This window comes from Echiichthys vipera (assembly GCF_963691815.1).
Source record: "Echiichthys vipera genome assembly, chromosome: 21".
Lineage (NCBI taxonomy): Eukaryota > Metazoa > Chordata > Actinopteri > Perciformes > Trachinidae > Echiichthys > Echiichthys vipera.
This window is the reverse complement of record NC_139846.1, coordinates 23880166-23952254: the sequence shown is the minus strand read 5'-3', so window position 1 is coordinate 23952254 and position 72089 is coordinate 23880166. Positions and strand designations below refer to the sequence as shown.

Here is a 72089-nt window from a genome sequence, read left to right as displayed (position 1 = left end):
CGGCCAATGCTTCTTGCTGTCCATACGCCATCACGCCGTAACACGTCACACGCATTGATCGCGTGTGTGTGACTTTGTTTACAAATCTTTCCGTAGACCTCGGAGTTTTTGTGCGTCTTGTCGACTGTTTTTGAATATTTTCATCCGACCAAATCTGCAGTAAACACAACGTGAACCTTTCACCACCATTGTTGTTGTTGTTAAATGTCCGCGCATGGTCCGTCCTTCTATTTACATGTCCGAACAGGCGGACATAACGCTACTGCCGTAGGGCTCGTGCTCGTGCTCGTACACGTGCGCACGCTCGTGCTCGTACATGTGCAAACGGCTCCGCTAAAGCCCACCTCTTTCAAGCGGGCCGTGGCGGCCCAGCTGGCCCCAGTTGAGCGCGGAGCGGGTGCGCTCACACTACTTAAAAGTACTAGACTTTAGCTGAAAAACCGGTTTTGGCCGCGGCCAAAAGGATAGTGTGATCACGCTCTTAGAGACTTTTCACACCTTCTTAGAACTGGATTTAGAAACAGAGCCTAGAGCAGTTCAGCTCCTTATTCAGAGCATCAGGGAAAAGGGAGAAATCTGTGCTGGGCCTCATTCAGTCCCATGCATGTGGCTCAGAGTCCAGTTCAGTAAACAGTCTCTGGGTCCGTCTCTGTCCTCTCACGCAGCAGCACTGTTGTTGTTATGTGACTTTGGGGGGTTAGAGGTTGGAGCTGGGGCGATGATGGCATCCTTTAACAAAGTATGAGGTTTCATCGTCCAGACGAGGACGCTGTGGGGGGCGTTTTCAAATCTTCCCACTCTGGGACCCGGTTTCTAAAGATCCAGTTTTTGGGCTCTGATAACGCCGGCTGTGTTTGGATGGTCGGCAAAAACTATTCTAAAGTTGTGCGGTTACAGGAAAACACGTCTTCTTAGTCTTCAATATGTTCTCTTTAAACTGTAGTTGGAGTTGATTTGGGCTGATTTATGTTTGAACAGTTAGTGTGAATTTCTGTCCTGTGTATCCTGTCATTACAGGGCTCACATTAGCTCCATTTGCGCTGTGTGATTAACGGTGCAGATCGGCTCACACGCCACGGCGAAGGAATGGGGGAACAGATCCTTTGCACCTCTGAGTCGGCAGCAGAGGAAGTTACAGAACCACAACAGTGCTGAGCTGAACACTGTGGGAATGGGACTGGGCAGAACTACACACAGCAGGTCAGAGTGACAAAGCAGTCACTGCTTATTGGTCTGATTCTTCAGCAATTCCTGTTCAGTTCTCAAGAGTGGGGAAAAAAGTTGACAGCTCTCACGCAGACAGCGCAGTCGCAGGTACCCTTACTTGTTATAACTTACGGAACAATTGCGGGCAAAAGTCCACTGTCTCTTCCCGTCTCTGACACACGAGGGGTGGCTGTTGCTGCCGCCTGTCTGTCCTTCTCTCTTCTGACAGTTTTGCTGCTATAATGTATAAAGCTGGCAGTTTGTGGATCAGGTTGAGTTCGAACAGTTGATTAACGGTGCAGATCGGCTCACTCACATTAGACGCAGACGCCTCTTTGCATCCGGAATGTGGGATTTCTGTGTGAAATCACACCTGGGGCGTCATTACACCAACCTGACTCCTCACAGGACTTGTTTCACAGAACCATCTGAGAAGGCCTCATTAGACACTGATTGGGGTAGAACGGGAACTTTCAAAATATAAGTTAGTCAACCTCTCACTAAAGTCAATCAGGAGAAGAAAGTAAAGATCTTCTCCATCAAGAAAAGCCTTCAGTGGCGTTCTCTTCTCTCAACCAAGATCTCAGTTATGATAAAACTGACGCTACTGCAGCATCGATGCTAAGCTCTCTCAGAGTCGCCATTGTTGTTTTGGACCAGCGATGAACTCTCATTGAGGTGATTTTTGAGTCACATGCATGAAATCCTTAGCCTCGTGTGCCCATCCTGATCTCTGAGCTCCGTTGTATTTTACTCTCAGATCAGTCTGGTAACGTTTGAGCAGCGACCGAACCAATCAGCGTTGGTTTAGAGGTGGATTTAAGTGTGACAGAACGAGAAGTGACTGAACAAGATGGCGGCTTCCACGGATGAGATGAGCAGCTATGAAGCAAGCCGCTCACTAACTCTTTGTTCTCTGGATCCTTCTGTTGAATATGGACCGGGCTCCTGAAATTGGGCCTTTGATCCGTAAATTCACGTTAAACACAAAGGGAAAATATCCTTTACCCACATGTTGTTTCCTTTCTGAGCTTTGCCTCCACGCTGTTAGCACGTCACACGCTTCAGTCATCTGATTGGTTGATTTGGCCCGTGTGTTGGTGATAGACAGATGGTTTATCCAATCAGAAACCAGGATTTTCACCCCTTCCCCAAAAAATCGAGAGTTCAGATGGATCTGCTGAGACAATGAAGATCAATCCATCTGGAGGAGTCAGGTTATGAAATCCTCATCAAATACAAAAGACATGATATGTGTTGATATAGTACTGAATGTTGAGAATGTGATGGATGAGAAATCATCAACTTATCATAATGTATTCAACATAAGAGTTTAATACAGAACCAATACATGGCGAAACAGGGTATACAGTCAAATAAAAATAGTAAACTAATCCCACTTTAGTTGGATAAATTACAGGCAAAATAGATAAATTCAAAATGTTTTGGACTGTTCACAAAGTACATCAAAGGGAACCAGAACCAGGAAACACGGAGATCCAGGTTTTTAACATTTAATGGGGATATGTCTTTAAAACAATACATTCTCTGACATGGACTGGCTGCATCAGTATGAGCTGCCTTCACTTGAGAATTACGATTATCGTCATATCTGAGTCAATTTTCTATCAGGTTGTTGTGATGGCTCATTATAAGACCGAGTTACTTTCATCCTATTTATCAGCTGATTGGACCATTTTCATGTCATAGGGCGCACTCCCACTGTGCCTCCGTCCGTGCCCCGTGCTTTAGGGTCCTTGTCCCCCCCTCCAGGACCGTTTGTACTCACACTACCTGGGCCCCGGAGAATGCTTCTTGCTGCCTATACGTCATCACGCCGTAACACGTCACACGCATTGATGACGTCATGGCGATGCGTGGCTTTGTTTCCAGATCTTTCCGTAGACCTCGAAATTTTTGTGCGTCTTGTCGACTGTTTTTGAATCTTTTCATCGACCAAATCTGCAGTAAACACTCCACCTCCGCATCACACCAACGTGAACCTTTCACCGCCATTGTTTTAAATGTCCGCGCATGGTCCCTCCTTTTTCTATGTCCCAACAGGTGCACATAAAATGACGTCAGAGCCCCCGTAGGCCTCGTGCTAATGCTTGTACATGTGCAAACACGTTCTACAAAAGCCCACCTCTCCCAAACGGGCCGTGGACAGCCAGCTGGCTGCAGCTAGGTGCGGTGCGGTTGCACTCACACTGGTCAAACGAACAAGGCTTTACCCGTAAAACCTGTTTTTAGGCACGGTGCGGAAGGACAGTGTGAGTGCTCCCTTAATCCTTAATTGGTATAGGTTTAACGTTTCCTTTATCTCACATTAATAGTGAGAATACATTAAAACTCTGCTCAGACAAAACTAAACAATGTTTAGATGTATTCATTGTGTATTTATTGCCTTGGAATAAAAAACTGTGATTACTCTTGATATACTGTGATGGTTTGTGGTCATCCTAAATATTCAGTCAGTAGACGGTGCAGTTAGCAGTGGAGCGCTGGGTACACAGGAAGTCACTGGTGACCTCTTTGTAACCCCTGGCTTCAGTGAGGCCACTTCCTGTTTAAAAGATGACAGGAGAAACAGGAGTGAGCATCTGACACATTAAGACAACTTAACATTTATCAGAAATATATGAGAATTGAATATCGATGAGTTTAAACACTTGGTGGATTTCTTTTACAGTAAGATTACAAAAGTGTCAAAAATGCCAGAAAGGTAAAACTCGCTTTAAAGCCCATCATGTTAGTGGTGTGTCGGAGCAGGGAGAAACCTAAAACATGCAGGACAGTAGCGCTCAGGGAGCAGGATCGGACACCCCTGATCCAGTGAGTGGACTGGTTACACTGGGACAGAGAGGCCGCCCCCTCCAGTCCATCAGGCCCAAACTCAGAGTAAACTGTGAATGGTTTGTAATGTGGTCGTCAATTGTTTCTCTTACCTTCCAGGAGGTTGTAGAGGTTGCAGTAGTTGGTGCCATGGTCTTTAACGGCATACCAGGTCTCAGAGACGGACATGGCCTACAGACAGAGGTGCAACTGGATGTGTTCAATAACAGATAAGGCTGCACACAATTGGACAGTGGTTGGATGATGGTGGTCAATTAGCTAGTTTGCTTGTCCAGACCGTGTCAGATAATGGATAAGAGGGGGCTGAAAACCTACTGAGACGTGGCAGCAGGTGAAGAAGTGAAAGGGGACCAGCCGGAAGTTGATGACGTCCACATTCCTCTTGAAGGGAGTGGTGTGTTTGGCTGATATGAAGTGGACAGAGGCAGACTGCAGCTGCAGAGACAATTGATCAAAGTCAAAGTTACAAAGAAAAGAGAGATGATAACAACTTTCCATTACATTTAGTTAAACCCCTCAACCTCTTTTACCAATCATCAGAAGCTGTCAGCTATTGACAATACACAAATTGTATTGTACAACAAACCAATAGTATTGCCAAGGACCAAGTGATTCCTATTTTTTTTAACAATGTGTTATTTAACAATGAGCTGCTGCCAGTTTTAGTGGACTAGCTGGTTTGTTGAGGGATTGTGTGGGAAAACGAGGCTTCATGAAGCTATATGAAGCATTTTCCACTAGATGGAGCTCTCTGTTCAACAAATATTCAATAATTGTATTAGGTTAGTCATGGTCCAGTACACATTTTTTATAACGATTGTTTTCCGAGTATCTATTTTTTGAGAGGAAAAGTCAGAGGATCGCCACAGTCAGAAGAATACATCATCAACTGTGTAGGTCTGTAAAAAAATATCTGCTAATCCATTAAGTAGATTGACACTGAGATATTTCACAGCACACGTGAAAACTTTGACCTGTTGGTCTCATTAGAGGTAAAGTCTCCACAGCCATTACAATTAATCCTCTAGTGACTTTGAATAAATGTAGGAAATTTCAATCCATCCGAAAGTTGCAGAGATATTTGAGTCTGAGCCACAAATGTCAACCTGTTGGTGGAACCGCGGGAAAAGTCAGTGGACCACCAAAGTCAGCAGGATTGACAGAGGTGGGCTTCATGTCTGTTTGCACATGTACGAGCAAGAGCGTGCGCACATGTACGAGCACGAGGCCTACGGCGGTTCTGAGGTCATTTCCTGTGCGCCTGTTGGGACGTAGAAAAAAGAAGGAGGGACCATGCGCGGACATTTAAAACAATGGCGGCGAAAGGTTCACGTTGGTGTGATGCGGAGGTGGAGTGTTTACTGCAGATTTGGTCGATGAAAAGATTCAAAAACAGTCGACGAGACGCACAAAAACTCCGAGGTCTACGGAAAGATCTGGAAACAAAGCCACGCATCGCCATGACGTCATCAATGCGTGTGACGTGTTACGGCGTGATGACGTATAGGCAGCAAGAAGCATTCTCCGAGGCCCAGGTAGTGTGAGTACAGACGGGCCTGGAGGGGGGGACAAGGACCCTAAAGCACGGGGCACGGGACGGACGCACAGTGGGAGTGCGTCCTTCAGCAGCTGTCCTCCAGTCAACCAGACTGAAGTCTGTGACACAAACAAACACACACCTTGTACAGGCACCTCTGTCCTCCCATGGTGCAGCCAGCCATGGTTCTCCACTTCTTAATCTGCGACACCAGGGATTCATAAACCACTTGGCATGGGACCCCCAAGTACCTGCATGAGGAAAATAAGCAGTCATTGAATGTGTGTTTGGGTCCAAGCCTGTACTGTGTTCTCTCATTGTAAATGAAATGGTGCCATCTAGTGGACATGAGCTGTGAGTGCTGCTCTTTCACTGACAGCTCTGTCTTTCTTTATATTACAGCAGTACTTTGGTGGCAACAGTAATTACCTTTTTATGTGCTAAACACCCCTTTTCCATTGTTTATTCCCAATGTTTCATATTTTTATTGTATGAACTCAGAATAAAATAAAGATCAAATTCAAGAAAAGCTGCACAATTAATCATTTTCATCTCAGACAGGAGCTCGGACGTAATTTCCTCTAACTTCTCTTAAGGAAAGTTATCTGAAAAAGAACGGTCTGAGTCAAAATGTGTGTAAAAGTGACACCAGTGCTCTTCTTTCTTCTTATTTTGTCTCAGTCCAGTTTGTGTTCAGGGCTGAGGCTCAGCTGAAGGAGATCTCATCAGAAATGACGTCTCGGCTGCTCTGGGATTTAACTGCCTACTTCAATTCATTACAGCTAATGAGATCATATGATTATGTTACTTCCCAAAATGTTACCAAATACACAGTTGGTTTGACTGAAAACATCCGTCAATCCATCTTCAACTGCTTGTCCCTAATGGGGTCGCAGGGGGCCTGACCTTGGGCGCGAAGCGACAGGACAGGGCGGCAGTTGCAGGGCACGTAGAGACAGACAACCATTCACGCCTACCGGCAATTTAGAGTCATCAATGAACCGAACACCTGCACGTCTTTGGACTGTGGGAGGAAACCGGAGAACCCGGAGAAAACCCACCCAGACACGGGGAGAACATGCAAAATCCACACAGAAGGGCCCCAGCTGGGATTTGAACCAGGAACCTGTGAATGTTCTCATGTGTCCAGGTCGTCGTTCTCCTCAAAGCAGTTTCAGTCAAAAGCAACTGGACTTGTTTATTTGTCTAAGAAGACGTTTCACCTCTCATCCAAGAGGCTTCATCAGTTCATGTACGCATCTGACCAGGACCAGGACCAGGACCAGGCTGGGACTGGACCAAGACCAGGACCAGGACCAGGCTGGGACTGGACCAAGACCAATAACCAAGTCCAGTTGCTTTTGACTGAAATTGCTTTGAGCTAAACAGAAGCCATCTCAAATAAGGTAATCATAAACCATGAGGTACAGTGGTCACAACATGCATCCATCTTATCTTTATGAGTATATATTAAAGGCTATCTTAGCTTGGTTGCTAACACAATATAAACAAAACTCACCATTCCACTTTGCACTGGGCGTGCAGAGGTCCGGCACAACACAGCTCAGAGGCGTCAGCTGCCAGCAGCACTGCGAGGAACCAACGGACCGGGTGCATTTTGCCCCGAAGTGCCTCAACAAAGTTCAGCCAGGGATCTAAAACTCACACACACTGACAACAGCTCAGCTGACCGGGAGACACAAAATCACAGGACGGTCATGTGCTCCTCTGAAAAGGAAACAGCCTAAATTCAATTTACTTCAGAGGAAGAAACAAAGAAGAGAGGCTGCAAAAATAATTGGTCTAGAGACATAAAGAGAGAGAGAGACACACACACACACACCTCGTCTCTCGCTCTCTCCCTCTCACGCACATGTGCACACTCAAACACACACACACCTCATCTCTCTCTCCCCCTCATGCACATGTGCACACAAACATACACACATCGTTCCTGTTCCTGATACTACTGAGCTTTTATCCTGTCTGTGTGTATCATTCATGTCTCATCAATGCATGTTACTAATTCAACTTCATATTAAACAATTGTTATTGTCATTGTCATGTTGACACCTTGGCTGTGCTTGTTTCTACTGTTCTGCTGTATTAACTGCCATAACGTGTAAGTCATATTCACATTACTTTAACTATTATTGTAGTTACTGTTACTCTTTGGTTGCTTGCATCTCTGGAACTCTCTCTCTCTCTCTTTTCTTCTCTTCCTCTCTCCGGTGCAGACAGATGTGCGTCCTCCACAGAGCTGGGTCTGTCTGACGTTCCTGTCTGTTATAGTGAAGGTTTTCGTTGCCACCGTATTTTACGGGGGAATTGTTGGGTCTCTGTAAATCATAAATAAGTCATAGAGTGTGGTCTTTACCTACTCTGTAAAGTGTCCTGAGATAACTTTGGTTATGATTTGGCACTGTAAATTAAATAAAATAAATAAATAAAATACACAGCTTCATTTCTGCTCGGTTGCTCAACACTCTTGACATTCATCTCATCTTCAGCCTCTTATCTGGGGTCGGGTCTCGGGGGCAGCAGCTCCAGCAGGAGACCCCAAACTTCCCTTTCCCGGGCCACATTAACCAGCTCTAACTGGGGGATCCTGAGGCGTTCCCAGGCCAGTGTGGAGATCTAATCTCTCCACCTGGTCCTGGGTCTTCCCCGAGGCCTCCTCCCAGCTGGACGTGCCTGGAACACCTCCCTAGGGAGGCGATTATAGTTTATTACAACTTAAATATTATTTTTACAATTTGGCTCTTAGGGCGCACTCACACTGTCCTTCCGCACCTTTTGTAGAGCACGTTTGCACATGTACGAGCCCGAGTGTGCACACGTGTACGAGCACGAGCACGAAGCCTACGGTGGCTCTCACGTCATTTCCTGTGCGCCTGTTGGGACAGAAAAAAGAAGGAGGGACCATGCGCGGACATTTCAAACAATGGCGGTGAAAGGCTCACGTTGGTGTGATGCAGAGGTGGAGTGTTTACTGCAGATTTGGTCGATGAAAAGATTCAAAAACAGTCGACAAGACGCACAAAAACTCAGAGGTCTACGGAAAGATCTGGAAACAAAGCCACGCATCGCCATGACGTCATCAATGCGTGTGACGTGTTACGGCGTGATGACCCACGGACAGGAGAGGCCCAGGTAGTGTGAGTACAAACGGGCCTGGAGGGGGGGGACAAGTACCCTAAAGCCTGGGGCACGGTGCGGAAGGACAGTGTGAGTGCGCCCTTAGTTATAACATGTACTCAAGTATGTGATGAACCCAGGAAATTCACATCTCCCTGACAGATGCCGCCAGCTCAAATAAAGTCACCAAATGTGGCTGATGTTTTTTTTCTAAGAGTGAGATGAGTGAGCGATGGTAAATTGATTTTTGATCAGACTTCCAAAGGTCAAGGATGATTTCATTTCATGTCTTTTCTTTTTTTCAGTCTGGGTCAACATACGCACACAATATCAGCAAAGTATCAAAGTGACGTTTTTATTGAGATGAATAAACAGTTGTATGGTTTGGTGGTGGGGCGATCGCACAGCCTGAGTATTTAGCAACCCGTTCTCAGACAAACCACAGCCGTACCTTTCAACCTTCTGTACAAGAAGAAAGGAAACAAAATAAACTGCATGCTTTAGTGTCACTTCCTGGCAAAGCAGGCCACCATCCATCCATCCACCCATCATCCATCATCCATCCATCCATCCATCCATCCACCCACCATCCATCCATCCATCCACCATCCAGTCATCCCTTAAGTTAAATTCCCTTTAAACATAAATAAATAAATAAATAAATAAACAAACAGCTTAAAAAAACACTGACACCAAACGGCTGCTACACCTTATCTGTAGACACCTCATGATTCCTTAAATATTTCTACAATAGCTGCTATCAATGAACGTACATATCAGTGTAACGGGGGTGTTATTAACCATTCCTCTTGCAGAACGTTGTCTGTGAATGAATCTATGCAACATATCAACCCATTAAAAACAAGATTTCCATACATTGTCTTTACATTTTCAATAAATTACAATTTAAAATGATTCTCTGTCCTTCGTTTGTTGTCATAAAGTATCTATATTTGCCGGATACATGCAGCACTGAGACATCTGTGATATAGAAGACAAACATTGGCGGAGACTCATCAATGAGTGACGACGTAACCGGAGAAAGCGTTGAAGCGCAGAAGAGAGCTATGGATGGAAACAGAAACTCCACTGTGGCACATTTCGTGCACCGAGCGACAGATAAAGCGGCTAGCTTAACAGATAATAGAAAAAAGGCTTCGAAAGTGAAGGCAAACTCTTCGACTGATGCTTCGTATCGTACGATCAAAAAAAACGAAACAAAACACTCGAGGGAAAGCTTCGGGGCATCCATGTTCTTATAAATACAATACAGTATAAATAACAGTAGAAAATAGTGTAGAAAAAAAAGACGGGGAAGATGCAACGTAATCACGGCTGGGTCCTCTCTCGTCCGAGGTCCAAAAGTCCAGTTCTGGCTAAATTCGGTCAAACGCGGACGCGCGTAAAAGACTTTGGAGATCGCATCTCTCTCTCTCGTCCTTACACCCACTTCCTAGTCCTATTAAGGGTCAGGGGCTGGAGATTATCCCAGCATGCCTTGGGTGAACAATAGGGAAGGTTGTTGCATAAACTGCCAATCTCTCTCAAGGCTAACAGACACGTTTGTAACCATCGTATTGTGTGTGTGTGTGTGTGTGTGTGTGTTTGTCTGGCAGGGTGTTGCTATGTGGATGTGTGCGGATGCAACTAGGTGCCATTGGTGGGACTACCTTCTGCACTCAGCCTACACATGTCATTGTGAGGTTGTATATTGCTGGTGGTAGTAGAGGAGGGCCGTCTACTTTGCTGTAGGTTAGTAATTGTATTTTGGTTTCTTTCGTCCTCTATATGGGAGATTGTTTTGATTTCTTAATTAGTTTGGGATATTTCTGTTGGTTTTCTTGGTCCTGGCCCATCCTGCGTTTCAATGAAGTGATTAGTTCACCGTAGTGATGTCCACTAGCTGGAGCTCCATGTTCAACAAAGGGTTGAAAACACACTGAATCACCGTTCACTAGGCCGTTCTCTTTAAACCAGGAGCTCCACCTAGTGCAGGGGGTGTCCAATCCTGCTCCTGGAGAGCCACTGTCCTGCTTGTTTTAGGTTTCTCCCTGCTCTTACACACTTGAGTCTGACGATTTTCAAACCTGTGACACACTTCAGCTGCTTGATAACGAGCACATCATTAGATTCAGGAGCCGGGTTGGGCAGCACTGACCTAGTGGGTTCAACAAATACAACTAATGTATGAAGCTCATGAAGCTCCATGAAGCCTTATGTATCCATCTCTATCAGAATCAGAGATATTTTAATAATCCCCGGGGGAAATTATTCAAATTATCACTACTTCACTATCCTGCAATGTAAATAAATCAGACTGCACGTTCAGGAGTGTGTTGGCTGCTTGGGACTTGGGATGGATAGGGACTCAAATCATAACCCCGTTGCCGAACAAGTCAGACCATATTAGATGATTCTGTGACACCCCAGATAGCATTAGTGACATTTTCTTACGTTTAATGGCAATTTAAATTTAAGTAGTTGTCATTTTTACAATATATGACAACTACTGTATGGTTAGGGTAAGGGTAGATTGTCGTCATGGCAAATAAAGTTGGTTAACGTGTGGTAAGGGTTAAGCAACCAAAGCTCTTGGTCAACAAATCAGCAGGAGAGTCGGGCGCGTAACGCTAGCTGTGGCTAATGTAGCCTGGAGCCACCGGCAGAGATGAGGAGTGTTACTACTCAGTACATATCCAATGTAACCTAATCCTAAGTGACGTTCTGACACTCTGAAAAGACTTTATACAACGTTTTCCACATATGGCGAACACACTGTGATGTGTAAAACGAGAGGAGCTTCACTTTGATATGGATCGTCCAACGGATGCAATCTAACTCGGTAGTTACGCCTGGGAGGAGGAAAGAGAGTGTGCTGAGTGATTAAAAGCTTTTACACCTTTTCAGCATGTGGCTAAAATGTGTTGGACTTCAATCCAGCTTAAATGCGTCTTTGTCGCATGTATACTTGGCTTGTTTGTTATCAGATGGCTATCCTTTGTATCAATGCGTAAATGGGCTATCGGAGTCTCCAATGAACCGGACTTGTGTTTAAAGCAAAACCCACGAATACACTAGGAGAACATGCAAAGTTGTGTTATAAAAGAACCAAGGCAAATATCTGAACTCAGGACTTTCTTATGTTAGGTTCAAGTACCACCGAGTGCCCCAACCTCACAGGCCACATGAGACAGTAAGTAACCGAGGCACAGTTCAATTACTGGGCTAGAGATGTAGAAAGGAGCTGGGAATGCTAAGGGTACACTGCAGTTGGTCATTGTCCGAAAGAATATGGTAGACTGGGGAACACATTGGAGTAAAGGTCGTAACTATTGCATATATTACACTGGTTTGTCCAAGGGCTCCTGTACACATGACAAGTATATAAGAGAAGGACCGGATCAGTTCAGGAAGCTGATACAACGATCCCGGGTCCTCGGAGACCTACATGCTGCTTTACACCACTCACATTGTTTGAGAAAGTAAAGGTATGACGTATTGGAGTACCCGCTCTGTGCGAAGAGCGACACCATGGTTAAGGTACACAGTCAGAGAGAGAAGTTCATCAGTGGAGTACATGAATAACAGTACAAGCGTCTCCCATTCAAACAGCAGGACCAGAGATCCTGAAAGGTGGAGCACCACTCTGGCCAAAAGGATTCATAGAAAGTCCCCAGGTGGAGAGCGTCCATTCTTTGTCAACGAGGAATCACGAACTACCTGTTTGCTTGGTTGACATGATCACCCTCAGGCTACACAGACAGAATCCCAGAAGCCCTTGAGTTGGTATCGATGGCTTCTTTGATCGAGTGACGAGACATCATTGTCTCTGCTTCTGAAAGAATCGCAGAGAGAGAGAGTTTGAAAGTCCTTTGTCAGTAACAGTGGTCCATTCGGAGAGTCGCCGTCCTGACTTTGGACCATAGACTGTAAAAAATATGGACGTAGAACGTGGCGTCACCCATAGGGTTCTGAAGAGCCAAAATGAAGGTCATAGTGGGCGGCCCCCTGGTGGCCCATCTTGGCAGTGGCCGACGCCGCCTGATTCATCCAAAAATGATCAAAGACGCGGATGAAGCCTACAGTGTCCCATTGTGACAGCACCCACCTGCCCTTAATCATGCAGAATCTTAACCTCTTCCATAATTTTAACGTTCAGTTGTCAATAAAGGGGAAACTCGCTGTAGAGACCAACTTTTTGTACCAGGCTTATTTCTGCTGTAAAGTTGGAATTTTAACACGCCGGATTGACTCATTTTATTTGGAGCCAGCCTCTAGTGGCCACTCAAGGAACTGCAGCTTTTGCCATTTCCGTGTTGGCTTCATTTTTCAGCACCGGAAGTTGCCGCTTGCTTTGGACCGAACCAGAGGGAGACACAGAATGTGACAGTGAAGGTCCAGATCTAGATCTTCCTGGAAGATACCAATGCTTATCGAGTTTTGAGAAGTATTGCGGTCGTTGTTGTAGAGTTAGACCAACCTATTTAAGGGGATATACCCGACCCTTTACCTGGATTTGCTGTCGGTGTACTGTATCTGAATTAGACCAAAGGTCAAAGGACTCTTTCCATAGCTCCTTTGGGCCAAACCACTCCTATGTCTAAGCAATATAAATACGTTTAGCGCTTGTCTTGTGTCTCCGCTCATCACTGAGGAGCTCGGTGAAGAGATTGCTTGAAAATAAACTTCATGGCTATTATCTGAGAGTATAACAAGACGACATGTATGACTGGCTTAACTGTTATTGACATATTAGTATAGATATATTCCGTTATTCAGTGGTTCAGCTCCTACTTTGTCCGTAGATCGTTTTAATAATCCTCAGCAGTTCCTCAGGGGTCACGTTTTATTATTTACTAATTATATTTGTGAGGGACAGTGAATATTGATTAACTTTGCTGTAAATATGCCAGAATTAGCCACGAGGCTAGTTTTCATCTGTTGGCCCAGGCCAGGTTTAAAGCGGCACCCTAAAATCAAGATGCAAGTTTAAACAGTTTGAACAATTGGGGTTAAAATCACATAAATGTGGTCCAAAGGGTCCTCATATCTTCCTTCAAACATATATTTTGTCTTCACGCCTAGCTGTTTGTGCTAATAAAACAGTTATCCGGATAGCTTTGGCCTCTCTTCTTAATCGCCTTGCAGAGTGCAAGGTTACTAATTTGCCATCATGAGCTTTTCTGGGACTTAAACCCACGTGCTTCTCCCACACCCGCGTCTCCTGATGCTAAGACTTCCTGCCCCCTCGCTAATGTGCAGCAAACAGACAACATCGATATAATTCAAGCATCTTTACATTGATTAGAGTTTAAGATTTGATTGTAGGTTTCTACGGATGACCTCTGAGGCCTTGACACGGTTGGTTTCTAGCACAAAGCTACATTGCATGTATTTGATTCTTTAGGTACCAGATCCCAGTCTTGGGTCCTCAGGCAGGCTCCTACTGGTCCACCATGGTCCAGATAAACCACATAAGGATCCTTATTGTTCCTTTGGCATCAAGGCTACCAGAGTTTGCATCTGATGAGCTTATTTTTTCTTTTTTATAAATCTGCTTTATACTTTTAACCACATATTTAAAGATAAATCTGAATCCAATTCTCATTCAGTGCCTGACAAACATCAAACCCGATTGCATATGTTCACCGTTTGCATTAATTGCGTCGTAGTAAATCAATTTCACTTAAATGTATCTCTGTCTATTTATATTTGCTGTCTTTCCGACTTGATTCTATTTGTTTCTCCTTGTTTTTATAGTACACGATCATACTATATGTTTAGTTATTACTTTATGTATGTTAGCGTTTTCTACAGCTAGGTATTTTTGTCATCATTGGATGGATGATGCGTTTTGGTACACGCACCTTTAAATAACCTTGGTTCCATCTTAAAAACCTTGGAGTAGCGTCAGATATTCTCAGGTCTCAATGATTCAACGAGTCCCGCTGTAATGTCCTAAGTGCTGGGTGCTGTCATTGAAGGCCCCATAGCTAAGTGAGAGACTCTAACACACAGTACCGTAACAGTGACAGACATCCACGCGACCAAAACATTTGTACAATCCAGGTATCTCGAAGATGTTTTAAGCCCAAATGAGCTGCTTCTCTTTTTTTTTTTTGCATCTTAGCCCAGCCAGTGTCGCACAGGGGAGGGTGCATGTGTAGAGTTGTACGTCATGTCTGGCTCACTCCAGGCCAAACGTGCTGGTTTCCTCCACCGCGATCAGTAGTTTCTCATACAGCATGGTGTACGAAGGGTACGGAGGCAGGTCCAGTCGGTTAAAACAGGTGTGAGCCCTGAGAGAAACAGGCAAACCGATAGAGAGGATGTCAGTATCTGAAGCTCACATCACATTTTAAACCTGTGCATGTTCTCATGTGTCCAGGTCGTCGTTATCCTCAAAGCAATTTCAGTCAAAAGCAACTAAACCAGGCTCATTCGGATCAGTCCCAGCCTGCTCCTGGTCCTGGTCCTGGTCCTAGTCCTGGTCCTGGTCCAGTCCCAGCCTGGTCAGATGCGTACATGAACTGATGAAGCCTCTTGGATGAGAGGTGAAACGTCTTCCTAGACAAATAACCAAGTCCAGTTGCTTTTGACTGAAATTGCCTTGGGGCCAACGACCAGGACCAGTCCCAGCCTGGTCCAGTCCCAGCCTGGTCCTGGTCCAGTCCCAGCCTGGTCCTGGTCAGATGCGAACATGAAGAAAAACAGTGTCTTGTTTTACACTCCCTGTTAAATGCATCACATTTACAAAAACAGCTGACCACCGTAACTTTTTGTCTTTTAAGCAAACATTACTTAAACATTAGAAAATAGTTGGGGACTATTTTCATCTGTTAATATAATGCACATCTTAAGTATTCCTGGTAGCAGAACAGTGTAAGTGGGACTGAGTGAAAATAACCCAGTGTGTGTTCATGGTAATAAAAAAAATTGGATTAATTCGGTCATGCACACAAAACAGTCCAGTTTGTACTCGTATTGAACAAAGCCCTCTGTTGTGTCCGAGGGGTGGAGCGTGACTTTCATCGAGTGTGCAGCAGGTCCTTGACTTTGAGGAACAGACTAAAGAGAGCAGGACAGTGTGAACAGGGTTCTGTAGGGAAATGGGTTCAGATACCTCGGTAGTGATGTGACCTTGCCCCACTTCTCGATACAGAAGCGCCGGAGGCCGTTGGATCCCCGCAGCGTGGCGAAGCCTTCGTACGGCACGCTGGACGTCCCGGTGACAAACTGCAGCAGGCGGAGACGCTGCTCGTTGTTGAACCGCTCCACGGCGGCCCAGAACCACCGCATCACTATGTGACCGTCGTGGTAACCTGGTATTTGGGAGTCAGGGAGTTAGCACGTGACAGAACGGGCTCGCACAGTAGAACAATTCCAGGAAACATACATTATCAACCTTGATTGCGATAAGCTCCTGTCACTACGGTAACATGGTACAGACAGGTATATTAAAACACAGTGTGTGTCAGACTGAATCCAGATGTGCTCAGGCTAATCCGATAACTTCTCCTGATCCAGATTACATCCATATACGGATGTGCATGTTCATACTAGGTGTAGAAGGATCTTGATCTCTCACACACTGCACACACACATGTACCTCCTCTGTACTCTGTGTTGCTCCTCCAGTCATTGAGGTCGATCTCGACTGTCCCGGCGATGACCAGCTCCAGCTCCCGCGCATCAAACACAGACACCAACCTGGAGTCTACCACCTGGAACAGATAACAGTTGCCTTTAGGTGTGGGTGCCATGTGGGTGTACACGGGTCTATTACTGTGTATTCACATCTACGGGCACTGTAGTCTACTGTATGAACATGATGACGACTTGAGACTTTTTATATTATTGTCTGATAGTTGGGTTTTGTTTAAAATAACTCTCCCTACAGCTGGCTACAATATGCCCATGACCTTACTGATGTCTTGTAAAAATCATCTTACGAACCAACTGAGAGCATAAACAGTTAGTTTACCTCGTAGAAGCCTCTGACCAGGGCCTCCGTCTGCTGCACCACCCCTCTCTCCACCCTCCACTTGGCCATTCTCTCGATGTAATCCTTCTTGTTCTTTTCAGTCACCTGCAGGTTGGAGCCGCCTGACTTTAGCTCCCGCTCCGTCACCTGGCAACACAACAAGCGGTGGGTATAGTTAACAGTGCAACACACACACACAAGCAGTGCATTACAAGCTTGTAATTGTGGGAATACATCAATTATTGTAATAACAATACTATGCCTACGCACTTAACAGATCCTATCCATGTGGTTTAGATTGTAAATGTCACCCACAGACAGACAGACACACACACAGACACACACACACACACACACACACACACACACACACACACACACACACACGCTGACCTGTCCGAAGACCTCCTCGTTGACGGTGAAGGTGAGGTCCAGGATGTCCGTGATGTCGTTGTCTTTCATCCACTGCAGAGACTGGTGGAACTCCTCGTCCAGATACTCCAGATCAGACAGGTCTGTCGGTCTGAAGCACACACACAGAGCTCACACTACGACACACAAAACTACACAATACCAGCCTGCTGATCAGTTAGCTACGATCATTTCCTGTCAGCTCTCCTGAAGAACACTGAGGGGGAGGGGCATGTATTTGCAGAGCTCGGAAAACAAGAGTTAGAATAGAAGCTAAGATGCATGACTATGAAAACACTGAACAATCTGCCCAATAGCAGTAAACCCAGGCAAGGTCAAGGCACACAAACGTGGACTGGCTCTGGAAGGGTTAGTGTTTGTTAACCTCGAGTGAACAAATCATGAAACCACGATTGATTCATTCTACAAAGTAACATTGACTCAGAATCCAAAAGTGGTTGGATAGTCACAATAGGAAAAGTATCTGAGTTCTCACCTTACATTAAACGTCTACAGTCTCGTCCCTTTGACTTTAAGGTATTTTCTAACACAGTTGTTCAAATTTTGTGCGTACCATTCAACCAGGTCAGTTTCATGCCCATCCGAGCCTTAAACTGACATAACCTAACATTGTCTCCCATTGTGTATGAGAGTCAACAGAGAAACAAAGATAGTGTGTGTGTGTGTGTGTGTACTGACAGTCGAAGCAGGGCCTTGTAGAAGGGTCTGGTGAAGAAAGCATCCAGCAGGTACTGGTGGATCAGAGCCAGGCCCAGGATGCGACCACTGAAACGGAACCTGGACACACACACACACACAGACACACACACACACGAAACATGAGATTCAACCATTTAATCAGTTGAACCCCATTTTGACACATGAACAAAAAACAATAAGCCAAGTGGCTGGATACCAAATACAGTATTCCGCAAATTCACTTAGGGCGCACTCACACTGTCCATCCGTACCGTGCCCAAACAGGTTTTACAGGTAAAGCCTAGTTCGTTTGACCAGTGTGAGTGCAACCGTACCGTGCCTAGCTGTGACACGCTTGCCGTCCACGGCCCGTTTTGGAGAGGTGGGCTTTTGTAAAGCGTGTTTGCACGTGTACGAGCATGAGCGTGCGCACATGTACGAGCACGAGGCCTACGGCGGCTCTGAGGTCATTTCCTGTGCGCCTGTTGGGACGTAGAAAAAAGAAGGAGGGACCATGCGCGGACATTTAAAACAATGGCGGCAAAAGGTTCACGTTGGTGTGATGCGGAGGTGGAGTGTTTACTGCAGATTTGGTCGATGAAAAGATTCAAAAACAGTCGACAAGACGCACAAAAACTCTGAGGTCTACGGAAAGATCTGGAAACAAAGCCACGCATCGCCATGACGTCATCAATGCGTGTGACGTGTTACGGCGTGATGACGTATAGGCAGCAAGAAGCATTCTCCGAGGCCCAGGTAGTGTGAGTACAAACGGGCCTGGAGGGGGGGACAAGGACCCTAAAGCACGGGGCACGGGACGCACGCACAGTGGGAGTGCGCCTTAAGCTGTTTGTTGGAATAATTTACAGAATCGTACAATCACAACAATAACGAGCACTCGGCGCCAAAGTTGCAGATGAGTTGCAATATTATTGACTTTTCAAACACTGATTCACTGTGTTTGTGTCCCTCTTTGAGTGTGTTTGTGTCCCTCTTTGAGTGTGTTTGTGTCCCTCTTTGAGTGTGTTTGTGTCCCTCTTTGAGTGTGTTTGTGTCACTCTTTGAGTGTGTTTGTGTCCCTCTTTGAGTGTGTTTGTGTCCCTCTTTGAGTGCGTTTGTGTCCCTCTTTGAGTGTGTTTCTGTCCCTCTTTGATATGTTTGTATTGCACAGCTTACCATTCCAGATGGTTCTCCACAAATGCTGACATGGGGCTGATTTGAACCGTGTAAGTATCGTTGGCCGAGTACTCAAACAGACCGTAGTACGGATTAAAGAGCTCCTGAGACAAGAGGAAGAAGAACTCTCTGGAAGGACCGCTGTAGTCCAACCTGCAGAAACAACAAGACACAGGGAGGAAACATCTTTACACGTTTGGTTCATGGTTTATTTGGACAGTTCTGATTATATAGTCCTCTTTTTTTATCTGATAAAAATCAAACTGCTGCGCTTCGATCCCCGCCCTACCCTACTCGTGTCTTGGTCGGGCAGGTGCGTTCCCACTATGGTCGAATCTCCAGAATGAGGTGGGTCGTACGCCCCTAATTTGCAATCTAGGAACTTTTTTGTCATTCATCAATAGTTGGGTATTTCCCACGTGTTCTTATGTAAGATTAAAAATGTATTATTGTGACGTTTTCATATGCTATTTCCAAATCGCCTGACAAGAGCAGGAGGGTACGAGCAGATCCGCTGTCAGTGCAGGTTTCGTAAAAATCCCCTGTAGGATTTTCCTCTCATTGCTTTGTGCAAGAACACAGATAAGAGAAAACATTCATGCGTTCATGAGGCCCATTGAGCTTAAAGAGGTAAGAAGAACTAGAGTTTGGTAACAATTCTGTGTAAAACATATTGTTTACTCAACTATAATAACTCAGTGCAAGTTTAAATATATTATAAACAGCACTAAAAACATGTTGGTTATTTCAATCACAACGTTTTGGGCGTTATACAGCTTTAAAAATAACAGGATAACACACTGCACTGTAACACATTTATCCTTACCAGCCACGTGTGTGTGTGTGCGTGTGTGTGTGTGTGTGTGTGTGTGTGTGTGTGTGTGTGTGTGTGCGTGTGTGTGTGTGTGTGTGTGTGTGTGCGTCTCACCCCTCCTCTCCCAGGAAAGTGACGTAGAGCTTGTTCCTCTGCAGCTCTTTGCGGGAGTATGCCATCACCTGGTTAAAGGTTCCCTCCAGCAGGTGTTCCCTCCTGACCAGCAACCTACAACGACCACGAGAGCCGACACATTACTGCTATCGTATTTGCTCAACCGCTCAGTTTCTGTAAAGGTCATTTTCTAACATCAAAGCGTCTCATTCAAGGGAAGGAATACAATTATGGTGGAGGCGTTTCTTATTGTTTGAACCTTCGTGTTTCAAAATATGTGTGAGTGAGTCAGAACAGCTGCAATCTAATGAGAAAATATGATAATACTTTACAAGGGTTGTCGACCTTTCACTTTTATGATGATGGCTCATTAAGTTGTCTGATATGCATGTGTGAGTCTTACTTGATCTTGCCTGGTCCTTGCCCGTAGCCCTTGGCTTCTAATTTCCTGTAGAAGTTTCTTAGTTTGGCTTCGAAGTCTCTGCGGTAAGGAGCTGGAGCCCTGGCCCTCTGCAGGCCTACACACACACACGCACACACACACACACACGCACACACACACACGCACACACACGCACACACGCACACACACACACACACACATGCGCGCACACAGTCAGTCAGTCTAATTGAGGCCTACTGGAGCTTATTAAGATATCATTAGTGCACCCGAACAGAGCACAGCAGGCTCTGTCAAACAGCAATAATTACTGTTATGAGGTTTTAGTGAGTGTGTGTATGTGTTAGTGAGTGTATGTGTTAGGGAGTGTTAGTGTGTGTATGTGTTAGTGTGTGTATGTCTAACAGAATCCACTGAGTGCTTCGGATAGTGGGCTAGATTAGTGTGCATCTGCACTGTCGGCAGGGCTCCACAGTGAGTAACTAGGAGTACTGTGGCTTCGGGTGACAGCCACATAACACGTATGTGAAGAATGTTTCTATGACCTGGGGCGGAAAGCTTCCCAAATCTCTACAACTGGGGTGCCCTAGTAGCTCATCTGGTAGAGCTTCTGCTTCCTGGAGTCCTTAACAGTGGTCCAGGTCCAACTCAGACCCGTGGCCCTCTGGTGTATTAGCCTCGTGAGCCCATCCTGATCTCTGAGCTCCATGGTATTTAACTCGCAGATCAGTCTGGTAACGTGCAGCGGTGACAATTTGGAGTAGCGACCCAAACAGAGTTGGTTTTGAGGCGGATTTAAGTGACGAAACGAGAAGCGACTGTTGAGTGTAAACAACATGGAGGCTTCCACGGATGAGATGAGCGAAGCTATGGAGCAAGCCGCTCACTAACTCTTTGTTCTCTGGATCCTTCTGTTGAATATGGACCGGGCTCCTGAAATTGGGCCTTTGATCCGTAAATTCACGTTACACATACAGCAAATATCCTTTACCCACATGTTTACTTTGCCTTGACACTGTTGGTACGTCACACGTTGATCTGATTGGTTGATGTGGTCTGTATGTTGGTGATAGGCAGATAGTATTTTCACCCCTTCCTAAAAGATCTCCAAACCAGAGTTCCCAGATGGATCTGCTGAGCCCCCCCCCCCAGTTACATCTCCAGCTGCACAATATCTACCACCTTGCTACCATTCAGTGTTGTGCTCCAGCTTCCTTACAGCTTTATGAATGATGCAGTCATCTCAAATGTTACGTGCCATGTGTCTATAAACAGGAAACCGCTTTAATGTGAACGGAAATCTGCCATGACAGCCGTCTGCCTGTGTCAGCACTGGTAATCTGAGGCCGTGGTCCGCCGCCAAGCTTTAATTGGACAGTTTGTGTTTGTTTGTTTCTTCATTCTGGCACATTTCACAACACAACACCCTGTGTACTTTGCATTCAGTGTTAGCAGGTCTATGCTGCTCTCTGCTGGTGAACATTGGAATATTTAGCAACTGTGTGCTTGACTCCCATCACATTTCTGCAACTGTGAACCCCAAACATTTGTGATTGGCGTGCTCGAAGACCTACCAGGAGAGTTCTGTGGTGAGGAGGCGGGGGAGCAGCGAGGAGAGATGCTGAAGCCGGGATGGATGGGGTGAGGCGGGACGTAGGACATGATCTCCTCTTCGAATAAACTACGAACCGGACACAGAAATAGAAGACGTTATTTCTCTGCACTACGTTAAGTCAAAGCGTAGGCTGTGAGGGAACTCCGTCACTTGTGAGTACATCACTGTAAAGGGCGACAGATGTTGCTACCCAACATGGACAAACTGGGTTAAGTGTGTGCTTTACCTTAACAGGATGACAAGGTCTGCATCACATGACAGCTTCTCAACCCCCTGAGTACCTTCTGTTCGGAGGTAGTGGATTTTCTCCCTGAACAAAGTCGAAAGATGAATGAGGAGGATGTGAGAGAGTGAGGGAAGATGACGATGGAGGACTAGTGGCAGTGAACGGCACTACCAGCTCAATCTACAACTCACTGCACAACACAACCTCAGCAAAGACAAACACAGAATTAAGAAAGGATCTGAAAAATACACACTTAAATTGTTTAAATTGCCTGTTATCTTCTGTTGAATATGGTTTTACATGGGATAAGCAAAAGATATGGACAGTGACGTTAAAATGAGGTGGCAGATCAAGTTGACTCGAATGTCGAATGTTTACAACTCTCACGCCCCTCCCCCTCTACCACAAGCTCCTCCCCTCCCTCCCATCTAGTGCTCGTCAGTGCACGTGCACCAGATTCCTGTGAACGCCCCAGTGTCTTCTCTCATCAATAAACGGCATGGAGTACACGCTACACAGAGGTAGGCTGGCTAACTTACTCATAGATAGCAAATGCTAACGTCATGTAGCGTATGCCTAGCTTGAGGCGTGTGTCTGTGATGTTGTAACATGCGCAAGAAGGGGAGGGGGGGATCTGTGGCGTGTGAGTCAGCTCTGTGCTGAGTGGACAGGATGATACGGGCGCTGTCGGATGATTTAAGGATGATAAACCGGGTGATTTATGACGTTTTATCGGAGCAGAGTCTCGGCTTTAGTGAATGTGATCAAACGAATGTTGCCGACCAGTACTTTAAGAAAGAATTATACCTCAGTGCATGGTTCCTACTAAGGCTGGGCTGTCGCTCCTGCAACATGTCAAATATGTTTGGCTGTCGAAGGAACGCCACTATCTTGTCATTATAAGCTGGTGAGAGAGAGAGAGAGAGGCAAACAGGGAGAAGGGGTCAGACATTAAAGCACAACATGGCATCAGAAAAGCATCGCATCAGGGTTCATCATCATGGCTTTGAATGAATGATGAGATGTAATGATGGTGCCTACACGGAGCGGTCAGCTGTGAGTTGTGCTGGCCTCGTATGGCGGCGACAAGGCTGTTTCCAGGCCTGGCCATCAGAGAAGCCCCACGACTCCTGGACACATCAGATGCCTGGGAACACACACCAACAGGACACACTTTATCTTCTGATGAGGCTCTAATAGCTGTTTTCCACTGATCCTTACACCTCCTATAAATCTGATCTACTACGTTTCTAGATAATGTCAGCATATTAGCAGGACGCAGTCAACCGTCAACCGGTCCAGTGTCTGTGGTTAGTTCACGTGGTGTGCAACTCTGCGTATATTGATAGTACAGGTGTGTGTGAGTACCTCCCCGGCGCTATAGCTGCGTAGTCTCTGTAGATGCTGTCTGTGAGCGAGGTGGCCGGGCAGACGGCCATTCTGCAGAGGGATGCGAGGGTCGATGAAGGTTGTGGCTCGACTGTTGTGGTCCACAAAGAAAGACTGAGACGCAGAAAAGATAGAGTGAAATATTACAGCGTTTATAAAAGACATATTATACGCAATACAGTAACAGACTATTCAGTCAACTGCAGTGGAGGTATTTCATGCTGCCGAAGAAAGTTCACAAACATTTGCATTCACCCTGCCATGTATCTGTACAAGAGGCCCAACTCCTGCTGCAGAAAACAACCCACAAACCATATATGGCTTTGATTTATATAGCGCCTTTCTCAGTGCTCAAGGTGCTTTACAGAGTCCAGGTTCCAGGTGGTGGTGGTAAACTACGTAGTAGTCACAGCTGCCCTGAGGCAGACTGACGTAAGCATGGCAGCCAATCAGCGCCTACGGCCCCTCCGACCACCTCCTCAAACACACAGCAGTCATACACATTCACACGAGGCAAGGTGGGTGAAGTGTCTCGCCCAAGGACGCAGCAAAGACCAAACCGTGACACACTTTGGGTCCAGTCTTTCCCCAGTCCTACGCCCAGCGTAATGTTTCCAATCAGACACAAATACCTAAGTAAGTCCCTCTGGACGAGGTCTCCTCTGTCCACACAACCTGCTCCCCAGCGAAGGCAAGTCTCGCCTTTTTATTCTTTCTGCTGATGAGAGGTGTGGTCATTTCATTTTCTACAGGATGGACTTTGACCTTCTCTGGGGTCCATACTGCATAAAACAACATAATCAAACGGCTCAATCAAAGTGGAGTGTTTCGCCCTTGGTTCATTTCGCTTTGCTAGCATTTCCAAGTATGACGCAGTGCTGACAACAGGGTAACATGCAGATCCATTAAAGGGTCATTCTACTTACGTAACTTACCTTGCCCTGGGGATCGGTCTTGATCTCCCAGCCTCTTGGCAGCTCAAGCTGAGTATCTGCAAACTTGTTGAGGAACACCACCAGGTCCCGGTTGTGTTGGTAGCGCTCAAAGTTCCTGGCGTCGCGACGCACCTTCAGAATCATGTGTTTGACACAACTGCTGCTGGTGAACATCCGGTACGCTGCCTGGAGAGAGCACAACAAGTTACTTAACAACGTTAATAAAGTAAGATGTTTGCTGTTTGGATGCTATTTTGGCTATGTAATTGAGTTTGTGTGTGTTTGGGTGCACTTGTATGTGTCTACAACAGATGCTTTCAATGTGCTTTATCCAAGTCTTAACAAGAATGAGCACATTAATGTTACATCTGTGGTCCTTTTACAGGTATAACAGCAAAAAAAGTATTCTGATCTAATTTGTTTTCAAGTCATTTTCCTCATCTACAATATAGATTTGTAAAACAAGTACCAGAGGAGGCCCTCACATTAGGGCGTGTACACACTGTCAGGCGTTGGAGTGGAAAATTAGATCAATTTCAGACTCTGACATAAAGTCTTAGACTCCGGTTCGCTCACTATGACCCATGCTCCGTCCTTATAGCTGCATTCATCAAACATGTCCCAGCTCTATACTCAGAGTTGGCTCTGCACAACTATTCATTAGTCAAAAACAATGTTTTGCAGGGTGGATTGGGCGCGTGTCATCTCACGGCTCCTGGCTTCACACTGTGGGAAGGCTGTTTGTTTGTTTATTACCTTATTTCTGACCTTCTGTCCATCCCACATCTTCTTACCATTGTCACAACTTCTCATCTGTGTTGTGAGCTTGTGAGAAGGTCACCTTGTGCTGCATTTACTTGCATTTGGACATCAGAGGTTTGCTTTTGTAAATTTCCAACGAGTCACAACGAATGCATAGCCTTTATTTACAGTGTATTTGATTAGATTGTATTAAACTGTGGTGTCAGCTTCCCACCTATACCACAACAGCTACGATCTGCCTCTGCAGTTAATCCTCCAGAGGGGCAGCACAGCTAAACAGGGCAATTGCACATCTGATAGTCTTTCTACGTGACTCATGACACATTACGGTACAAACTGCTCCAAGAGTGTGGCCGTAGACCACCTCCGATTGTGGCATAGGCTAGGGATGTCAGATGTTTGATTAAAGTGAAGGGGGTGAGCACTTAGGCAAGCAACAGCTTCAGAACAGGCTCATTTGAGGTGGACCTTTAAAGTGGACCAGCTATTCTCATTTGAGAATGTGTGGAAACACGGCATTAGTGACAGCTCGCTCATCCAAGTTGTGCTCAGAACCTTTTAACCTAAGATCGCTCGCTAGCAAAGTCGTTAGCGGAGTGTGTATGCAAATTACCCGACATGCTATATGCTAATATTCTTGGTGGTGTAGGACTCACGTAGTTACTGTGCAACACGGTGAAGAACTCTGGGTGTGTGATGAACTTGACTGCGGGGGATTGGAGGAGATGGCTGATCTTCTGGTGATTGACAGGTGAAGCTGGGCCTGCGGACGGACAGAGAACAGGTAAATGACTTTCCCTTAATTGCATTTGTAAGCACGTCAGTAGGTCTGACTGAGGTGTTATATGTATAAATAATAAATACAATATTTAACATGAAAAAAGTACTGTAGCAGAAGATTAACATTGATTGTAAATGACAATGCCACTGGGAGGAGGCCTCGGGGAAGACCCAGGACCAGGTGGAGAGATTAGATCTCCACACTGGCCTGGGAACGCCTCAGGATCCCCCAGTTAGAGCTGGTGCCCCCGAGACCCGACCCCAGATAAGAGGCTGATGATGAGATGAGATGAGAATGACAAAGTGGGAGGAGGCTCAGTGCTGTACCTGTCTGAGCAGTGTCAGGATCCGTCTCTGTGCTGCTGCTCCGCTCTAACCTCGGACTCCCACCATCCTCCTCTGTGGCCATGGTCCTTTGGATGTTCTGGTACCTGCACAAACAACGAGACATCTTCTTACATGAGTATGACGAACCTGTTGATTTCTTTGGCTCGTGAAGGATTACTGGATTTATAATACTGGCATCTTTCACAAAGAAACACTTTCACTTTGTCAATGTTGTTGCAAATTCTCACGAGCTGCTGTTCTGCATTGTAACGCACTTCTCTGCCCAGAACGCACTTTACAAAGGTTGGACTTTCCTTTCCAGTCACCAGATGTCAGTGTAACTCCACTTAAGGACCTGAATGAAGCTGAGCACACTGTGCCAACTCCTCTTCACTCTCCCATTTTCCCTCCTCCCTCATTGCCTCGCTTCAGCACTTTTCAGTACAACATTATTGTTCGGTTTACAAGAACTAAACAATAATAAATATATTTAGATGTAAATTGAATGACAGGGATTTTGGTATTTGCTATTCAGGTGTAGGGATGGGAATAAAGAACTGGCTCCAGTTGAGAAACGGTAACAAATTGGTATCGCGACCGAAATCTTAACCCCCCAAGTTTTTACTTCCTGCAATGATACCGGCATGTTTTTCTGACGCAATGCAAAACAATGACGTCAAACCAAAACTTTGCATTAGGATGAGATCAGCACCACACAGACAGGCTTAGCAAGAGAAATAAAACAGTTTCAGTCAATCGTTGAGCATTTTCATAGAAACTCTCATGCTGCGTTGCTCGTTCTGTCCCTTTGTGACCGTGCAGGCGATAGTCCAGCGGCTTTGAAAGTGACAGGTTCGAGGACGAGTGTCAGCTGTTAATGCGATCTGAGTGGAGCATTTACGCTTCAGGGTCAATTGTGTATCTGTCTTTGGTGTTGATTTATTTCTTTGTTTTTTGTTTCGAGGCTGCGTCAAATCCAGGTCTTCAACTGGTCTATGAGCAAACGTGATTACCACAGGAGGGTGAGTGTCTGTCGTTGGAATACAAAGGGCATGGGGACACATGGACAGTGTGAGTGCGCCCTAAAGAGGAAGAAAATACTTTGCATGATATAGTCTTCCTTCAGGGGACACATCTCTCAGACCTGTGCAGGGAGTGTGTGGGGCAAGTCTTTAACTCAGTGGGCTCCAGCAGCAGTCGGGGTGTTACGTTTGCTGGTTCACAAATACAAAAATTTTACAGTTAATAATGGGAGAGTTGTTATTATTGAAATCGAAATCCAGGGTGACCCTATGACATTTGCTAACATACTGTATATGCTCCTAACCTAGATGATCCTGCTTTCTTTGGTATGTAAAAAAAGGGAAATTCAAAATGTGTCGTGTCTACACTCGTATAGTTTCTTTCATGAGCTCCCATTCTCTCCTCTCTTACTTCAAGTGACATAGGGCCCATTTTAGTATCAGATCATGCATGGGTGAATCTTCTTCTGCCGCTGACTCTTCTTGGCAATACAGGTTTTGACCCCTTCCTGAACATAACCTCTAGTATATGGTACAACCCCGCCTATGTATTGGTAAATTCTGGAAAAGGGTATTGCAGTGGTTGGTGACCTTTACAAAGAGTAGGATCTCAAATCGAATCACTAACCTGCCAAATTTAAATTGGACAAACAACAAGACTAGCACTATGTGCAAAGTCATAGTTTGCAGAGAGCAACTTTTAAATCGCATCGCGATGACGTCATCAATGCGTGTGACGTGTTACGGCGTGATGACGTATAGGCAGCAAGAAGCATTCTCCGAGGCCCAGGTAGTGTGAGTACAAACGGGCCTGGAGGGGGGGACAAGGACCCTAAAGCACGGGGCACGGGACGGAGGAACAGTGGGAGTGTTATTTTTGATCAGGATATGTGCACAGTTGGGGCTTTCTCTCTGCATTAGCAGTCTGACCTTCTATTGAGTTGCTCCATCTGCTGTGTGGATCCTGAGCGGGGGATGCCGTGGTTGCACTTGCTGCCTTGGCTTGGTCTCTGCCAGGTCGTGGTCCGGTTGACATGGTCCACATAGAAAACTCTGCCGTGGCTATCGATGCGAGCTTCCCAGTCTGTGGCGACAGAGAGGTGGGGGAGGATTAGACGAAGACAAAGTTAGAAGAAGAGTCTCCCATGGTTAAGGACGTGTCCATCAGTCACGTTACAAACCTCTTCCTGAATATCATGAACCCTGAAGACAAACGTCAAGAATGTTTCTCCATGATTGTCAAGCAATATTCATAACTTTTCAATGCCCTGGGGTTTTATTTGTGTTGATCACTTTAAAAAAAGTGTACGACATCTCACGCTACCTCTCAACTATACACACACAGTCAAGTTTTTACTTGCACAAGAACAAAATACAAGATGATTACAATGAAGAAGAAAGAAATGACACTGCAGGAGAGGAAATACCTCATTCAACGTCCTCCAATACTCAAACAAATAAAACACGAGGTTATTACTCATCCAAAAAACAAAAAGAAAACCATCAAATCAAAGTTGTAAGCAGCGAAGAGCAGGCGCCTTCCCCTCTCTGGATGACTGGGGTGCTGGGGGGGGGACAGGACGAAGCGGCCGTGCATTTCTTCAACCAGCAGACACTGCAAAGAGCGTGAGGCTCTGGAGGTTATGCAGTGAGTGTAGACCACACAGTGTAAACTTCATGTTAACCAGATGTTTTTAAGCATTTCATAAAATATCTACTTCATGTATTATGTATTAAAACATCTCAAAATCAGTCTTTGTCAACACTCCCATTATCGTGTGAAAACAGAAAAGCTAAAGGCTGGGGCAGCTGGTGGCTGAGTGGTTAGATCAGTCGTCCCATGTGTGGAGGCTGAATGTCCTCGAGGCGGCACCTGCAGGTTCGACTCTGACCTGGTGCCATTTGCTGCATGAACTTTTTTTAATACTTTTACTATTCCATGTGAATTATGTCAATGCACAAATAATGAATGTACCGTATTTTCCGCACTATAAGTTGCACCTAAAAACCTTCAAATGTCTCAAAATCCGACAGTGCGCCTTATAATCCGGTGCTCCTTATATATGGACCAATATTGAGCCACAAAAGGTCTCAACTACGGTGAGCAGCCGCCGACTCTATTTTCCCCCGTAGAAGAAGTAACGCTCGGTGCATGTTGAGATATACGACTGCGTGAAGCGTGCCGTTTCATTTCCATGTGTGTGTTTATGTAAAGAGCCCAAAATGGCTCCTGTTAAGAGACACGCTTACGACGCAGAGTTTACACTCAAGGCCATTAGTCACGCAGTAGAACACGGGAATAGAGCAGCAGCCAGAGAGTTTAACATGAACAAATCAATGGTGCCGAAGTGGAGGAAGCAACAAGACGACCTCCCCTGACTGTTGTGTTGACGTTCCCTTTAGCGCAGCTCCATCTAACGGATGCAAAACGTAACCCCAGCCTCCACTGTAGCGTCTGTTCTATGCGCCTTATAATGCGGTGCGCCTTGTATATGGAAAAAGTTTCAAAATAAGACATTCATTGAAGGTGCGCCTTATAATGTGGTGCGGAAAATACGGTACTGAAAACATTGCTTGTAAGAGAAACACTGGTTAGCAACCATCAGTTTTATAATGACGTCACAGCTAAATGGGGTCTTGCCCTAACGGCGGCTGACCCTCCTGCTCTGAATCAGAAAAGACCAAGCAGCACAGCGCAGTATGAAGCTGTACATCTGAACCTAAAGAGGTGTGCAAGGAGGGAGAATGAGATGATGAGGGCAAACACAGAGATGATGGGATATGTTTGGAAATCAAACATACATGGCAGCATGCATTTGCACACTAAGAGCAAACCAAGGCATAGGGATGACTCCAGAGTAAGACTGTGAGGTGTTGGTTCTTACTTGGAGGTAAGGCTTGGTCAGTAGCGGCAGGAAAATGGTTAAGGTCATGGCTGGGTCGCAGGACTGGAAGATGGCCGACAGGAGGGGAGAAGCCTGAGCCTACAGGACATCAGAGAGACAGGACGGGATAAATGAGCATGGTGCTGGGGATACATGAATAGAAAGAGGAAACTCACTTGGGATGCGGAGTGTGCGACACATTTTGTCACCCTTAACCATGTGGTTCCAGCTTAGTTTCTATTGGTTGAGTGATTTTCCCGTCCAGTGTCAATGCAGGAAGTAGTGAGCACTTTCTTTTAACTCTGGTTTCGGTCTCCAAAGCTGCATTCACACTACAGGTCTTAATGCACATGCTCAAATACGACTTTTTTGTTTGTCTGTTCATGTGGCCTCTTTAAATGTGGCCTGTCTACGGATTGCTCAGGCTCCTGAAGTGACCCGCATGTGCAGTTGATCATCGATAGCATCACGCCGCAACGATGTTTCCGGAAGTTAACATGGCAGCAAAGGTAACCAGTATTGTAGGACTTCATGATACTGAAAGCTACCCTCCACTGGCCGCCTGCTTCACTGCTGTCCTTCATGTTTGGCTTGATTCTGTTCCTGACTCCCTGATTCGAAAATGTCAGATTCAATACGACTTGTGCTGCTCACACTGTCAAAAGCAGATCAGATATGGGTCAAGTATGATTAAAATCAGATTCAGGTCACTTGGAACTGCAGTGTGAACGTAGCCCAATAGTTCATGTTACAATTTCCTTTATTTCCACTAGATGGTGCTTCAACAAAGAGTTGAGCGCACAATGAATTACCATTCACCAAGTCTTTTCCATGCTCCATCTAGTCCAGGGGTGGGCAATTCTGGTCCTGGAGAGCCACTGTCCTGCATGTTTTAGGTTCCTCCCTACCCTAACACACCTGAGTCTAACAATAATCAAACTGTGACGAGCTTCAGCTGCTTGATAACGAGCAAATCATTAGACTCAGGTGTGTTAGAGCAGAGAGGAACCTAAAACATGCAGGACAGTGGCTCTCCTAGACCGGAATTACCCGCCCCTGGTCTAGTGGGTTCAACAAATACAACTAATGGTTCATGAAGCTTCATCTGGACATCACTCGTCTCTAATAACGCCTGAGAAAATAATCTTTAAGTGCTCAATACTCCACTGTTGTCACCAGCTTGTCTTTAAGTGTGTTTGTCTGCTGTTTGATGCAGAGCAGGTAGTTTCAGCTGACTGCTGCTGCTGAACACAAGGCTAATGAGAGACGTGAAACGTGAAAAAAGGAGTAAAGTTTTTAGGCTGTAAAACCGAAACAATGAGCTGAAACAGGCCGAATTCTCTGTGGGTTCAACACAACAAGTAACTGTAAGTAACTCATATTAAACTAAGTCATTTGACCCATTGAGTCTTGCAGAATCATCCAATACTATACTTGTTCTGTCTTATGATGGGTAATTCACATCAATTAACTGTGTCCTAACGTAAGAACCAATGATCTCAAACATAAAGCAGCGCTCACTCTCCATCACCTCGCTATAAGTGAGCACTCTCACTGGCTATCTCTTTGGATTTCATCAGCAAAGACAGTATTCACATCTGCTGTGAATAGGCTGATTGTGACTGAATGTGATCCGGATGAAGGGAATGCAAAGTGGACGTACACCAATGACATGGAAATGTTGTAAGATGATCTGGAGTCAGCCTGGTGGAGATGTAAGCAACACAATATTATCACATTAACAAGGGCGCATCCTACCACCAGGTATGTTATCCCCAAAGGCAGAAACACTGTTGTAGCAGCCTCAAATGGAATTATATTATTATATATTATCATTTCAAGTCAACGCAGTATGGAGTTGTGTAGTGCCATCCCAACTCTGAAGGCTCCTGTCTTCCTAAAGGAGTACTTAGACTCATGCTGGACATACAAGTACTGTTGTTGCTTTGCTTCTCTGGGACTCAAACCTCCCCACAACCAGTCAAGGCAGATGTCCATCCACCTGAATGACTGCGGTGAGACTTGCTCTAAGTAACGGATTCAAGCTTCAACGCATAAATCATGCAGTTACAGTACCTCATTTCCCTTTTTTTAAGTAGTTCTTCAAAGGCAATCTTTGCATGTTTCTCCTGATTGTAAAGTAGCCTGAACTGGCCAAAATGCAGTCTTGTTACCCATCAGCTATCGTTTGCTGACGTCAGCCCATGGTTAGTCCACTCTTAGACCCAATCCAGATTGACTTCTGCCCCCGTATAGGAATTGGATTTGACCATAATTTACCTGATAAACCACAAGGCAGCGAGCAATGTGAGGGTCCTGCCATCTTCAGAAGTTTTCTGATGACTTTGCTATAGTTATATGTAGTTATATGTAGGCTGGGGTGGGTAACATTGTCACATGGTTTGAGAGACAAAGGACAAAGGAGTTGGTTGCGGATATAATGAAGACTAAGGCAACAGTGACCCCTCTTTCCACCTGGGGAGTCAATGTGGACATTGCAGAGGACTACAAGCACTTCAGAGGCCTTCGGAGGCCACGAGTGCCCCGTACAGACTTCTTCTCTTTTTGCTTTTTTGTCACATTTACATGTTTCAGATCATCAAACAAAATTAATATCAGGCAGTAATAACCTGAGTAAATACAAAATGTACTCCTTCTTAAATATTGAGTAAAAAAGCCAAACCAACCTGGCCCTATGTGAAAAAGAAACTGTTGTTAAATCATGAATGAACAGTGATAAACAAAGTCATTGACATCTATCCGTCTGGAAACGCGTCCAAAGCCATTTCTAAGGCGTTGGGACTCCAGTGAACCACAGTGAGAGCCGTTATCCACAAATGCTGACCGACCAAAATGACTCCAAGAGCGCATCGACGACTCATCCAGGAGGTGACAAAAGAACCCAGAAGAACATCTAAAGCACCGCAGGCCTCACTTACCTCAGTTAAGGTCAGTGTTCATGATTCAACAAGAAGAAAGAGACGGGGGAAAATGGCATCATGGGAGAATTCCCAGGATGAAACCACTGCTGACCAAGAAGAACACAACGGCCCGTCTCACATATAACAAACAAACATCTTGTTAACCCCTAAGACTTTTGGGAAGTCAGAAGTGGATCTTGTTGGAAGGTGTGCGTCCAGTTACATCTGTAATAAAACTAACAGCATTTCAGAATAAGAACATCACAGCAACAGTCAAACATGGGGGTGGTAGTGTGACGGTCTGGGGCTGCGTTGCTGCTTCAGGACCTGCACCACTTGCTGTAATCGAAGGAACCATGAACTCTGCTCTCTACCAGAAAATCCTGATGGACAATGTCTGGACATCGGTTTGGGACCTTGAGCTCAAGGGCACTTAAAAATGGTTGTTTATTATGTTGGATTAGGTTATTCAGTCGCTGAAGGCTATACTTAGGGGGAAATATATGTATAAATGCGTCGATTAGTCGACTAATCGCTCTAAATGACGACCACTGACCACCACCAATGGACCACTAAACTGCTATCCTGACGCTAAATGGCAACAGGTCGATCACAAGGCCCCCACCACGTCCCAAAGCATACTACGCTTTATCATCTAAATTGGTAAGACCAAAAGAAGTTAAATTCCAAAGTGTTTTACCAGCTACATGTACCATTACGTAGCGCAGCCGGATCATCTGTCACAACAAACAGAGCAAGCGCAAATTACAACACACACAGCGAGAGAGTGATGTCATTCTCTGCTCAGGACGCCATCACACAATCACTTTAAAGTTGTCAGCAGCGTGTCATCTTAAAAACAAATCAAACCCAGAGAGAAAGAGTCTGGGTTCAACTGGCCAACACATAACCATAACATGTGACCAATAACATAGGAACAAAGAAGGTCCCGCTGTTGTATTGACACGCATGCTTGTTTTAACAGATACCGTTGCCGACACTCGAGCCGACAACCAATATGAAGGTGATGTTTTCTCTCACCGATGCTGTTTCTGTCGCTGGGCCCCGCCACGGCCGGCTCCCCCTGCTCTCCTCTCCTGGCCTCCTTCGACCTCCCCGTCCTCCTCTCTCCTGCTGCCACCTGGCCCTCCGGTGTGTTGTCGCCGTCAGGTACCGACTCAAAGGCGCTCTCCTCATCTTCCTCCTCATCCTGGGAGGAGAACACGGTGCTACCGGAGAGTCTGTTGCTGTCCACTGAGGAGAGGCGGGTGTGGCTGCAGAAGCGGCTCCTCCCCTCGTAGCCCGAGTTGCTGTAGCACGACGTGCTGTAACAGGAAGTGCTGTAGCAGGAGGTACTGTAGCAGGAGGTGTCACAGAACTCGCACTCGTTATCGCCCGGTTGTCTGTGGGTGCTCCCGCCGACTCTTCTCCGTCCTCCGTTACTGGAGTCCCCCTCCTCGCTCTCCAGGCAAGAGGGGGAGATCCTCCTGACTGCTGTATGTCCTCCTCCTCCCCCATCACCTTCCAGGAGCTGGTTCAGCTCGGAGAGGCGTTCAATAGAGAGGCTGCGGGGTAGGGTGCGACGGCAGCAGGGGCCTGGGCACTCTGGGACCTGCAGGAATACGCAGACATTTAAAGGGGACATATGAGCATACTGTTATTTCTGCAGCATAACCCATTTATCTCATCTCTCATCTCATCTCATCTTCAGCCTCTTATCCGGGGTCGGGTCGCAGGGGCAGCAGCTTTAGCAGGGGACCCCAAACTTCCCTTTCCCGGGCCCCAGCTCTAACTGGGGATCCTGAGGCGTTCCCAGGCCAGTGTGGAGATCTAATCTCTCCACCTGGTCCTGGGTCTTCCCCGAGGCCTCCTCCCAGCTGGACGTGCCTGGAACACCTCCCTAGGGAGGCGCCCAGGGTTCATCCTTACCAGATGATCCTGAACCACCTCAACTGGCTCCTTTCAACGCAAAGGAGCAGCGGCTCTACTCCGAGTTCCTCACGGATTTGGTTTCTATCAAAAACACATCTATCTATATATTTATTAATCAGTAGTGAGAGGCAAATGAGGCTTCATGAACCATTGGGTGTATTTGTTCACGGAAGTAAAGAAAAGGTTCAATGAATGGTTATTCAGTGTGCCTTCAAGTCAAGGGCGTCCTAATGACCACGATGTAAACGTCAAGTCGCTCAGTTAATTAATGATGGAAGTAAATAGAAGTTCATGGCAATGAAAAAGAAACGATAAGGACCGAACCTATATGGAGCTTTGATAAGATTAGTAGGTATAATGGGAATAATAACTTTCTTAAATATATTTGGAGAGCCCTGATTTACAACCACAGGAAGGAAGCAGACTTTGATGTGTTCTGAGTGAGTGAGCTGATATTTTTCCTGTCCTGAGCCAATAGGATCTCTCTCTCTCTCCCTCTCCCTCTCTCTCTCTCTCTCTCTTTCTAAAATGACCTATGATTGTCTTCCGAGGTCCCCGTCTGTTAGATGTTCTAAAGCCTGAAAGCAGAGCCAGGAGGAGGTGCAGAAGTCCAGTTTTCTCTCAAAATACTTCAATAACAATATGAAGAAAGATTATTATGGATTTGTTTAATACAGTTGGGGCTATTCCACCCACCTCTGAACCTCCATAACTGTCTGTACCTGAGAGGGAGACTGCGTTGTATCTTCCTCGTCCTCATCCTCCTGCCCCTCTTCCTCTTTGGAGGTTTTAAGTGTTGGCGATGAGCTGTAAGTGTCTTGGGTGGTGCTCGTATTCTCTCCCTCCCCGTTCTCCTCCTCCTCCTGGCTGGGAACTCTGTGCTGGGCCGAGGGGAGACTGTGAAGGAGGTGGTGAATCCGGATGTAGTGGGATCGCGGCGTCTCCGGTTCGCCGCAGGCCGACGCGATCACCGTCTCTAGCTCCGACACGGGGAGGGAGCAGGGGCGGGTTTTGCGGCGCGAGGGAGCGTGGGAGTTGCAGTTTGAGAAGAAGGCCTGGCAGGTGCAGGGGACGCCGCTTCGTTCTTCGCCCTGTGCCGCCTCCTGTGGGGCCCTTTCAGCTTGTTCGACAGAGGCCTCTTGGGGTGCGATGTTTCCCTCTGTGACGACCTCCGTAGTAGCAGGACCATTATCCCCAGACACTACTACAGGACTGTCTGAGTCTGGCTTTTGCAGTTCCCCCTCAACCTCCCTTTCCTCTACGGTGACCTCCTCCTCAGCCTGCGGTGCAGACTCTGCTCCCTGCTCCCCCTCTTCCCCCTCATGCTGCGTCTCCTCCCTTCCTCCCTCCTCTCCGCCGTTCTCGTCCTGCTGTTCCGCCACGGCCCCCTCCTCCTGCTCCACCTGTGGCTCTGCAGACGGGGGCTCCTCCCTCACTGTGCTCTCCTCCTCTGCAGTTTCTTGCTCCTCCGGCGTCGCCTCAGCCTCCTCAGTCTCAACAGGACGGACCTCCTCAGGCGCGGAGGCTTCGACCGCGGAGGCCAGAGCAACCGAGGTCTCAGGGTCGGGAGGGGCGTCCAGGGGGAGGTCAGGCATGTCGGGTCCCACGCTTAGTGTGTCATCATCATCATCAGGTGCGTCAGCGGCGTGGTTGTCATGTGCTGCGTTTATCACCTCAGGACATGCTGACTCAATGACCAAGGAGATCTCTTCATCGTCTAAAGAGGAACACATGGAGAGGTTAGATGTGCACTGGACTCGCTTTTGAGAGTTTTGTTCCATTGGATTGGGCTATTTTTTAAACTTTTGTTTGTATTTTCACTTCACCATGACATACATGCAGTAGAATTTTGATATTTTTCATAGTTTACAGCACAATACAATACACTGTACAGATATTCACCCCCTGTGAACTTTCCCACACTTTTTCAACCAAAATTCAAATGTATTTGTGGTGTCATCTCATCTCATCTTCATCCGCTTATCCGGGGTCGGGTCGCGGGGGCAGCAGCTTTAGCAGGGGACCCCAAACTTCCCTTTCCCAGGCCACATTAACCAGCTCTAACTGGGGGATCCTGAGTCGTTCCCAGGACCAGTTGCGAGATCTAATCTCTCCACCTGGTCCTGGGTCTTCCCCGAGGCCTCCTCCCAGCTGGACGTGCCTGGAACACCTCCCTAGGGAGGCGCCCAGGGTTCATCCTTACCAGATGATCCTGAACCACCTCAACTGGCTCCTTTCAACACAAAGGAGCAGCGGCTCTACTCCGAGTTCCTCACGGATGCTGAACTTCTCCCCCTCTCTCTAAGGGAGACTCCAGCCCCCCTCCTGAGGAAACCCATTTCAGACGCTTGTACTCGCGACCTCGTTCTTTCGGTCATGACACAAAATAAAGGGCTGTTTGGAATTTCTCTTGAAAGTGAGGAGGATACTAGAAATAAGAAACCTGCCATCCAGCTCTACCTTACCTTTTTATATTTCATGTTCATTCTAAACAAATATTTAATGATCTACCATCAAATACGACAGGAAGTACATGCATGAATAATAAAATATGTGTAAGAAAACAAAGGAAAGAAAGAAAGCATACCTTTGTTAGTCCCTCAAGTGGAAATTGAAGTTGTTATTTTAAACATTACACACACACACACAGGCCCGACATACACACATACACACACACACAGGCCCAACACACACACACACACCTGTACACATGCATTAATGGAGAGATCCATTAATTGTCCGCTCTGCCACGTCCCTGCCTATGTTCAAAAAGCACCTCAAAGCATTTCTTATCACCAAGTCCTTTGACCCCTAACCCCCCGAATTGTTAAGCGACCTTGGGTACCATGAAAGCCCCTATATAAGTTCAAGTTATTATTATTATTATTAGTATTATTATGTCAGAGCGAGGGGGCAGGGGCACTGGTGAGCACCCAAACTGGCCCCAGCCATCAGTCCACCTCCGTGTGTTTTTATCGTTTGACATCACAATTTAAATCATTTTCCTTTAGAGAGACGGTCGACTAAAGGAAAGTAGGATTGCTACTAGGTCTACTGCTAGATAGCATTATGCCTTATGTACCTGGGTGAATAGAGGAGGTCAGCTCAAAGCGAAACTGCAGCTGGCCGCAGACATGATCTGTTGGCAACCTGCGACCCAGCGAGTAACTCACTACCCGATCCCTGCGGACAGAAGACAGAGACGGACAAAGACAAAGAGAAAGAGAGAAGAGTGTGTGAAGCAGACGTGTAGGGAGAGACAGGAAGACTAATGGGAGAATAAGTGAATATTTAATGAAATCACAGCTAGAACCAGATGGTCACGTGAGATTTAAACTGTAGACAACGACTCACATCCTTCCTTTCCTCCACTGTCTACGTGGGAAAGCCCCCGCAGCTCTACACACTTGAATCATCCAGAACAAGAGTAATATTCGGACTGATGACGACTTCCCACACCTTACGCATGCAGTCAATAAGTGTGTATAGTGTGTGTGTGTGTTATACCCGATGGCGTGTTTTTCCAGCAGCCTCTGGACAGGGACAGAGAGCTTCCCGAGGAAACGCTTGATGATTGGTCGACTCTTGGCAAACTTGTCCTTCACCTCGATCTCCAGGACGTCAGTGGGCAGAGACACGAAGCTAAACCTCTGGAGAGACAGACAGAGGAGAGAGCAGCATGGAGATGAGATCAGATAACACTCACTAACACTGGACAGGGATGACGTCTGATAGTCGGGTATGCACTACAGTTACTGTGCAGACCATAATATCTGTTTGCCGTTAGCCTTTAATTGACTAAGGTGTAATAAACAGTGACTGCTTATTTACCTGCACGTATGTTGGACTTTATGGGGCTACTGCAATCTATTCCATGTATCCCCAAAGCAATTTCAGTCAAAAGCAACTGGACTTGGTTATTTGTCGAGGTGCTGTTGAGCAAGGCACCGAACCCCCAACTGCTCGGGGCGCCGGTCACTTGCAGCCCCCTCGCTCTAACATCTCTCCATTGGTTGCATGTATATAGGTCCTGTCTGAGCATGTGTGTGTATTTCGGGCTTCGTGTGTAACATGAAAAAATAATAATAGTGAAAATTGAATTTCCCCATTCGCAGGACTAATAAAGGGATTCTTCTTCTTCTTCTTCTTGTCTAGGAAGACGTTTCACCCCTCATTCAAGAGGCTTCATCGGTTCATGTACGCATCTGACCAGGCTGGGACTGGACCAGGACCAGGACAAGGACCAGGACCAGGCTAGGACCAGGACCAGGACCAGGCTGGGACTGGACCAGGACCAGGACCAGGACCAGGCTCAAATTGCTTTGGGGATAACGATGATCTGGAAAAATGAGAATATTCCCAGGCTCAATCTAATCCATGCAATAAGACTAATGACTGCTATTTCACACTCAACTTTATGCACTTTTTATATTTACTTGATATTTTTGTGTGTGTTTGTCTTTGTTTTTAATATGGCATCTCAGGTTTGCTCCAAACTAAGTTTTGTTGCACTTGTGCAGTGACAAATAAAGTATCTATCTACCCACCTACCTACCTATCCATCCATCCATGTATCTATCTATCTATCTATCCATCCATCCATCCATGTATCTATCCATCCATCCATGTATCTATCTATCTATCCATCCATCCATGTATCTATCTATCTATCCATGTATCTATCTATCTATCCATCCATGTATCTATCTATCCATCCATCCATCCATCCATCCACCCATGTATCTACCTATCTATCTGTCTATCAGTCTATCTATCCATCCATCCACCCATGTATCTATCTATCTATCTATCTATCTATCTATCTATCTATCTATCTATCTCTCAATCTATCTATCTATCCATCTCTCTATTTCTCTATCTATCTATCCATGTATCTATCTATCTATCCATCCATGTATCTATCTATCCATCCATCCATCCATCCATCCATCCATCCACCCATGTATCTACCTATCTATCTGTCTATCAGTCTATCTATCCATCCATCCACCCATGTATCTATCTATCTATCTATCTATCTATCTATCTATCTATCTATCTATCTATCAATCTATCCATCTATCCATCTATTGAATTGCAGTGGCAGTAACAGTCGACTTGAATAGCTATCCTCTCATAACCTTGCTACTGTGACTACAAACAGAGACTGTGCATCATCGGCTGTGTCTGGTTATTGGACGTAAACATGTTCTTTTGTGTCCTGTGATGTTTAATTTGCAATCCGAGTTCTGGAAGACGGATGAAAAAAGGGAAAAGGAAACACGGATGGGTGTGTGGCAAGAGAGGAGAGGAAAGGAGCAGGAGGAAATTCAATGCATCTGGTTGGTTGCATGGGATGCGATTTTGCTGCTCAGACGACAGAAAAGAGGGGAAGAAAGGGGAAGAAAGGGAAATCAGGGCGCAGGGTGATAAAGGAGGACGATATAAAGGAGTCACAGTGAATAATTTACAAGATGAGCCAGAAGGCAGCCAACAGAGAAAACGTGTGTGTTTGTGAGCGGAGGGTGTGGAGCAAACTCGATAAAGAGGGTGAGATTGCGAAAGAGAGAGAGATAGAGAGAGAGGGGAAATGGGAGTGGGAGGAAGAGTGTGCTGTTATTAGGAGCAGAGCACAATGTTCATCTTTAGGAGTGAGATGAACCTTTAGAGGACTGGAGGATGGAGCGGGGAGGAGAGGAGGGGTATGAAGAGAGGAAGGGGTAGGAGAAGCAGAGGGACGTCCAAATGAAGCTTCATGAAGCATCAGTTGTATTTGTTAAGTCCACTACACGAAGCTCTTGGTCCAAAGAAAGAGGCTCAATGAACGGTGATTCAGGGCGCACTCACACTGTCCATCCGTACCATGCCTAAACAGGTTTCACGGGTAAAGTCTAGTTCCCTTGACCAGTGTAAGTGCAACCGTACCGCGTCTAGGAGCTGTACGCTTGCCGTCCACGGCCCGTTTGGGAGAGGTGGGCTTTAGTAAAGCACGTTTGCACATGTACGAGCACGAGCATGAGGCAAACATATTGTACCCTGGGGTGCAGAAGGATACTGAATCAAGCCCACACAGAAAAATTATTCCTGGACACTAAACTAAAATCCAGCTGTCAAAGAGGCAACTGCTAGAGGGAGACTGTCACCCAAGCAGCCAACACAGCTTCTCTGATATAGGCATGTGATATTGACTCTCTATATTTAATCATTTTACGTTTTGAATTAATCTCAAATCCAAATTAAAAAGCTTCTTTAAAACACCTTCTCGACTTGGGAAGAGTACAACTCTTACTCAACAAACCATAGCAAATCACTAGAAGTCAATGACAATAGCCAAGGTCAACACTGATCTAATATAAAGGCAGATGGATATAAATATAACCCTACATTAATAATTCAAAAGAGCTTCTATTAACACCACTATTTATAGAATAAACTGTATCTGCAGTAGTGCTATTCTGATCCAGTGAAAACACATGGATGCAGGATTGTCTCTTAAAGCTGCACAGCGCTCGGCTGCAGTATGGAAAGTACACCGACTGCACCAGCGTGCTATGGAGCCCCATTAGAGTTATACGGCACATAACTGCCAAGAAAGCCGAGCGCCACTCAACATGGAAGCTGTTTGCGAAAGGAAAGTGGCTTTGAGCTGAGTGGAGGCTGCCAAGAGGGACACTACATCAAATCAGTGTATGGAGTCTTCTGAGGGACATGAAAGGTAGAGACTGTGCTGTGGAGCGGTCTGAGAGAGACACTGCAGTCAGACAGGAAACAAGAAGAAACGTAGAAAAAAGAAGGAGGGACCATGCGCGCACATTTAAAACAATGGCGGCGAAAGGTTCACGTTGGTGTGATGCGGAGGTGGAGTGTTTACTGCAGATTTGGTCGATGAAAAGATTCAAAAACAGTCGACAAGACGCACAAAAACTCCGAGGTCTACGGAAAGATTTGGAAACAAAGCCACGCATCGCCATGACGTCATCAATGCGTGTGACGTGTTACGGCATGATGACGTATAGGCAGCAAGAAGCATTCTCCGAGGCCCAGGTAGTGTGAGTACAAACGGGCCTGGAGGGGGGGACAAGGACCCTAAAGCACGGGGCACGGGACGGACGGACAGTGGGAGTGCGCCCTTAATGCTGCTGAAAATAACAGCAAACCTCTGCAGCAGCATGAGAAGAGTCCCTACACACACAACAAAGCACCAATGGGCTCCTTCCTTTGGGATTGACTTTGGTAATCCACTGTAATGGACTTTACTATGAGAGGAGCTGGTACAGGGGCCAGTAGGTAAGTCTTTAAAACACTCTTTTAATAAACTCTGGGTTCACTAACTACGTTGTTGCTGCTTTGTTTTTGTATTTTTGGTGATGGTGACGGGTTCCTAGTACTCCGTAGAGTAACAGACCGTACAGGCCTACTTCTACCCCTGCTGATACTTACAATAACAGGTTTAAGCAAGTTCAATGTCTCAAGATGTGAATTCTTTAGATGTGAAATAGTGTATGACAGTTGCAGTTAGTAAGATAAAGCATTTAAGGGGTTCGACTATCAATTGAGGGCGAAGTGTAGTCTCTGAAAGCATCTGTAGTGTTGTATTTTAGGTGTGTGGAGACTCTTTTTGTGCATGAGCGTCACCTAATGATACCTGACTCACTGAACAGTTCTTAAAGGAGGAAATGAAAAGCGAGTTACTCCCAAACACGAAGGTAAAACAAAATAAACAAAGACAAATGTGCCTTGAGTTTCATGCATTTATGAAAAAATCACTCCTTACTCAAAGCTTTCAGTCATGCTGATGTTTGTATTTGTTACCGTAAGTAATATATCAAATGTGAAGTGTGAAGGCACTTTTGCTCGTGCCCGTAAACCGCTGCGTCCACACCAGGATTGACTGGCAATGGACTTTTCAGAAACCTCTGGTTTTCCAAGAAAAAAGTCCCTGAATGAGAAAATCAATGCGCTGATCTTGTTTTCCACAGAGCAAACATGATTTTCATGGATGACATCGATCATCCTACTGTACCGCTGAAACCAAAGAAGCTCACGATCCTCCCTTTGCTTTGTCGTACAATTTGCTAAACAAGGTTTATAAGACATTTGTGAAGTTCATGATTTATAAGACATTTATTTATTTTTTCCTTTAAACCAAAAACGAAGATGTGATTTCTAACCTGGGGTCTGGAAGCCACCAAAGACCAAACAGGGTGAGCAAGGCTTTGTCTGCTCTGAGGTTGTCAAAATTAGATTTGCACGTATTAACTAATATCATAATAACACACTTACAGATCCTATATAAGATACTAAAACTTGTCCCCACCCAAAAATGGTACTACTACTAGGCCACACTTCTGTGACCAGTGCTCTCCGTCAGTTTCATCAGGTCAGCTAACTCATCCTGCAAACGTAAACCTTCTGATGACTCATCGTATCAATAAAGGACTTAAAGTTTTATTACACAGCAAAATCATCCCATGGTCTTTTTCGGCACTTACACACATCAAATCAAATAAGCCGTCGAGACAGTTTTCTATCGTTTAACAACCTTTAACGGAGAAATCTGATAACGATATCAGCCGTACGTGGCTAAGGACGCACTCCCACTGTCCGTCTGTCCCGTGCCCCGTGCTTTAGGGTCCTTGTCCCCCCCTCCAGGCCCGTTTGTACTCACACTACCTGGGCCTCGGAGAATGCTTCTTGCTGCCTATACGTCATCACGCCGTAACACGTCACACGCATTGATGACGCCATGGCGATGCGTCTCTTTGTTTCCAGATCTTTCCGTAGACCTCGGAGTTTTTGTGCGTCTTGCCGACTGTTTTTGAATCTTTTCATCGACCAAATCTGCAGTAAACACTCCACCTCCGCATCACACCAACGTGAACCTTTCACCGCCATTGTTTTAAATGTCCGTGCATGGTCCCTCCTTCTTTTTTCTATGTCCCAACAGGCGCACAGGAAATGACGTGCTCACGCTCGTACACGTGCGCACGCTCGTGCTCGTACTTGTGCAAACGTGCTTTACTAAAGCCCACCTCTCCCAAACGGGCCGTGGACGCAAGCGTACCGCTCCTAGGCTTGGTACAGTTGCACTCACACTGGTCAAACAAACTAGACTTAAGCCTTGAAACGTGCTTGGGCACGGTACAGATGGACAGTGTAAGTTGGCCCTAAGTGGTTGAAAAGGTTGATAAAGGAAACAGTACGGACACAGATAATGTAGTTTAAGAAAATAAAAGTCTAAACATAGCGTGGAAATCTACCAACATGTGTGAGAGAGAGAGCATCTACCACTCTGTCCGCGCATGTACCTCTGAGCTCCATTGTGGGTTGACCGTGTTGCAGACCACTCCGGAGCGTTTCTCCTGGCCGTGGTGTGGTAGTGAGGGGAAGATGCTGTGCTTTCCAGGGTGGATGGAAAGCTTCAGGTAGGGGTCTGGATTGAAGAACATCCCCTTCTTCAAACCAAGCGCCTGTAGGTCTGAAAGAGGGGGACGTGGAAGCAAAGAAGAAGAGGGTTATGGAGCGTCACAAAAATGATTGTCCTCTGTTATGATCGAAAAATCTGGCACAGGTTCAGTTCGACACGCCGCTCGATTTGTTATGAGGTCTGTCCTGTCTTTGGGTTTTTGTCTTGTCAACTTCCTGTTTTATTTTGAAAGGTAACTCTCCTATCATTCCAGGTCACTTGCCCTTCCTCTTGTGTCACCGGTCTGACGTTCTCCCCTGATCCATGATTGTTTCCACCTGTGTCTTCCCCTCCCTTCATGTGTATATAGTCCTTGTCTTCCCCTCCCTTCATGTGTATATAGTCTGTGTCTTCCCCTCCCTTCATGTGTATAAAGTCTGTGTCTTCCCCTCCCTTCATGTGTATAAAGTCTGTGTCTTCCCCTCCCTTCATGTGTATATAGTCTGTGTCTTCCCCTTCATGTGTATATAGTCTGTGTCTTCCCCTCCCTTCATGTGTATATAGTCTGTGTCTTCCCCTCCCTTCATGTGTATATAGTCTGTGTCTTCCCCTCCCTTCATGTGTATATAGTCTGTGTCTTCCCCTCCCTTCATGTGTATATAGTCTGTGTCTTCCCCTCCCTTCATGTGTATAAAGTCTGTGTCTTCCCCTCCCTTCATGTGTATATAGTCCGTGTCTTCCCCTCCCTTCATGTGTATATAGTCTGTGTCTTCCCCTCCCTTCATGTGTATATAGTCTGTGTCTTCCCCTCCCTTCATGTGTATATAGTCCGTGTCTTCCCCTCCCTTCATGTGTATAAAGTCTGTGTCTTCCCTTCATGTGTATAAAGTCTGTCTCTTCCCTCTCCCTTCATGTGTATATAGTCTGTGTCGGGGTTCAGTGTCTTGCGCAAGGACACTTCGACATGTGGACCGGGGGAGGTGGGGATCGAGCTACCAATCTCTCGAATGGAGGACGATCCACTCTTCCACTGAGCCACAGTCGCCCCTATGCTATTTTATGTTATACAATGTCTCTTTGTTTTAATTTCTTGAAGCACATTGAGTTCAAGCTTGTCGTATGAAATGTGCTATATAGATAAATTTGACTTGACTTGGTGTTATTTTACCCCTCAGTGTTAGAAGTATCACAGTATTTTAGTAGTTAATATTGTTTTCTGCAGAGACGGCGATAAAACAACAGACATGACATCATTATAAGAGATCTGCAGGTCTAAGGACGGGTCAGGTGAGGACAGAGTGTGTGAAAGCAGTGATTGAAGTGGAGGAGTGAGCCATACAGGAACGGCTGTGAAGAAAAGGACACGTGTGGTTCTCCTACCTGACAGGGAAAAATTAATGAGTCTCCTGTTGCCTAGTCCATGGTTGACTTCAGGACTAACCACTGGCTTTAATACCTGAGGACACAGAAAGACAGCAAGACGTGAGAACTGTCCTCACATGAAGAGAACAAGAACACACACTCGACTCTTCCATCTATTCTACACCACTGTCTTTGCTCCTTTTGCTGGAAGATAAAACTTTAATGATGTCCATGAGAAAAGTGGGTCACTGCAGCCGTATAACGGAACAAAAGCAACGTATAACAGTATACAAGTGAGGATAGGGAACAGTAGTGAGGAGAAACCAGGAGCAAACTATAAAGAAGAAGAATTATTACTTTATTAATCACGCAAAGGGTAATTCAATCTGTTATTAACCAGGTTACACACACACACACACACACACACACACACACACACACACACACACACACACACACACGCACACGCACACACGCACACACGCACGCACACGCACACACACGCACCCACAACCAGTACCTATATACATGCAATTAATGGAGCGATGTCAGTTGGGGGTTCGGTGCCTTGCTCAACAGCACCTTCGCAGTGCCCAGGAGATGAACTGGCACCTCTCCAGCCACCAGTCTACGCTCCATTCATGGGCCACACAGGGACTCGAACCTGCGACCCTCCGGTGCCCAGCTGGGTTAGTCACAATGTTAACTTGTAGAACTGTTGTGTTATTTAATTTCATGCATAATAAGTGGAGAAGTTGTCGCAGCCTGTGTGTGATGCACGAATGCTACGTAGCTTATTGCGCTAGCGTGCACTGTCGAGGCTGGGTGTTAACAGGAGACATTGGGATTACAGAGCCACCAGTCCACACTCCATTCATGGGCCACACAGGGACTCGAACCTGCGACCCTCCAATGCCCAGCTGGGTTAGTCACAGTGTTAACTTGTAGAACTGTTGTGTTATTTATTTGCTAATAGGTGGAGAAGTTGTCGCAGCCTGTGTGTGATGCACGAATGCTACGTAGCTTATTGCGCTAGCGTGCACCGTCTAGGCTGGGTGTTAACAGGAGACGTACTGGTTTGTCTCTCATGGGATTACAGAGCCACTAGTCCACACTCTTTTCATGGGCCACACAGGGACTCAAACCGGTGACCCTCCGGTTCCCAGCCGAGTCACCTATGGACTGAGCATAAATTCATCAGTAGTGTACGTTTGAGTAGGACGTTTACGATGTGCAAACAGTTCTCACCATCTCCCAAACACGAATATGTCGGACCTAACAGATGTGAAATCATGAAAACATCACCGCTGACAACTTTGTGTTCAGGTGGAGAAAAATCTCACTTCCAAACAGCCCTTTGTAGAGCTCCGTTTCAGCCGGCCTGACAGCATCCTGCGATCAATATTGTGTCTTCATTATCCTGACATTGATTCTGCAGCCAGGAAGAGGAGGAGCGTGGGGGATGGGAGAGAGAGACCGAGGAGCTGACGGTGAGGGGAGGAAGTGGAGGAGTGTGTGAATACCGCTGTTATGGCTCAGTGGAAATGGTTAGAGTCAATGCGTTCACATGCACGGCAGTAACATGAAAATGGTCCTTCCTCGGTTAAGTGAATAATCACATTATTGAAGTCTCCCCCCGTTAACATGAGCGGGGGAGAACGGGGAAATGACGGGAGTAACGAGACCTCGGGTACAGTAGGAGGCGCTCCGCCAACATACAGCTGGTTGGAATAAGTCTTTTTCTTCTGGATCACTTCTATTAAAATCAAAAGCGGGAGAAAATGGAGGACTTTTGGACATATTTACAACAGACACGGGTCTTCTTGGTAGTGATGTTTCTTGCCGTGGCAAAGTCCTCCCTCGTTGCGTGTTGTTGTTGCTGCTGCTGCTTTCTAGTTTTTCCTTTTCCGGGTCAAAAGCTGCCGTGGAGTAAGGAGAGGGAGTTCTAACCCACGGAGCATGCGCAGACGCGTAACCCCAATATTGCTCCGGGTACACTGTTTACATGCATGAATACTCCAATTACTGAAGGAGTTATCTAGGCCCATTAATCGGGGTATCATTTTACTCAGGTATCATGTAATGTATGTAACATTGTATGCATAATGATATTACATGTTTTTTAATTCTTAAAAAAAGTTATTTGCTAATGTAAGCACTTTTCTAAGAACCTGTGCAGAGTCATATCGGTGCATAATCCACAGAGAAGAGGTGTTTTTTTTTATTTTTATCTCAGCTCAAAGATTCCCCATATTACCCCCATGTCAATGGCACTTTGGGATGTCAAACTGATCTTATAACCTGTCTAGGGTAAAAAGGCCTTTTTTCTAGTTTAAGAACATGAAGAGTGCACTCACACCTGGCCCAATTGACCAGTGCTGTGCTTAAGCGCAAATCCACAGTAAACGTTCCACCTCTGCATCAGATCACTGCGAACCCCGCCATTTCTTTAAATGTCCGTCGTGGGGAACAGTCATATGTCTATGTTTGAGCTCATGAATGTGCAATGGGGCCACATCGAAGCACACCTCTCTCAAATCTCAAATGGGCCACAGCTTGGAAGCGTGCCTTGCCTTGGCATGGTACAGTTGCACTCACACTGGTCAAGTGAACTAGACTTTAATCGTGCTTGGGTGTGGTAGGAATGCCGAGTTTGAGTGGGTCCTAACTGATTTGAGCTGTTGAACTAGTGGTCGACCGATATGTGTTTTTCAATGGCCGATGCCGATATTTGGAGAGCAGGGCGACCGATGGCCAACACATAATGCCAAAATCATGTTGTTGTTGTTGTTGGATATAATACAACAATTTAAGAAGAAGAAGACACAAAATTGCTGAACTTAAATGAACATATATCTAACATTGTTATTGTCTGAATTGTTTGTAATTAGGTTATGTTCAGGGGTAGGCTAATGTGACATCTTTCAGCATAGTTTGTCCACATTCGGTTGTTGTGTGAACCTGACTCTGCCAGGATAAACCCTCTATCACCAACATACGGGCCAAACCAACCAATCAGATGACTGAAGCGTGTGACGTGCTAACAGCGTGGAGGCAAAGCTCAGAAAGGAAACAACATGTGGGTAAAGGATATTTTCCCTTTGTGTTTAACGTGAATTTACGGATCAAAGGCCCAATTTCAGGAGCCCGGTCCATATTCAACAGAAGGATCCAGAGAACAAAGAGTTAGTGAGCGGCTTGCTCCATAGCTGCTCATCTCATCCGTGGAAGCCGCCATGTTGTTTACACTCAATAGTTGCTTATCGCTTCGTCACTTAAACCCACCTCTAAACCAACTCTGATTGGTTCGGTCATTTGGTCAAACTTCTCCAAATTTTCTCCACCACATGTTACCAAACTGATCTGCGAGTGATATACAATGTAGCTCGCAAGATCATGATGGTCTCACGAGGCTACCCTAAAGGTGCCAATTATCTCAAAATGGCAGCAATCAGCACGATTCATGAGCCAACCAAAGAATCTGTCTATCACTAATTGGAAACCCTTGATTATCCCCCTCACGCTGTGCACACATCCATTGTCACTGGGGGCCTGTGGAACTGCCAGTCAGCCACCAGGTCAGTCATGGCTACGCCTCCTCGCCGTCCCTGGGCTTCCTTGCTCTGACTGAGATCTAGATCACACCAGACAACCCCGCCTCCCCCACTGCCCGCTCCTCCGCCTACTCCTTCAACCACACACGCAGAACTGCCGGCCGAGGGGGGGACAGTAGTTTGCTTATCTCGCCCAAATGTTCCTTTTCTCTCTACCCCTTTCCACACAAAACTCCTTCTCTATAAAACTTTGCACTGTGTCTGTAACCCAGTTAAAATTCAATATTGTCGTGCTTTACCGCCCACCAGGCCCTCTCAGTATACAACAGTCAGGGTGTTGGTGATACCATTCTCAAAGAAAACATACATATTTCTGCTGGTTTCTGGTGTATTGTCCCATGGCACACCACCTGTCATAAGTGTAACATGATATATTATAAGCAAATATCCACCTACTGTGTTTTATCACGTGTGGTATTATACTTATACTATACTTCAGAAAGTCTACTAGACAGTTAACAGATTCAGAGCTCCAGCGTACTCGTCTCTCAACATGCTGCACAGAAACAAAGGCGAAGGTAGACGTCTGGACGAGATGTCAAGAGCGTACATGAAAGCAAATACAAACACATGAACAGAGTGAATACATATGGTTACCCAGGCTATCCAGCTGAGCCTCGTCCTCCTTCTGCTCCTTCCCTCAGGATGACTGGGAGACAGCAGTCCCAGCTGGAGACACATGCCGTCCATCACACCCATTCACATCAAGCACTGTGTCTTATCCGTCTAGAGTAAACAACAAGCAAGGCAGACGGATCTCCCTCCACTGCTTTCCTGTCTGTACATATCCTCCATGTTTCTTTTCTTCTACTTCTTCTTCCTTTGTTGTATCAGCCTCCAGCAGTTTGGCCTGGTGCTCTCCCACCCCTCGCTTCCAAAAACCTGAATGACTCACCTGGAGTGGACTCTCTTGTCCCATCTCTACTCCTCCATCCCTCCCCCCGACCGTCTCCCTTCCTATGGAGGTTATTTTTATGCGTTTGTCCTCCGGAAGCGAGTACAGATCAAGTTCTGGGCCCATCAGCATTTCCAGGGGCCCAGAGCAGCAGAATGGGAGGGCAAACACTGAAACCCAATCCCCTAGCTGGACACCCTCTTGATAACAGGGTCTGATTGATAGAGAGGTCGTTGCTTGATGTGTTGAGAAGTAATATTTGGTCCTAGTGTTCAAAAGATTTTCATCTGAGGATCTTCGAACCGCTATTCATCATTTCACCACTATTCGATTCACACTGGGAACCCTGCTTATTCAATGTCTGGGCACTGTCCCACTGCAGACCTAATTGCTGACGCTCTGCACTGTGCAGTACCTGAGCCGGGCTTCCCTGGCAGGGTTTTGATTTAAGTCGCAGTTGGCAACATTTGTTTGATCATATTCACTGTAACTGACACTCTGCTTCGATAGAACAACATAAATCATCCAGTTTTAGAAAAAAAACGCACCTCCACGTACAGTTCGTGCACGCTCCACAGATCCCCCCCCCTCCCCTCGAGCATGTTACAAAATCACATGCACACGCCTCAAGCTAGGCATACGCTAAATGACGCTAGCAGTTGCTATCTATGAGTAAGTTAGCAGGCCTTCCTCCATGTAGTGTGTACTCTATGCTGTTTATTGACGAGAGAAGACACAGGCGCGTTCACAGGAATATGGTGCACGCGCACTGACGAGCAGTCGATGGGAGGGACCCGAGGAGCTCAGTGGTACAGGGGGAGGGGCTTGAGAGTTGTAAACATTCATAATTTGATCATATTTGGACGAGAGGGTCTCGCGAAGCAGCGAGTGTCATTTCAGTGGGGCTGCACTTAGCCAAGCGCTAAAGAGGGAACGACCGATTTTCAATCGGCTGACTTGAGTCATCCTGCGAACTATTGCCAGAGTGAGCGCCGAGCTCTCTATACTATAGCTAACTCCAGCAAAGTAAAAACACACTGTTAGAGGGTCAAAGTCCCAAGACTATAAGACAGACAACACCCAAAACAAGTTCACACCAAGTCTTGATGTACACCATACTGTAGATATGTAATTAAACCTCTATCATGTCGCTAGCAGGGCAATCTGTCAATCAGAAGGTAGCCGCGCCCAAAATCATACCCTGCTGTATTATCTATTTTAGTCTTAAGGAGACAATGATTTAATAAATTAACATCGTGCTGTACTGAAGAAGACCCGGAACCAGTGATTGAGACCATGAATTCATTAGGAAAATGTTTACTGAGGTAATAATCAAGGGAGTAGTTTAGGCTCATTTGAGTCTCATTGACTTCTATATAAATAGACTTCTGCAACCAGTGGTGTCGCCCCCTGCTGGACGTTAGAAAGAATGCAAGTTTAAGGCACTTATCCAACAATTTTAGCCTCTTATTCACCCATTCACATACACACTCACAAACCGATGGCAGCAAGCTCGACAACCATCGGGACATATTTGGGGGTTCAGAGTCTTGCATAAGGACACATTATGACGTGTGGACAGGAGGGACCTTGGATTGGTTGAAGGATGAACCACTCTACCTCTGAGCCACAGTCACATCCATCTCTTTTATAAAGTGGTCAGTGTAAATAACATCAACAGCCCTTGTATGGTACACCACAAATCTAATTTCCATGTAAAAGGTTATTAATGCCACTTTTTAATAGTGCTCTCTCCACAAATTAACTACAGCCAATTACTTGTGTGCTGTGTAAACAATCATACTAATGTACTTTTCTGTGTATGATGCTGTATCTTAAGTGTTAAGGTGATTAGCTCTCAGCAGAATCCTTGTTGAGAAACCTTAATTCAAAGAACAGACCAAACTAAATCTAACTACCGTATTCTCCGCACTATAAGTTGCACCTAAAAACCTTCAAATGTCTCAAAAGCCGACAGTGCACCTTATAATCCGGTGCTCCTTATATATGGACCAATATTGAGCCACAACAGGTCTCCAACTACAGTGAGCAGCCGCCGACTCTATTTTCCCCCGTAGAAGAAGTAACGCGCGGTGCATGTTGACATATACGACTGCGTGAAGCGTGCCGTTTCATTTCCATTTGTGTGTTCGTGTAAAGAGCCCAAAATGGCTCCTGAGACACGCTTACGACGCAGAGTTTAAACTCAAGGCCATTAGTCACGCAGTAGAACACGGGAATAGAGCAGCAGCCGGAGAGTTTAACATGAACCAATCAATGGTGCGGAAGTGGAGGAAGCAACAAGACGACCTGCCCAAGTATAGAAAGCTAAACAGAGTTTCAGAGGGAACAGAGCGAGACGGCTGCAGCTGGAGGACAAACTCCAACAGTGGGTTGTTGAACAGAGAGCAGCAAGTAGAAGTGTCGATACAATCACTATTCGACTGAAGGCAACAGCGCTAGCTGATACTATCCAGCTGCAGACACGGAGCACAAGCCCCTCACTTGACAGAAGTGACGCAAAAGTTTTTTTTTTCAAGTGAGGGACTTGTGTCAAGTGAGGGGCTTGTGCTCCGGGTCTGCAGCTGGATGCTACTCGCACTAGCACGCAAACTTAACATCAATGAATTTAGAGGCAGTCCTTAACGTAACCCCAGCCTCGACTGTAGCGTCTTTTCTATGCGCCTTATAATGTGGTGCGCCTTATATATGAAAAAAGTTTCAAAATAAGACATTCATTGAAGGTGCGCCTTATAAGGTGGTGCGCCTTATAGTGCGGAAAATACGGTATATAACTATTTGCAATGGATGATCATTTTTTGAACGCGTCTCTAAGTGAAATATACGTGATTCCTTCTAATGTAGCATTGTAATTTAATCAGAGGTGTAGCTGCGGTGTAGCTACCTCAGGAGTAGCTTCCTCACCAATGATTGACATGACTGACTGAAGTCAACAGCGATAAAGAGACTAGGCTGCCATTCAACAAACACAAGATACTGAGTGACCCATGAAGTCTCAGAAATCTCAGAAAGCTGCGTATGTCAAATAAAGCCATGGGGTGAGACTTACAGGTGCAGGACCCTTCTTTATGGTTATGCTGGGTGTGGTGGCCCTCAGTGCTCCGGTGACACCGTGGTAGTATCTGAAGCAGACCTGGGTCTCAGCTGAGGAGGACACACAGATGGGAGGTGGCAATGATGGAGAGAAAATCAAACAGGAATTAGTTTTCCTTTCATTTCCACTGAATTCGACTCAACACAAAACCAAAACATTATTTTGTATTACACAGAGAGCGTGTTTGGAAGCAGTTGCGATGACCACTAATCGCTCATCTCACAGAACAGACTCACACCCGTACTCCCCTCACTCTCTACCCTTGGGTAGGGAAATAAAGTCAACGTCAATTTCCTCCCGTGAAGCCGACATGGAGAAGATTTTTTGTTTTAGTACATTTTTGCGGTAGGTCAGGCTAGTGAAGGCAGGTTAGGGAGGTCCACTCAGCTCAGGAGCTTCTGCTAACACACCAGGGGAGACCAACCTCAACTTATCACATACGGTGACCTGCCAATGGATGTAATGATTTGAACGCGGATGAGAGGGCAACTCAACAGTTCTACAACGCTCTCTTGCATTGGATAAGCTCGTACCCTAAAACTGCTGATTTTGGCCTAAAGCTTCTTAAAAAGTCACCTCCACCTGCGAGAAACAGGCTGGTGCAACAAAATGGAAACACCTGAGCGGCTTTACACTGACAAAATCTATTGTATGCATTTCCTGTGTGCATGCACATAGTCTCTCTCACTCCCACGCACAATTCCCTGTGTCCCTAAACGCTGTGATTGTGCACCATTTGTGACTGTCTCCCTGCGCCCGTTCTCGCCCTCCCTCTAATGATGTGCCTCCGGCAGCAACAACTCTGTACATTTTTCAGAGACAGATGCTTCACATGCTGCTGTAGCACTATATGGGCTGATGGGTCAGTCCACTTTGTTATTACAGGCAACAAATAAAAACACCAAGTCAAGATGTTTTCATTTCAGCTCAAAAATTCACTATATTGGCCGCTATATCAGTGATTGTTGAATCAGTATTGAACTCAAAAATCCCATATCCATCGGGCACCACAAGGTATTTAAACTCACTCACAACCTGCAACTGCTTGCCTGCTACAGGTGTGCAATGGATAACGCTGACTGTTAAAGACACATTTACGTAAAAAGAGGCCACGTTGTGACCTGAGCCTGAACGGGTGAGCTAAGCTGCAGCCACTGCTTTTGTTCTGCCATGTACAAATAAAACAGTGTCGCCTGCGTACATCAGGGTCTCAACGTCAGGACAAACATACGGGTGGTTCCTCTGCTTTTGTTCTGCTATGTACAAATAAAACAGTGTCGCCTGCGTACATCAGGGTCTCAACGTCAGGACAAACATACGGGTGGTTCCTCTGCTTTTGTTCTGCCATGTACAAATAAAACAGTGTCGTCTGCGTACATCAGGATCTCAACGTCAGGTCAAACATACGGGTGGTTCCTCTGCTTTTGTTCTGCCATGTACAAATAAAACAGTGTCGTCTGCGTACATCAGGGTCTCAAAGTCAGGACAAACATACGGGTGGTTCCTCTGCTTTTGTTCTGCCATGTACAAATAAAACAGTGCCGTCTGCGTACATCAGTGTCTCAACGTCAGGACAAACATACGGGTGGTTCCTCTGCTTTTGTTCTGCCATGTACAAATAAAACAGTGTCGTCTGCGTACATCAGTGTCTATACGTCAGGACAAACATACGGGTGGTTCCTCCGCTTTTGTTCTGCCATGTACAAATAAAACAGTGTCGTCTGCGTACATCAGTGTCTCAACGTCAGGACAAACACACGGGTGGTTCCTCTGCTTTTGTTCTGCCATGTACAAATAAAACAGTGTCGTCTGCGTACATCAGTGTCTATACGTCAGGACAAACATACGGGTGGTTCCTCTGCTTTTGTTCTGCCATGTACAAATAAAACAGTGTCGTCTGCGTACATCAGTGTCTATACGTCAGGACAAACATACGGGTGGTTCCTCCGCTTTTGTTCTGCCATGTACAAATAAAACAGTGTCGTCTGCGTACATCAGTGTCTCAACGTCAGGACAAACACACGGGTGGTTCCTCTGCTTTTGTTCTGCCATGTACAAATAAAACAGTGTCGTCTGCGTACATCAGTGTCTCAACGTCAGGACAAACATACGGTTGGTTCATGTATCAACTAAACAAGCTGGTTTTTTTGTTACTTACAGTCACTGAAGTTGGAGCTGGAGTCAATTTTCCAAACGATCTGCCCCTTGTGAGATCCGTTGATGCCCCGGTTCTTGTAGTCCAGAAAGTTCTCAGACAAAGCCTCATCTGAAAAGAGATCGAACTGATGAAGCCACACTCCTGCTCCTGTGGTTTTCACAAATTGGGGTGAGGAGAGGCTAACTGGGCGGTCTGTCACAATCAGTTGGGGATGTGTGAGGCACAGCCTAAGCACTGTCCTCCTATAGTCAGTGATGTGTTAGTTCAGTAATCATCAGCTGGACACAAATCTGGTATTGGAGGTGGGGAAAAATTGCCTGTTTTACTGTGAATTAATCTTGTTTCCTCTCTGTATATTTATTTATTTTCTCTATGCTCTGTGTTAACATCTTATTTTGAAAAGCGGATATACTTCCTGTGTATCCTTCCAACGGCTCTGGGAAGTGTGTATGCTGCAGCTTAAATGAATAATTCACCGTCTTTAAAGGATTAACAACCATAAAAGGTTAAACAATCTAATAAAATAATAACAACACACCATTGAGAAACAGAATACGTTCACTATACATGATTAGGGGACATACTTTCAACCTTAAATAAGATAATTATGTATTAGTCTAAGGTATAACAATAAATACATAACCAGTAAAAAAGTAGTAAATGGTAAAAAAGCAAAATATCATTAAAAAACAGACTGAACATTGAATGCACAGTATTCACATTATTGCACAGAGGATACATTAATATTGATATTGCACCGTTAAGTGGATATTGATATTGCATCTGAGTGAGTTTTAAGGTATTACCAGTTTTTATTGCATTTTTAATGATATTATACACAGTTATATTATATTATCTTATTATATGCTTCATTGCAGAGTGGAGCAAACAAAATAAATACCTAAATACTGACAAAACGCACTTGTTTTAACGGTGATTGGATGTTAAAATGAAAATGATCCATCTTGTATCAACGTCATATTCCACTTACCAACAAGATACATGCCAATCCAGTCTCCGGCATCCACGTCCTCCTTGATGTCCCATGTGATCACCAGGTCTTCAGACTGGCCGATGGTGTAGCGGGAGGAGCTGATGGTGAGGGTGGAGCGAGCGTCCGGGGAGACCAGATCGGTGTCACTGGTGGACCGCGACAGCCCCAGCACGAAGTCCTCCTGGTTCAGGCCATTGACAGCATAGGTCTCCGGGCCGCAGCTGTGACGGACCGCATCTTTGCAGCGCTGGCGGGTCTGGCTGCTGCGGGTCGGGGAGGCCATGGCCGCCAGACCCAGGAACCGATTTTGGTACAAGTTCTGCAAGAAAATACACAGCAAGAAGCTTTTAGCAAAATAAACAGTGAATTAAAGGAGAAAATCAAAGGAGAAAGCACTTAATTGCAAACTTTTCTCTATAATGAGCCGGCGTTCTCCTGGCTAACTGTTACTGACCTAATTTAGTCAACTTCAGACCACGGTGGCTTAAATATGGAAGTATATGTGTCATCGAATTTTCTAGAACTGAATATTTATGCATTGAAAATATGTATCTGAATGTTTTGACTCTGAATCTAACTCTTTATCTTTCAATGTTCATAAATTCAAAGTTAAAGAAGTCAAGGTTAAAAATTCAATATGCCAAATTCAGAAGCAAAATACAATGTATAAAAATTCAGTGTGTAAATTCAGTGTATATAGCGGTGTTGCCCTAGATTCGTTGCCAAACATCTGCTGTTACTTAAAGAGTGACTCAACACTTATTAAACGAGTCAGTAGATGACATGTAAGGTCACTTTATCATGCACTATAAGGATCTCTGTCACATTTTACAGTCGTCAGTGCAACAGTGTAGGGACCTACATCGATACATACATCCATAAAAACATACACAGACAGATGCAGCGCCACCTATTGGCCTAATGGCATCATATTTGTCATGGCCTTTCAGACATCATAACTACAGACGTCCACCAAAGGATGTTGCAAAAGCACAAAGCGTTCAGGAGATATGACATGTTTTGAAATAGCGCCACAGCATCGGAGTAAACTTTATTTAGCTACAGCAAAACTATATGGAACATCAGAAACAAAAATATGGCTGCGTCTGGGGTTGTTCTGCACAATATTTGGTGATGATTGCCCAAAATTTGTAGGAGGAATGGCAAAAACAAAACTAGGTAGACACCCAGCAAGTGTCTGGACCCTGTTGGATCATTGAGCTTTATCGTGGCAAGCGTAATCACTCACTTACGGTAAGGGATAAGCTGCTCCGTCTAGAGTTTGAATTCTGAATTCTTACCAAAACATTTCGGCCATTTTGCATGGATTTAATGATTCTGGAAACAGCTAATTCATTGTTAATTCATTGTTCTTGCTCTAATTTGCACACAATTCAAATGAAGGGAACATCTATTTAGATGGGCATGGCTGTGGCTTATACAGCTCCATTTTTATGGACCCACATAATTTTGTTTTGGAGACTTATGGTTCAAAAGTTACAGGCTTAAACATGAAGTTTGTTGTCATAGCACCATCTTGCTACAGGAAATTGCATCACATTCGACAATGCACTCTCTTTTGTCCCCGCCATGACGTAGATCGGATTAAAAGGCAGGCAGGCAGACATTTGATTCAATTCAGTTTTATTTACAGTGCAAAATCATAACCAAAGTTATCTCAGGACACTTTACAGAGTAGGTAAAGACCACACTCTATAGCTTATTTATGATTTACAGAGTCGCATCCCCTACTATGTCAATCTAAACCTCATCATTTGTAGAGAGTGCTCAGGAATGACTTGTTTCTAACATAGATTGTCCTTAATATTAGGTGTTAATACATTTTTTAAATATGCACTATATAGCAGATTCCTTTTAGTATGTGTAGAAAAATATATATATATATTATGTTAGAATATCCAAGTTCAGCAATACAGATTACTATGCAATGGTAAAACATCACCAATTTAAATAGTGATGTCTGTTAGTACAATAGGACTCAAACCTTGATGAAAGATAAGTCATGTTACGTAGTTTCCAGCTAAAAGCACAGCAGCTTGTGTTGGGTAATACTTGACAATGTTGTCTTTCACTCCAGGCTCCTCCACTCACTCGATGGCTGAGAAGCACGGAGCCGGAGTGAATCTAAATGATTTAGCAGATTTGTTTTTTTAGCTGAAAATAGCAGCTGAAAAGCAAGCTGCAAATTCCCTGTCAGCCAGTCATTATGTGCTACTGTAGGGGTGCACCCTTCCCCAATTAAACATTAGAGATAAGGAACATAAACATGGATACTACATAATTGTGATACTAGATAATTGGAGTAGTGTCTGTGCACTCTAGCTTTATAAACACTAAAGCACAGAAGCTGGTTGAATGAGGATGGTTTGGTAATGTTGTGGCTTATGTAGCATGCTAGTTATATTGCCATACTGTTAACTGGTTGCTGTTAGCCAGCCTTCTGTTAGCTGATGATGCTAGCTGTTGTGTTAGGGTGTAAACAGGGTTGGTTCTTTGCCTTACGACACTGTTGCGATATCACGAGATCATGCGTAAATCCCCGGATCACAAGATCACACAAACCCATCTCGTCAGGCTTCAAGTATTGTGTTTATGTCCAAACCAACAGCAGTTCAGACCCCAAAGCCCACCTCTCCCAAATGGGCCGTGGCCGGCAACCGTACCGCTCCTAGACGCAGTACGGTCGCACTCACACTGGTCAAATGAACTCTACTTAAGCCGTGAAACGTGCTTGGGTACGATATGGATGGACAGTGCCAGTGGGCCCTAAGAATCTGTCAGTGTAAACCTTTGATCCTTTCAGCACCTGTGAACACTTGACTAAGAGATACTGTCTGCTCGGCACGGATGCTGTGATCACTGCAACACGCAGCATCATTCAGCGGCAAGTCCAAATGTCAGGGTGATCTTTCCATCAGATCGGAGAACGCTCTCGCTGGAAAGGTGCTTCAGGGCACAACTCAGTCAGCCTTGATGCACTGTTCTACATGCTGAGGCCCTTTGTGCGTGCAGTTGGGGAGGAAGAAAGGTTATCGGCATGCACGGTACAATTTACATGTGCCTGCTTTTGTCAACATGTTATGTGAATATTAGACACAAGCCAAGGGTTGTAGCGATGTATTGGTGGTGTTCATTGATTCGGCAATGCTACATATACAGTGCAATGAGTTTATATGTTGGCATCACACAATCACATTTACAGATACTGAATGTCAAAAGAAGTAGTGTAAGTAGTAGCGGGTTGGGGAGGGGGTGAGGGGGGATTGGGGGGGGCACTAACCTTGATACTACAGAGCTGCATCAGCATAATGACCAGTCAACCCAAAGCAGACCAAAACCTGAGGGAAGTGGGAGAAGGGCGGAGTGTTACACACCAGAAACAAACAAAAAGCAGAGGCTATGAATGGAGCGGAGGGGGGGGACAAGTTTTGGCATTTGTGTGCAGGAAGAAGGCATCAGACGTTCATACTTCATCTATATCGGATAAAAATATGAATAATTGAGACGGAGCAGGAGCACAGATGGACACGCGAGAGGGAGACGAAGGCCGGGACCTCCACGCATAAACACGGAGAGCAGAGATGAACAGCGGTGAACGGACGTTACGTCAGAGTGTCTGATGTTCATGATTCAAACATATTCAACACAGCAACAAAAACATCTCATTATCCTCATCTCTCACTTTTCATGTGCATCTACGTCTGGTCACATGGTTCTGCAATAAAGAGGTCAGCCTGCAAAGGAACAAAGTATTAGCTTTCTGCGTGTGGTTCACTTCTGGTCGGAAGGCTGTGATGCAACATGTTTCTGCTCTGTGTTCACCTTAGTTGATTTAAAGCTGCTATAATCCATATTTGTAACATGTACCATGTGTGAAAGTGAAAACAATGTCAGGACGTGAAAGGGGTCTCTTGCGGTGATGTACCGAGAGAGGATGGTCTGCTGAATCTGCAGCTACCCTCACATTTACACAACCTAAAGCTCTCCACGACTTCACTGTTCTGGTTTCGGAAAAAAAGCTTGTGTGTCTGCTCAAATGACCTCTAAAGGACATAATAAAATATAATAATCTCATTACACACACACACAAATACAGGCTGATTTATTCCTTAAACTCTTAACGACCGGACAGACAGGAAGAAGGTTTGGGGAAAAGGTGTCATGGCCATTTCCAAAGGGGTCCCTCGACCTCGGACCACACTGAGCTGTGGCTGAAGTGACCTGAGCTCAAATATTCTAGTTGTCTAATAAGTCAATCACACTCATACTTCATTGAATAACACAGTTCAAATGCCCTCAATTCCTCATCTGACGTGTGTATTCAAAGAAACAACAACAAATGTTACTGATGGTGCATCCGAGGACAAGCTGACATCTAAGATTTGAGAGTCTGCGGTCGAAAAAATAGTGACAGAAAAGAACAAATTCATATCATCTTCCTGATGACCGTACGTTCTTATTAGCCCTTCATTCATTCATTCATCTTCAGCCTCTTGTCCCTGTCGGGGTCGCCGATCGCAGCTGACATCGGGCGTGAGGCGGGGTCCACCCTGGACAGGGCGCTAGTCTATCACAGGACACATAGAGACAAACAGAGACAGACAACCATTCACACCTACGGGTGATTTAGAGTCATCAATGAACCGAACACCTGCACGTCTTTGGACTGTGGGAGGAAACCGGAGAACCCGGAGAAAACCCACGCAGACACGGGGAGAACATGCAAACTTAGCCCTTCAGTATTACTGTATTATAGTTTTCCTACTATGAATATCTCTCTCAGACTCCAGCAGCGGTCCTGTCAAAGCTATAACTAACAAAGGAGTTGTGAATTCACATGTGTAGACGCAACAGTGTGCACAATGTGACACACACACACACACACAATATGAGCTCATGCACTTGCAAAATAATATATGCACACTCACATCATGTTCAGATCCCTGGAGTCCTCATTAGTCATGTGGTACCATATTAGCATGGTGCCCGAGCTCGCTACGCTAACACACATGCACAGTGATCTCCTGGGGAACATCCCCAGTTGTCCTTCCTACTTGTTCTGGCACTTGCATAATTAACCGCTATGATTGCATTCAAGACTACTAGGGTTATTAATTCAGCGCACGTGTAGAGCAGGCGCAAGAGGAGACGCTGGGAAGCCTCTGTTGGAAATAAACTGATCCAGTACAAAGTGATGAGTATGATCGGTTTGATCTCCCTGATCAATGGAAGAAAGTCCTCCGTTTATCGTTCGGCGAACACTGAATACGTTGAAATTCCTTGTGGAGTCTTCACTGGTTGCCCGGTAACTCACTTAGACTGAAAGACAACAGGAAGTAATCGCTCACGCCAAGAAGTAATCCACGATCATTACTACCAGGACTGACCCTTGAATAGAGACCTGGATCATCTGCCAGTCTCACAGTCGAACCATCACAGCGGAGGATATTGTGGCTCGGAAACACAAGATCATGCCATTCACACTCTGTGGCGCTGTAGGCCTCGTACGCATCCACGCAGTCCTTAACAAAAAGAAACACTCTTTATCCTGGAGCCGTAGACAACCAATCAAAACAGAAGGTAGAAAACACCTGAGGCCCGACTTCCCTGCTGGTCACGGTGCTACACACAGGCTCAAACTGTGAGCTGTACGTTCGGACACTTTCATGCTTTTGGTGTTTATTTGGGAAGTTAACCTGTTAAAGCTAACGTTAGCATGTTGCGCAGCTAACTTGGCTAGCTTCCATATGGACCAGGGGTGGGCGATTCCGGTCCTGAAGGGCCACTGTCCTGCATGTTTTAGGTTCCTCCCTACCCTAACACACCTGAGTCTAACAATAATCAAACTGTGACGAGCTTCAGCTGCTTGATAACGAGCGAATCGTTAGAGTCAGGTGTGTTAGAGCAGAGAGAAACCTAAAACATGCAGGACAGTGGCTCTCCAGGACAGGAATTGCCCACCCCTGCTCTGCTCCAGACTGCTATAGCGCTGTAGGCCTCGTCCACACCAACACTGGGATTTTGGAAATTGAACTTTTATGGCCCCCAGGTAAAATAAAAAATCCCGTCCACAACACCGGTGTGATAGAAAATATCCCCGTCCACATGAAACCGCAAAGTCCACCTCAAACCATGTCCTGCAGCAGTAGCACTCCTAACAGGAAGTGAATTTTAGCCAATCACAAGGCTGGAAAACGTCCTACCGGAAAAACAACAAAGGCGAACCGAGGCCGGGCAGATTCCTTGACACTGCTTAAAAGTCTTTTCCAAAAAGTTCACCCTGGACTCCTGCTGCTTTATAGAGAGATTAGATCTCCACACTGGCCTGGGAACGCCTCAGGATCCCCCAGTAAGAGCTGGTTAATGTGGCCCGGGAAAGGGAAGTTTGGGGTCCCCTGATAAAGCTGCTGCCCCCGCGACCCGACCCCAGATAAGAGGCTGAAGATGAGATGAGATGAAAATGCTGTGCGTTGAACACATCTCGGTTTGGAGTTCATTCACTTACATGAGCTACAATACTCTTGTACTTACATGGCAGCATAATGGAGTACACAGTCAGAATTTAACACATATAAGTCACAGAGTGTGGTCTTTACCTACTCTGTAAAGTGACCTGAGATAACTTTTGTTATGATTTGGCACTTTAAATAAAACTGAATTGAACTGAATGTGGATTTTAAAATCATTTATTTACGTAATAAGCATCTAACAACTGGTATTCAGGTGTTTAATTAGAGCGTGGTCTGTACCTAGTGTTGTTAAGTGACCTGAGATAACTTTTGTGATGATTTGGCACTGTAAATAAAACTGAACTGAACTGAATTATTGCGGTGCGTGCATACGTCTGTCGGTCTGACTCTGAGAATGTACTGACTACAGTAAATTGCTGCTGCTGTAAAGGTACTTTCTCTCTGATTGTTACTGGATACATCATTATGGGACCTTACAAACCTCAAAATCATCAGAGAAGTCTGGAAAAGTGAGGGATTTTAAAAAGGAAACTGTGCAGGAACCCTGGATTACATTAAAACGACATTTAAAGGTAAAGCTGCACATCTAAAACACATTTTATTGTGTAATGAAACAACTTTACAACCTGCATCATGGGTGAAATGTGTCCCAGAGGCTCATTTATAATAAAATAAAGTGCTATGGTGCTGTTTGGAAATAGCCTGCACATGTGTATCCTGTTTAACTACAGCCTACATATGATTGCATGACACCAAAGCAGATGAAAACAAAAGGGGGAAAGGCTCCGTGGTGTGTGTGTGTGTCGCTGCAGCAGCAGGCCTATATAAGAGGATTTTAAAGGATGGGGATCCCCACACACAAAGAGGAGGGGGAAGCCTCTCCTCACATTAGGGCAAACCAAGCTGCTAGCCCTGACAGCTCCAGTGCCACGCCAGGCCCCGTTCACACATAACTCACTTTAATGTTTCGATGCTTACCGGTGAATATGGGACAGTTTACATGAACCATGACTCAATGACTGCACAGATTCTTAGCCGCACTTTGATTCGGCGCACATTTTACGCACCACAACCATCATTAGCGCGAATATGGGTCACTTTCTATGCATTATGTGGCTTGCTAGCAACGCCAGAATGACGCTAACACACACAGGAGAACCGTGCACACTGGCCCACCTCTAAAAACAATGCTACTTAAGCCATATATGCTATTAAATGAGTTCCTGTCGTGCGCCATTACCGGGGAACCCCAAACACATCATTACCCGAAATTTGGGGCAGGATTCAGCGTCTCGGTTCCTCCACACGGGACATAATGACACATAATGCGGGCTCCGGAGCGATGGGCCGCTCGCTGGAGACTGTCACGATAGGCTACATCCCCTCGCGTTACACGGCAACAATGGAGACGACCTACCTGGGATAAAATAAGCCGCCGGTGGATCATTCTCCAAGGGTAAAGGTGAGAGACTCGAAGGGGTGCACGCCTGCTAATTCCCACCGAGCTCCATTTCGACGTTAAAACGGGGCAGGAGCAACACAAACACACGGCAAAGGGCTCGATGCTGGAGTCACATCCTCTGGACCAAAGTAAAGCTGCACGAAATACAACGCACACAGTTTCCGGTCGTTGCCAAAATTGTAATAAGCCATTAAAAAAAGTCGTGACATGTGAAGGGTTTTCATGGTTTTGGTCCAAAATACGCGCGTAACAATTACTTTATCAGTTCCGTGATACATTGAGGCGATTTTGACGCAACGCATGCTTTTATTTTGAAGGCTCCACTTCCGCTCGCGTTGGAGGTAAATTTGTAGCATAGAGCTGGGTACCCGTGCCTCACAGCCAATTAGATAACGAGCTTCTTCTCGCGTGCGCAGCCTCGTCTCTGCATCCGTCCACCTACCAACGCACGCGTTAACGTGAAGTCTACACGCGCGCACGCGGCTGCTCGCGCGCGGTGATTATCCACATCATCACCGTGCATCGTTGCCCCTCAGAGAGCTGCAGCCGTGGGGATGCAGGGCTCGGTGGGTAGGAGCTTCCTGCTGGAACATACGGTTCACTCATCACACTGTGGACTGCTCCTCTGGTGGCATCTGCTGGACACAAGCGGGCAGTGCCTCCATGTGACATCACTGTAGCTCAGTCCATGGGTGACTTTGCTGGGAATCGGAGGGTCGCTGGTTCGAGTCCCAGTGTGGACAATGTGTGGAGCGTGGGCTGGTGGCTGGAGTGGTGCCTGATCATTTCCTGGGGATCAGTTACTGTGGACTGCTCCTCTGGTGGCATCTGCTGGACACAAGCGGGCAGTGCCTCCATGTGACATCACTGTAGCTCAGTCCATGGGTGACTTTGCTCGGAACCAAAAGGTTACGGGTTCGAGTCCCAATGTGCACCATGTATGGAACGTGGACTGGTGGCTGGACAGGTGCCTGTTCATCTCCTGTGCATCAGTTATTGTGGACTGATGGTTGTTTTAGTACACATATATGGCTTAAGTAAAATTGTCTTTAGAGGTGGGTCAGTGTGCACAGTTCTCCTGTGTGTTAGCGCCATTTTCTGTCGTTGCAGAAGGAGCCACATCATCCATAAAAAGTGTCCCATATTAGCCCTAAGGGAGTGTTGTGATGCATTCAATGTCCTAATGTGAGGGGAGGCTTCCCCCTCCTCTTTGTGTGGGGATTCATTCATCTTAAACCTCTTGTCCCTGTCGGGGTAGCAGGGGGCTGGAGCCGATACCAGCTGACATCGGGCGTGAGGCGGGGTCCACCCTGGACAGGACGCCAGTCTATCACAGGACACATAGAGACGAACAGAGACAGACAACCATTCACACCTACGGGCAAGTTTTAGAGTCATCAATTAACCGAACACCTGCACGTCTTTGGACTGTGGGAGGAAACCGGAGAACCCGGAGAACACCCACACAGACACGGGGAGAACATGCAAAGGCCGCAGTCGGGATGCGAACCTGAAACCATGAAATCCTCTCTTCCACTGAGTTTCTATTCCACTGAATTCTCCTGTGCAATTCTCTGCTGCTCCAACAGCAGAATTGTTCTTCCTGGCTTCCTAGACATCGTTGTCAAAAGTAATTCTGCATAAAAAGTACAGGTAAAAGAAGAAAAGGTTCGCTTCTAATGACAGCTCCTATCCAAGCGTATTCAAGCATACTGGAGGGAGACTCTACCGCAGTAATGGCGGCGCCGCTAGATGGCGAAACACACAAAGGGCTTGCCGGATTGGTCTAAAGAATCATATGCTTGTGAATGTTCTCATGTGTCCAGGTCGTCGTTATCCTCAAAGCAATTTCAGTCAAAAGCAACTGGACTTGGTTATTTGTCTAGGAAGACGTTTCACCTCTCATCCAAGAGGCTTCATCGGTTCATGTACACATCTGACCAGGCTGGGACTGGACCAGGACCAGGACCAGGCTGGGACTGGACCAGGACCAGGACCAGGACCAGGACCAGGATCAGGCTGGGACTGGTCCAACTAACTGGTGTGGAGATCCAGGTATTTAACGTCTCACAAGGCCGATGATGTCACTTGAACCCTTTGTGCTCCAAGTGCCTGCGATATAGATCCGCCACTCCCTTTTCCTAAAAGGCAGCCGGTCCCGTGGTGTTGACATTTCAAATCTGATTCCTGCCGTGTGCCACAGGAGCATCAATTGACACGTGTAAAGTGAGGCGCTTCAATCATGGCTCTCAGTGCATTTGGCCCCTCAGTTTACATTCTGCCCGTGTTTGTGCAGGAGGTGGGGAGATTGAATGGAGGGGAGACGGGGAAAATTGACAATATGAATGTAAATGAGTTGCCAAAATTTACATCTTCCTGGGTTGGCTGTGTGTGTAGTCCCCTGATATCTCCCTGTCATCCCACCCCCTCACATTATCTCCTATTCCCTTTCACTCCTCTTCACTCACTGTCTTCTCCCATCCCTCTCGTCCCCAGACTCACGCTGGCACCTCCTCCTCCTACCACTACCCGTTCTTGTTTTCATTTTCCCGGCTCCTCCGTCAGCCCCTCTCCATTACGGTTGATTCATTGAAATACAAGGAGGAACAGCTGCCTATTCATCTCTCCAACGACTGAGACGTGAGCGGATGGAGGAGGGGGTGGAAGAGGAGGGAAGGGGAGTCAGGATTTCTTTTTTTCATGATGTCCAGTAACTGCAGAGTCATGACTACGAGTGCTACAACTTAGCATCAATTTAGTGATTCGATCGGGAGGTTGGGCATCAGGAAAACAACAAACCTGTTAAAGGCTCAACAGGCAGCAGCTTTAGCAGGGGACCCCAAACTTCCCTTTCCCGGGCCACATTAACCAGCTCTAACTGGGGGATCCTGAGGCGTTCCCAGGCCAGTGTGGAGATCTAATCCCTCCACCTGGTCCTGGGTCTTCCCCGAGGCCTCCTCCCAGCTGGACGTGCCTGGAACACCTCCCTAGGGAGGCACCCAGGGTTCATCCTTACCAGATGATCCTGAACCACCTCAACTGGCTCCTTTCAAAAACTCTGTGCCTATCCTGCTGTTTAGACACTACGTAACGCCCTTTCAAAATATGATTTCCGGGTCCACGCCTCGTATTTCTACAACGCCGCAGGGCCGTGTTCCCCCTTGTTTACACATCTCATCCCATCTTCAACCGCTTATCCGGGGTCGGGTCGCGGGGGCAGCAGCTCCAGCAGGGGACCCCAAACCCCAAGATCTAATCTCTCCACCTGGTCCTGGGTCTTCCCCGAGGCCTCCTCCCAGCTGGACGTGCCTGGAACACCTCCCTAGGGAGGCACCCAGGGTTCATCCTTACCAGATGATCCTGAACCACCTCAACTGGCTCCTTTCAACGCAAAGGAGCAACGGCTCTACTCCGAGTTCCTCACGGATGCTGAACTTCTCCATCTAAATCTGAGGCCGTGGCTCTCAGCAGGAAACCGGTGGATTGCTTACTCCAGGTAGGGAAGGAGTCCTTACCCCAAGTGAAGGAGTTCAAGTACCTCAGGATCTTGTTCACGAGTGAGGGGACGATGGAGCGTGAGTTTGACCGGAGAATCGGAGCAGCGGGGGCGGAGCTGCAGTCGCTCTACCGCACCATTGTGATGAAAAGAGAGCTGAGGAAGGCAAAGCTCTGGATCTACCACTCAGTCCTGGTTCCTACCCTCACCTGTGGTCATGGTAGCTGGGTCAGGACCCAAAGAACGAGGTCACGGGTACAAGCGGCCGAAATGGGTTTTCTCTCTCTGACATACTGTCCTGGTTAATTTATTAAGCCGTATAGTTAATTGTCATTCATTCATGAGCTGCCCCCAAGAGGCAGTTTGTTAGACAGAGCACAGCCATGAATCAATTAAATCACAACAAAGCCGACAGGTGTAAAAACAAATTGTATTTCGATCACGATTTGTGGTCTTAAATTGCTGTCAAATGACATACTTCATGCGAGGAAAGACTCATTTATATGAATAATTAATGCTTTCAAAGTATTTCACCGGTGCCGATAAAAGTGTGATTATTATTATGATCCTATCTTTGACTCCATTAATGCAGGACACACACAGTGACATGCTTATGGCAATAGCAGCTGGTATAACAGCTGTCAGACTGCGGTGAGGCCAGGTATCATGTGTGTGACAATGATCTTTCGACACACACTTATAGTACACCCCGACAATCACGGCTGCAGACGGACAAATTACTCACAGATGACAAAGATCCTGCTCTTCTATCTCTTTGAGGACCGCTGTGAGCTACACTTAACGGTCTCCTTTAGTTGTCTAAATTTAACCGTTTCCTTTAGTCGTCTAAACTTAACCTTTTCCTTAAGTGGTCTAAACTTAACCGTCTCCTTTAGTCGTCATCTGCAAAACATAAAGAAGCAAAAGATTAGAAATAAATGGATTAATCAGTGAAAGTCTTTAAAGCTGTTTTAACGCTTTAAATGTCTGCTCAGCTTCTTGGTAGAGCACATTCAGAGTCTTAGTGGTAAAAGGGGTTGAACTTAACTCATCCTTTAAACGGTAAAAGTACCGGACAGCACTGAAGCTGAGGTTATTTTGTTATGGTTTGTGTTTGATCAGGATCCAAATGCACGACTCGACTCTGGTTCAAAGTGCAACAAACAGTCTTTAATGTTTACAAAGGTGCAAGAACAGGTGCGAGGTGGAGGCGTGGTGCGAGGTCCCAGGATCCTGATGTGGTAGGTGGAGTCACCGAGGAGTGCGTGGATGCAGGTGGCTTGATGTGAGGTCCGCTGTAGGGGAATGGTGATGCAGTGAGAGAGCTGGCAGGCAGGTCCACAGGCAGGCAGGGAGGAAGCAACACTCAGGACTGCACAGCAAAGCACAGTAATCTGAAGCAGGTAGCAAAGACACAGGGAGATTAGCTTCACAAGCTAAGCACAGAGCACAGAAGCCAGGATCCAAACCATCATGTTAGACTGACGAAACGATCTGGCGATGAGCAGGAGAGAAACCAGTGGCTTTATGGGAAGCTTGATTGTAGAGTGAGTTCACCTGAAGCCAGTTATAAATTTAATGTTTATTGTTAATCCAAAAGTAAATAAAACTGTTGAACCTGGGTATCTAATGACACGACAGTGACAAAGAAACAGTGACTCAGGGATTTCAGTTGGACTTAAACTAAATAAATGAGTCAGTGAGATGTTTTTATTTCTGTTATTGTTTAATCTAAACGCTGCCAGTGTCACAGGTTGGGCTGCTCCAATGCAAACCCTTGTATGCAGTCTCCATTATGTGTTAAAGGGGGCGTGCTATTATTATTATTATTTATTTATTTCACGTGTTAAGCTTATTTTCAGGTTCATACTTGTATTTTGGGTTTGTTTACATCTTTTAATAATAGAAAACATGCATATTTTCCCTCATAAGTCACAGAGTGTGGTCTCTACCTACTCCGTAAAGTCTCCTGAGATCACTTTTTTTATGATTTGGCACTGTAAAAAAATTGAATTGAATTGAAATTGAATCGCCACACCAGCTCAGACACAGCTGTGAGTCATTCTTCACTTTAATGTGGATTCTGTACAAGTTCAAGCCCCTTTTTAATGTTTAACTGCGTCGTTCACCTTTATTTTAGGCACAAAATCAATTTTGGCGGGTAAAAAAACCCACTGTGGCAGGTGTATTTTGAAATCCACCTGCCACGGTGGCTGCTGGCCAAGAAAAGTTAACTTCAGGCCCCGGTGACAACACATGTAATTGCTTTTATTGACAGTTCAGTATTATTATGCTGTAACGAATAAAACCCTGATCTAACAGCTGCGATGTGGAGAAGGCCCTTGATGTGAGCATTGTGGAGGCTTTTTGCTTTTAATTACACCAGTGACATTAACTTGACTGCAGCTGAAGCAGCCGCATCCCAGTCTGTTTACCTTTCAATTGACAACCATGTGTATATTCTGCTTTGGGCTGGTAATGCAAAACACCACGGAGAGTAATTAAAACGCATTCTCTCCTTCTTATTGGAGAGAGAGTCGGTTCTCCGGGGACTTTTTTTGGAACCGTCGAGGGGGCACCTGGGGACAGTGCCGAACCAAGAACTGACAAAAAGATGTTTAACTTTTGATTTGTGTGTACGAGCTTTGAAAAGTTCAAAGCTGTGTGTTATGAAGCGAAAGCCTCTGATCAACTTTAGACCAGGCTGTAATGAAAAGAACAATATGCTATTTTGTGACATAGGTGCAACTGATTGATTGATTCTTTCAATGACCACACAGGGGTTGGGGGTGGGGGGTTATCAGGACAGCTTTGTACAGGTTCCAACATCCATCTTCAACCGCTTGTCCCTGATTGATTGGGGTTGCGGGCTAGAGCCGATCCCTGGACAGGACGCCAGTCTATCACAGGACACATAGAGACGAACAGAGACAGACAACCATTCACCTACGGGTGATTTAGAGTCATCAATGAACCGAACACCTGCACGTCTTTGGACTGTGGGAGGAAACCGGAGAACCCGGAGAAAACCCACGCAGACACGGGGACAACATGCAAACTCCACACAGAAGCCGGGATTTGAACCGGGAACCCTCTTGCTGAGAGGGGACAGTGCTAACCACCATGCCACCCTCTGATCAACTTCAGAACAATTTTGTGACATGTGACTATTTTGCATTGAAAGGAGCCAGTTGAGGTGGTTCAGGATCATCCGGTAAGGATGAACTCTGGGCGCCTCCCTAGGGAGGTGTTCCAGGCACGTCCAGCTGGGAGGAGGCCTCGGGGAAGACCCAGGACCAGGTGGAGAGATTAGATCTCCACACTGGCCTGGGAACGCCTCGGGATCCCCCAGTTAGAGCTGGTTAATGTGGCCTGGGAAAGGGAAGTTTGGGGTCCCCTGCTAAAGCTGCTGCCCCCGCGACCTGACCCCGGATAAGAGGCTGAAGATGAGATGCTGGTGGCATTTGTTATCAGTGCAGCTTGGTACAGGTTCCAACATCACATCAAATATAAGCATATAACACAGATATACAGACAGACAGACACATTACATAATACATAATACATGAGGTCCATGCTCATTCTTATTCCTCACTATTCAGGGTATAAAATGAATTCCCAGTTGACATGTACTGTATTCATATAGGCATACATGTTTGACTACAGCCATCTGATCATTTATGTGGTGTTTCATTGTATTGTTACATTTTAGAAAATGCATCGACACATCATCACCTACAGCAGGGCTGCCCACTCCTGCTCCTGGAGGGTCGCCATCCTGCATGTTTTAGGTTCCTCCTGCTCTAACACGCTTGAGTCTAACGATTTTCAAACCTGTGTCGAGCTTCAGCTGCTTGATAACGAGCACATCATTAGATTCAGGTGTGTTGGAGCAGAGAGAACCCTAAAACATGCAGGACAGTGCCCCCTGGGAGCAGGGTTGGCCAGCCCTGACCTACAGTATAGT

At 45.9% G+C, this 72089-nt stretch overlaps 2 protein-coding genes across 2 annotated transcripts; both read right to left on the bottom strand.

Annotated features, from left to right (window-relative positions):
* Positions 1 to 4233: 4233 nt before the first annotated feature.
* Positions 4234 to 7216, bottom strand: LOC310963553 (uncharacterized protein; the record flags this gene model as incomplete). The annotated part of the gene is made up of 4 exons (XM_083936417.1): positions 4234 to 4251; positions 4378 to 4497; positions 5742 to 5850; positions 7119 to 7216. 4 exons carry the CDS (start codon positions 7214 to 7216, stop codon positions 4234 to 4236), a joined length of 345 nt encoding a protein of 114 aa, XP_083792543.1.
* A 7567-nt stretch (positions 7217 to 14783) lies between these two features.
* On the bottom strand, positions 14784 to 64697 carry LOC310963362 (E3 ubiquitin-protein ligase HECW1-like). The gene is made up of 29 exons (XM_083936141.1): positions 64582 to 64697; positions 56671 to 56992; positions 55680 to 55787; positions 53477 to 53571; positions 45916 to 45991; positions 44438 to 44607; positions 38637 to 38779; positions 38212 to 38312; positions 35852 to 36846; positions 34239 to 34809; positions 30277 to 30375; positions 28322 to 28475; positions 26370 to 26473; positions 25919 to 26025; positions 24501 to 24686; positions 23545 to 23679; positions 23218 to 23323; positions 22984 to 23080; positions 22177 to 22260; positions 21910 to 22016; positions 20339 to 20453; positions 19936 to 20049; positions 19008 to 19160; positions 17832 to 17930; positions 17115 to 17244; positions 16722 to 16868; positions 16347 to 16461; positions 15861 to 16059; positions 14784 to 15036 (listed from the first exon to the last, which is right to left on the bottom strand). Exons 1-29 carry the CDS (start codon positions 64609 to 64611, stop codon positions 14925 to 14927), a joined length of 4974 nt encoding a protein of 1657 aa, XP_083792267.1. The 5' UTR covers positions 64612 to 64697; the 3' UTR covers positions 14784 to 14924.
* Between the last annotated feature and the right edge of the window lie 7392 nt (positions 64698 to 72089).

Bases quoted from the DNA above. Each gene is read 5' to 3' on its own strand.
- LOC310963362 (XM_083936141.1), bottom strand. From the start codon at position 64,611: ATGATCCACCGGCGGCTTATTTTATCCCAG. The intron at 53,572-55,679 runs GTAAGTAACAAA...TGTCCTCCTCAG, and splicing joins CAGCTCCAACTTCAGTGACT to CTGAGACCCAGGTCTGCTTC. The intron at 20,454-21,909 runs GTAGGTCTTCGA...GTGTGTGTGTAG, and splicing joins CTCACCACAGAACTCTCCTG to GCCTGCAGAGGGCCAGGGCT.